The 61,198-nt window shown below is 37.9% G+C and overlaps 2 protein-coding genes across 5 annotated transcripts in view; one reads left to right on the top strand and one right to left on the bottom strand.

Annotated features, from left to right (window-relative positions):
• Nucleotides 1-1,834: 1,834 nt before the first annotated feature.
• On the bottom strand, nucleotides 1,835-46,261 carry LOC131435012 (EH domain-binding protein 1). 4 transcript variants are annotated; one of them, XM_058602455.1, is made up of 13 exons: nucleotides 45,398-46,261; nucleotides 23,909-24,495; nucleotides 18,444-19,152; nucleotides 18,180-18,382; nucleotides 17,989-18,069; nucleotides 9,814-10,295; nucleotides 9,591-9,689; nucleotides 8,936-9,304; nucleotides 8,692-8,815; nucleotides 3,449-3,545; nucleotides 3,187-3,375; nucleotides 2,970-3,118; nucleotides 1,835-2,905 (listed from the first exon to the last, which is right to left on the bottom strand). In XM_058602455.1, the coding sequence occupies exons 1-12, from the start codon at nucleotides 45,499-45,501 to the stop codon at nucleotides 3,037-3,039; spliced, it is 3,126 nt and encodes a 1,041-aa protein (XP_058458438.1). In that variant the 5' UTR covers nucleotides 45,502-46,261; the 3' UTR covers nucleotides 1,835-2,905; nucleotides 2,970-3,036. The 4 variants fall into 4 exon arrangements, with proteins under 4 accessions (XP_058458438.1, XP_058458440.1, XP_058458439.1 ...); XM_058602457.1 differs by lacking the exon at nucleotides 9,591-9,689; XM_058602456.1 differs by lacking the exon at nucleotides 17,989-18,069.
• Nucleotides 46,262-48,509: 2,248 nt separating this feature from the next.
• Nucleotides 48,510-61,198, top strand: part of LOC131434992 (integral membrane protein GPR180-like) — a 21,675-nt gene continuing 8,986 nt past the window's right edge. Inside the window, exons 1-6 of the mRNA XM_058602401.1 lie at nucleotides 48,510-49,432; nucleotides 49,741-50,170; nucleotides 50,236-50,379; nucleotides 50,439-50,509; nucleotides 50,570-50,754; nucleotides 50,816-50,920. Of these exons, the coding sequence (XP_058458384.1) occupies nucleotides 48,930-49,432; nucleotides 49,741-50,170; nucleotides 50,236-50,379; nucleotides 50,439-50,509; nucleotides 50,570-50,754; nucleotides 50,816-50,920 (1,438 nt within the window). The 5' untranslated portion in view covers nucleotides 48,510-48,929. The remainder of the gene's footprint in view (nucleotides 49,433-49,740; nucleotides 50,171-50,235; nucleotides 50,380-50,438; nucleotides 50,510-50,569; nucleotides 50,755-50,815; nucleotides 50,921-61,198) is intronic.

The following is a 61,198-nucleotide window of genomic DNA, read 5'->3' as shown; positions in this document are numbered from 1 at the left end:
GCTTAAATGACCCTCTGTCACGTCTCACCTTTCCGTTCTATATATTCACATCCTTGCTCTCCCTTGAGGACTATCATTCTATAATTTTCATTGTCTGTTTCTACAAAAAAAATGTCTCTGGTTAGGAGAATATCGCAAAAAGAAAAAAGAAATATTGACTACTATACTTAGTCGTTAAAAAAAATGAAAATATAATAATTAAATCTTGCCCGAATCACTTTGGTGTCGAACTGAAGTTTAGAGGAAATTCCGCATCAAAATATTATCAGACATTTCTCCATTTTGATTATTTCTTTAGCGACATTTCTGTGGGTGGCAATTGCAATCACGTTTAACTGGGCTGTAACTAAGAAAGTTAGTAAGTCGAAATGGAACTAACTATCCGGAACTGCATTGGAAGGTACTGAGGATGATCAGAGTGTTATTCAAACAGTTTCATTATAACATCATTTTTTCATTAGGATAATTTCTGGGCAAAATTCATTCAAATTGATTCGATGGGTTCACAAAAGCAAGCTTCAACGCTTAGGTCGCAGATTCGATAACATTTTCGAAACCAGCATCAGCAATATCAGCAATAATACATTTTAATTTGATCACTTTCTGAAGAATGTACAGATCGAAAAGAAAACGCGATTTGTCGATCGGATTTTATCTCCGGAACCATACGTATCTACCTACAATTTGAACTTAGAACTTGATCAATGATCCAATAGCAGCTTTCAAACGAGCCTAGGATTGTTGAAATCGATTCAGATTCAGTAGAAAATTTCTGATTTGCGGAGTGATTTGCACCTTCTGTGGACTAAAGAAGCTTTGTTTTCATTAGAAATTAGTCTATTAATTCGAATTTCAGCAAAGAAAAATTAATGTCATTTTATCACGGCATATGAAGACCCTGAAAAGTTTTGACCAGGATTTCTCCAAACTTCATTGCTGTTGAGGCACTTTAGAGGTACCGTGGCAACAGAGGGATTTCATGGTGAAGAACTTAAACCCCCTCAGCTGCCGATTGGGAAATATTACACAATTTTATGGTAAGTATAAATGCAATTTTCCAATAACAAAAAAAGACCGCGTGACCTGAGTAACGGGCAACGAACAAATAGAGATTTCAACATTTTTCGTACAAATAAATCTAATTGACCCGCCAAGAAAGATCAATTGACCGCGAGTTGACCTCTTCTTAATCTATCAGGCTTGTATAGTTCTAATCCTGGACAAAGGGCCAGGAAGTTTTTCTGAATCAAGAGGCGAATGATTGTAGGGTTGAACGTTCTACAATCCATATTTAACAATATACACATTTACATCCATTGTAGTACCACGTATTTCTACAACGTCGTTTGTCGTTGAATTACTACAAGATGCAATAAATATCGCAAGATCACAATCTCGTTATCTAAAAAGACAAAATACTATTGATTGCAAAGAACTGTACTTGTAGACGGAATATTAGCGAAAATAGTTGACCATACAACTCACAAATAAGTAGACTGTAGACTAGTACTGTGTTCAGTTATGAGATGAAAATCAATTTGGGTTATTTCGGCACGATGATAATGATGATGCTCGTGAACGATTTCTGGTTGCATACAAAAATAGCGTATACAGAATATGTGCTTTTCGTTTCGGCAGGTCTATCGCAGTGAGCTTGTAAAATCGGTTATATCATGTGTTGAGTACAGTTATTCTTACGACCTCATATGTCGGAAAATGGATGAAATCAAAATCACAATGAGAATCATTTCGATGGCGGCTTAGTGTGATTCTAGTGTATGAGAACTATGCCTTTTGTAAAGCCAACATACGCGATGATACAAAAGATTCGATGTGAAAAAATAAATATATTGGAGTTCTTTACTGTTTACATAATTTTTCTTCTGTTGCATGGTCGGATCTAAATGTATTACAGGACAGGACAGGTGTTAGTCAATAATACTAGCAGTAAAATTAAATTAGTTTCATTATCTACACTATATTCGAATGACTAGAATGTAATATTTTGTATTCGTTTTTGTTCTTTTTTTTCTGCGTTGTCTATCGTACCAAACTGACTGCTTCCGTGTCGAGAACGTTCCTATTTCTGGTTTGTGTACATATAAGCTGGTAAATTTAAGCAATCTAATGCTGAAAATCGCTAGCACATTGGTTTACTATCCTAAGAAAAGCAATAGCATATCATAATCACCTAAGTAGTCTCAGTATTTAAAAAAAACATACAACAATTAGTTTGTTTTTTACATTTTGACATAATTATCACGAAACAGTCATCATTAAAAATAAGGAAAATAATGTTATCCTGCATTTTTTTATGTAAAAATTAATAGACCTGGTAATAGTAAAATGTATGCACACAACGATTTAAAAAAATCTTTAATGTAATGATTTAATGTACATCAAACTTGAATTTGGAAGTTTTGTTTGAATTTTGTATGCGTTATTACAAATATATAAAATATAACAAATATTTACAACCGACAAGTAACTACAAAGGTAAAATTTAGCGAAATTTTCGTTATCGCATTATGCTGCAGTTGAACGGAGTTCAAAGCGAAGCGATCCAAAAAAGTGGAAAGCTGGATTAGTGCAGTAAGTCTGTGTACAGTTAGTTCCGTCGTCCAACATCCTACTGAAGTATCCGGAAGTAGTTATAGTTTACTAAAAGAAATCAAATTTCTCGGACGGAATTGATCAAAATTGACGAATCCAAAATCCCTCACACTGATTACAAATCCCAAGCAATCGGCATAAATTATGACTGCTACAACCTATTTTCTCACTGGGTTCTGTGTTTATGATAGTTCTAACGAGAAAAACAAAATAGTACGATTGGAAATTCCTGTATGCTGGTGATTTAGTGGAAAAGTATTTTCTCGACGGAAACGACTGCTTTTTGTACAATCTGAAAAACAAACAAAAGCACCTGAATCGAAATACTAGAGTGGGAAGAAAATCTGCAATGCTACCTCACTTCTGGAGTTTAAATGTTCGATGCCTTGTTGAGTATTCAGATCCGGGAGATGACGGGGGCTCTCACTGGATTACACATTTTTCATCCTTATGGTTGATGTCCACCGTTTCCAGTTTGCGCTCAATTTCGTCGTCGTCTTCGATGCTGTAAATGATCATAAAAAAGCCGTTTAGTGAAGAATCAATTTCTGACAAATACCGTATGCTCCTTACGCTTGCTCTTGACTGTGAAGATTTTGGACCAGCTCGTTTCGCTTATCCACTATCGCCACCAGTTCGGCCAGTAGCAGTGATTCCTTTTCGCGCTGTTCTTCCGTTTTTCGCCAGTCTTCGATCGAAAGTGTCGCTCGCAGCTCCAGGTTCAGCATGTCATACTTTTTCTCAAGATCGTTCTCTTGTTCGCTGAAAAGAAAGGTCAAAATGCAAATTGTTAAGCATATCGGCCGTAATGGCAATCCTCCGGATGAGGTCTTACAGTAGATTAAGCTGCATCTGTCGCCTCAGCAGAGCGTTCTTTTTGTTCACCAGGGTAAACCATTGGGACATCAGCTGGTCTTCGGTTTCACTTACATCTAAGAATGATGTTCGAAGAAAAAAGTAAACAAATCCGGAATTAAAAATGATTTTTTATGATTAGTTACACATCGAGTTGTTTCATTATGTTTGTGGTAGAAGTCGACTCCTTTCATTATATTCGAATTATTTTTAAGGTTAGAATTATTAAGGCATAATGCTCGAAGGAACAATTTAATAAATCACAAAAACTTCGAAAACATTCATCCGAAGAAAAATGTTGGTTACGTCACTTATACTATTGTGTCTTAAGGGCTGAGGACAGTACCGTAAAGTGGTAGGTTTTTTGCTATTTTCCCGTTTCAAATTATATTTTCTTGGAAATATATATGCAGAATATAGAAAAACCCACCTGACAATGTCTTCGAAATTTAGTTGAGAATATTCTGTGAAATTTTCAGAATGATTCATTGAGTTTAGCGGTCGTGTTGTATTTTTTTCTGACTGAAGAACTGCTGCAATTTGGAACGCTCGGAAATGCATACCTCTACTTGTTCATCGAATATCTCGGCTTTGAAGGCTTGTATCATAAATCTACCGTGACAAAGTCTAGATAATTTAGTTTATATGCGATTAGTACATAAAAACATATATGTTATCGCGATAAAAATAAAGTCTTGTATTTTTCTGTGAGACAAAGTCAGTTTCAATGCATCCACCATTTTTTTCGCTTTGGTTTCCTGATAGCATTCTGAAAAAGGAGAGAGAAATTAAATTGGCTAGACAAGGCTGCCAAACACACAGACATTCAATCTTTGTGAAAGTTGAATATTTTTTCATTGTTCATTGGAATCCATGTAATGTCCAACCCATACGATAGATTAATGTGATAAAACTTCTCATCAAAATAATAAAATGTATGCTGGCAACCCGATACAGTTTGCTTTCAAACGAGCTTAGATTTTTAGAAACCGGCTCTGCCATCTCTGAGAAAATTGAGCAGTCAATTAATAACGCGTTTTGTTACCTCACTTATATCATTACAATTAAGTCTCTTTTTATGTTTTTTTGTCGTGAATACAACTTACTTTACTAATGGGTGCCTTTTCAAAATGTACCCTAAGAGAATGTCATTCTAGTCTCAGTTAAAATTGTGTATGTTGCTATTTTTTTACTCTCTTTTGTTCCGCGTTATTTAATTGTGTAGAAGAAAATATGTGTATCCAATAAGTCAATCTTTAGTATAAATGCACCGTTATAATTCTAGAAGCGAAGCGTAACAGTTTCGAAATTCACACAATCAACTAATACGAACGATTATCATTTTTATTCGTATTCACGTCCTCCTGTGATTTCTGTTAAATTACTCATTCGGTTTTCTAAGCGAATTTTCGAACATATGTGGCTTTGTTGAACGTCTGCATTACAAAAAAAAATATCATGGGTTCATGAGTTAGTTTTACAGTGGAGACCCGCAAAATAAAAAAACAACATTTATTTAGTAAGGGGCACACAAACGAATCTTTACCCCGGGCCCATTGAAACGTAAAAGTGGCGCTGGTTAGCAGACAAAATTTGACAGCTCAATCAGTCGAACTCTAGCCATGATGGCAAAAAAAGTGAAGCAACTCCGTTCAGAAGTGTGCGCGTTCAAAGATCGAAATCTCGCCGCATCGAAAACGGATACCGTGCGGCACTTTGTAGACGCCGGATACGCTCGTTCCGGTTTCTACAACATCTTGGGATTATTAGACAACAATCAAAGCATCGAAAGGAAGCTAGGTTCTGGACTACCGCAGACCCTGAGTGACAAGAAGCTTCAAAGGAAGCGGAAGAGGAAGATCGAGGGAAAAGTGGCTACATCGTTGAGTGCGCTTAGTTGGGAGGTCCATGCAACCGACCAAACAGTGAAAAAGTACCTGGCGAACATTAACATTAATGTCAGGAAGCGGAAGTCGCGTCCACTGGTTTCGGAGCGGCAGGTAATGATACAGCGGCAGCACCTGAATAAGATGGTCAACTCTATTTCCCCGACGAATCGCTACCTGGCCGTGGTGATGGACGACGAGACCTATCTCAACCTGGTTGGCAACGACCGGCAGGGCACTTCGTATTTTACTTCCCATACGAAGGAAATGAACTCCGAAGAGAAGTTCATTTCACACACCATGTTCCCCTAGAAGGTGCTGCTGAGGCTGAAAATTATCGAGAAGGGATGTCAAAGCCGCTCTTTTTTCGCTTCGGACTGGTCGTGAACGGGGATATTCATTGTACGAAATGCCTGCCGGAAGTTGCGTCGTTCATCAAGAAATATCATAAAGGCGAAGACGCGGTGTTCTGGCCAGATCTGTTGTCGGCCCATTACTCGAAGCGATCGTTGGAGGAGATGGAGCGGCTAAATATCGATGTGTCACCCAAGTCGGAGAACCCGCCCAACGTCCGTCCCTCAGCTGCGTCCCATTGAGAATTTCTGAGCCAATCTGAATCGTATGATCTAGTTGATGATACATAGAACGAAGAAAGAATCGCCATCGCGAATGTTCCGGTTAACTCTCGGAAAGCCACTCTCAAGGTCTTCGAATTTTTTTACAAGTAAGCTTTAATAATTACCTTCCATGGAAAATTTATCAAAAGCAATTTTTTGTATTACCTGTTTTATATCACCATCCGAAAAAAAAGTTTATTTTTAATGCAAACGTTATGCGAATAATCAATGTTATGCGGTTTTTTATATGCGATTTTGGACGGTACGCATTCCCCGCGTAAAAAAAGACTTGAGTGTCTATCTCTGGAACCAGAAATGACAGCTATCTTCGAACTCGATCAATGGCCCAACAGTAGCTTTCAAACGAACTTAAGTTTGTTGAAATCGGTTCAGACATCTTAGAGAAAATGGAGCGCGAGAAATTTTCCGATCTCGTCGAAATAAATCGAATGGTATATAGCACTATGGGCCTCCGAACCTCCGTTCATAAGACGGGGTTTCCAGCAATTCTGCTACCTTTCTACAGATAAAGGCGCAACACAGTGCAAGCTCAGCAATGGCTTGCAAAGTGCTATGGGGACTTTGCTCCATCGAAAACAACCATTTGGCGGTGGTATGCTGAGAGCTTCATCCGAGATTCATGAACATTTTGCTACTTGATTGCTATTAATTCGTAGTTTTATTATTTTGTATATTTATAATATTTGGTTCATATTTTTTGCTTTTAGATCCACTATGCAAAACGTAACACTAGCCGTTTTTTTGCGTACAATTTTTTTCAGAAGGCCATGTTGAACTGGTACACGGGTTTGCTACAAATCTGAACACAAGTGCGTGACCTTAAGTTTGAACATATGCCCCATGAGTTTGAACATATGCCCCATATGCGATCGGATGTTTACTTTTCGAGTTATACAAAGTTTTATGTCAAAATTTTCAGCTTTTTACAATATCTGTCACAATTGACCTTGAAACCAGAATATATTTTTAGACTTAGATTCCGCACGGTAATAGCTATCCAAAAACCCATAGATTGTCAAAATCCGTCCATTTTTAAAGAAGATATCGACATTTTTGTGTAAACGATTTTTCGCCTTATTCCAGTTTTACGCGTTTGATGATAAAGCGCTGTTTCGAAGCCGAATTAATGTGTACAGCTTCTTTTTTCATGGCATTTTGCCTCGGACCGATTTTAGCACGGTTCGTTTTTGGCAACATAATCGTTCGAGTATGATATGTAAACTAGAAGATGGCAGCATTTTCATGTTGAAAGTAATTCCATAATTATTTTGATTTAAACTAGTTACAGTAATAAATGCTGGAAGAACATAACTCCCATGTACCATTCGACTCAGTTCGTCGAGATCAGCAAAAGCGTGTGTGAAAAATAATTTCACTCAATTTTCTCGGAGATGGCTAAACCGATTTCTGCAAACTCAGATTCAAATGAAAAGTTGTATAATCCCAAACATGGTTCCTGAATTACGTTTGGTTCCGACCTCTGAGTGCGGAACCACAGGATGATATGTGAAACGAAATTAAAATAATGCAACTTATTTTTCTCGTAAATGGCTGAACCGATCAAAGATTCAAATGAAATATAAGAACCATCTATGATTCGAATGAGAGGTTTTAAAATCCTATAAAACATTTACTTTTTAGTCAGATCCGACTGCCGGTTTAGGAGATACATGGTGATTAGTATAAAAATTTCAGGTTTATCGGGTTGGCAGATTTGGATAGTTGATAAACAAATAAACTTATTTCTGTTCTAGCGGATTTCAGTTTTCGATTCGAAAGGTACCCAAAAATTTAAATACGCACTACAATTTCTCAAAGATGTCTACACATTCCTCAGGTGAATTTAACTAATTTCGGCTACACCGAATTCCGGTACCAGTATCGAATCGTTTCACAAAACTTAATAATGTTCTCAAAAAGGCCAAATCGAACTTTAAAAACAAAAATTCAAATTAAAGGACTTATGGTCTCATACAAAATTGGTGGATTTTATCCGATTCTGGAATTACAGGATGATGAGTTTTTAAAATTCATACCGATATAGAAGATATTAATTCTTTGGCGTATTTATTTATGGCCATACGACGAATCATTTTGGGTTATGCTAGTTCCTGAATACCGACTCTGGAAGTACCATAAATAATGACGAAAAACTCTAAAGTGGAACTTACTTCGACATCTCATGGAACGTTCAATCGATTGTCACACGTTAAGATTGAAATTCGATACGATTTGCAGTTTCGATATTTCAGGGTAATGAGTGATTAAAGTATCAATTTGCCGTTTAAAACAACGATAATTAAAATAATGCCATGAGAACTAAAACACCGAAGAACATTCATGCAAAAAACATATGCGAATTGATAAAAAAAAGGTATCATCTCACTGCTAGGTGGATTAATCACGTTTTTATATTATTTTTTTATTTTTAAACCATAACAAACGAACTAGAGATTTTAAGAGGAGAAAGAATATGAAAACATAGAGCTATAGTACCCAAGGAAGAACATGGAAGTACGGAAAACTGGGACGTGGTAAGCAGTAAGTTTGAACACCGGAATGGACGACACAACAAAAAAAATACAATTTCGGCCTGATCTAGCTACATGTCCCTATTCTAGAAGGCCACTGGAATTGTATGAGGCTAATTCAGTGCTTTTAATAATCCATTACATACTAATTCTACATAAAATACATACTTGTCATGGTTCCACCCATCACTGCACGTAATTTTTTCTCTAGCGCATTGGCTTTCTGGTCGATTGCTTCCTGCTCGCGCTCCAGCTTGTTGAGCTCGCTTTGAATGTAGTTAACCTTTTCCACCTAGAGAAATAGATAATCAAAAAAAATAGTTTTACTAACGAAACAAGGATCTATTCGGACATTCAGACTAAAATATTCGGCTGCGAAACACACGAAACAACTCATCACCAAAACACTTACCCTGCCCTCGTTCTTAGGAGCGAGCATATCCAGTATCGATGGGGACAATTTGTGCGGTGAGGGAGAACTTTTCTTCAGCAAATGATTGCTATTGGCATCGCTGGCGTCGGTTATGGGTGTACCTCCGCTAACAACACTATTCCGGATCGGGGAATCTTTGTTACTCCGACTGCCGAGTAGTGCCACAGTAGGAAAGATGAACTCCGGTACGTTATTGATGGGGGAAATGGTTCGTTCCGGTGAGAATCCAATCGTCTGGGAGGCACCGGTTCTCGTCGGTGACGAAGGCGAATCCAGATTGAGCGTTTTGGCTTTGGTTTCGGCTATCAACTTACGCGCTTGCTCACGCAAACGGGCCTGACGTTCGTTCTGGAAAATCCGGTTGGCGGATGGTGGAATGGACAAAGCAAATCGGGAACGGTGTTATTAGCATATGACACAGTTCATGGGGAGGTAGTTAGTGAAAATTCATCAATACAAACACATAAAAAACTAATAGTCTGAGCATCTAGATTATAAAATATAAAAGAAATGACAAAGATTCATTCGACGAATGAATTCCAAAAAAACTTAATAATAATTCAATAATAATTCATAGTTTGAAAAATATGCGAATTGCTCAGACGTATTAGTAATTAAAATACACAAAACTTACAGCATCAATATCACCACCCTTTTCTACACTAGTTGTTCTAAGCTTTTCAATCATAACTTTTGCTTTTTCACTCATTTCCTTATGCCGCAACAATAATTTCTAAAAGAAAAGAAATCAAACGAAACCAAAACAAGAAATAAAACCAAAATAATTGAATGCACTCAAAAATTTCCGAAAACAAAACCCAATCTAAACAAAAAGCAGATCTTATAATTCTACTCACATTTGCCATTGCCGCATCTATCCTCGGTAACTCGCCGTCCTCTTGCGTCTCTTCCCGTCCACTTCTTTTCACTCTATCCGCCCCACTGCCGTTCACTTCTACCGTCGAATTATTATTTATGCTATTATTATTATTGATTGCACTAGTACTATTGTTATTATTCACACCCGCACCGTCTCCATTGGAATACCCGTTTTCCCCGACCGAAGTTCCGTTCGCTAGCTGATCGTCCTTGCCACCGTCCAAAACCGTGGGAATCTCCTGCGGTACGGTCACACTAGTATTCTGTTTCTCTTTGGTAGGTGAAAGCATCTTGCCGAGCAGGGCTTTCGAGTTGGCCAGCAGATGGACCTTGCTGGATTCCTTCCGCAGCGGATCGTCTTCCCTGGGAGTGATCATTTCGTTCAGATTCAGTAGATCCTTGGTCAGCTTATCCGATTTGTAGTTTCCGATCACGTAACTGGAATCGTCGGATGTTTCACCTGATGGTAACAAAAAATAGCATTCGATTAAAAATATCTCAAGGTACGAATCTCGATTGTCAGTGTCTGATTAGAAAATACTAGGCAAAGCTAAGCCTGGATGGATGGGTTAATTTCGGTCAATGATCTTTTCTAGTTAAAGAATTATTCTATGCGTTGATTGAGCGAATGATTTCTGATCGTGAAAGTACTTGAATGGGGTGCCGAAGTTTTAGGCTGCACCTACTAGAGGGGCCATGACTAATCATTATGGCGAAAAGTAGTGTGCTTGCAGATCAATGCAGTTAGAGTATGCGGATCTGTACAATTGTCGCTTTGAAGTAACACTTGCAACTAACAACAACCAGCACTACAATCGTCTAATAGCAACTCACAGCAATATTACAATCTGGTATGAACTTCAGGGTGGCAACTCAACTGTTGATTTTAATTTCTCGGCTTTTCCGGTTTACATGAGAAAAAAATCCGGTTTTAAGTACAGCAACATGCTCTTTTTTATTGATATCAAATATCTTCAGAGTGAATTCATGGTTCTTGGAAAAAACACACATGAATAACGAAATTATTGTACAAACAGTTTGACTTTTCATAAAACGAAACCCGCGCTAATCTACCTAGTGGTGTGTTTCATGATGCTTTTCTTATATTACTGCTGGATATTTCAAAACACTTTTCATTAGCTTTTGGAAAGGAACCCAAGAAAGTTTTTTTGATCTGCAATCAACATAATCTCTGAAATAAAGTAGTTTATGTGTACGTTTTTGGCATCGCTATTTTTAATGACGATTTGAAACTTTTAACACAACTTTAAACCGTAAGTATGATCCGAATATAACTTAATAACATCTTAAAGACTGTCCCAGAAAGTATGGACGCACCTTCTTGCGAACGTTCCTCATTAAATTCCGTACAGACTTCTTGGCGACAAGTTTTGACACTTTTTTCCAATCTTTTTCAAACTGTTGAATGGTTTCGGCTACCGAGACATGTTTCCTAGGATGTGCCTATGTTAATGCCCAAAACTCCTCAATTGGTCGAAGTTGTGGGCAATTTGGTGGATTCATGTCTTTTGGGACGAAAGTGACATTTTTGGTAGTATACCATTTTACCGTTAATTTCGAATAGTGGCAAGAAGCAAGATCTGACCAGAAGACAACAGGATCCTTGTGGCTTCGAATCATGGGTAGAAGTCGTTTTTGTAAACCTTGATGTATATTTCGCTGATCATTGAAGCAGTGGTGATGAAGGGTTTCGAAATCTTACCGCAGCTACAAATTACTTGCCAGACCATAGCTTTCTTACTAAATTTTTCGACTTCAATCGATGTCTCGGACTGATTTAACACTTGCCCTTCTCGCACCGTAAAATATTGTGATTCTGGTAAGGATTTGTAATCGAGTTTCACGTAGGTTTCGTCGTCCGTGATTATGCAGTTCAAATTTCCATTTCTGCTTCTTATAGGTTCAAAGATTCAAACGTTCTTCAGCACGAAGAACATTTGACTTCGAAGTGCCCACTTTTTTGGCCATATCTTGAACTGAAACCTCCTTCTTTTGCTCGAACGCCTTCAGTCTACGTTTATCCAACTGAGGGTTAGCAGGACCTTTTTTTCGACCTGTTTTCGGTTTATCCTCAAAGGTGTTATCCTCACCGAACTTCCTGATTGCATTTCGCACGGCTTTTTCACTTACTCCTTCCATTTTTGCTATCTTTCTCAGTGACAGTCCGCGTTCTGTGCACCATTTGCACACAATTTTTCGACGTTGTTCCGCTGAAAGTCCACGCATTTCGAAACAAACTAATGAAAACGATTAAACAACTGCACAAGTAGTAGAGATGGTCGGGTATAGAAATTCTTATACCCGTACCCGATCCGTACCCGTGTGATCAGCAAAAAAATTTACCCGTACCCGATAAAAAATTAAAAAAATTACCCGTACCCGACACGTACCCGATCAATCATAAAAAAAATTACCCGTACCCGAACCATACCCGATAAAAAATTAAAAATTTCACCCGTACCCGACCCGTACACGATTAAAAATTACCTGTACCCGTACCCGACCCGAATGAGTAGTAAAAATTTTACCAAAATTCAGGACGGAAAAAATAAAGTGTTTTAAATAGCGAGCCGTATCAGGCTCTAGTTGGTAAGTAAAATACATTAAAATGCTTGTTTACATTTATACATATAAATACACTGTGAAGCATGAATAGATTTCCAATGTCTTTTGTACTTTATACTCATTTACAAATATCAACAAAAGGGAGTAATATCTACTCAAATTTTTCGAGAAGCATATTTACCCAAAATGTCGTAATACCCGTTGAATTCAATTTTGGGTAGGTATGGTTTTGACGAAACAGTGGTTTTTACAGCCATTGAACTTCTGTGCCACCTCCGGTGGAACACTCAACGAGTGAACACGGTGAAAAATCACGCTTTGAGATTTTCACTTGTAGCCCGAAAACGAAAATTAACTGGCAATATAGCCCAACTTGCTGTGCCATCAATCGGTGTCATTTCAAGTGAGGTGACACCATCCAGAAGTGAAGAATAGGAAGAACTTTTATGCAGATTTCCTGAAATAAATGTTCATGTTTTTATGGTTAGAATCCTAATGATTTATATGAAAATTTTGAAAATCTCCAACCAATATTTAAAATAACAGTTTTCTGGTATCTGAATGTGATATGAGTACTACACTACATTTTATATATGAATCAAATAATTTTTAATGGATTGTGCATTAAACAGCTTTAAAATGGCAGTCCATTGAAACCTACGTGAAAAGTAGGGTGTGACCGTAACTTCTTATACCGTTTTCGTTTATTGAGCAGCCCGAAAGCTGACCCAGAGTCGCCCAAACAACGTTTGATATGTTTGTTTCAGCAACCTGAGGTCGCTCTAGATCGGACTCCAATCCTCTGAAAATTTTCTAGGGTCGCACCACGCATCCATGCAAGTTTGTTTATTTTTTATTTTTTTTTCATGAGTTGTTGTTAGGGCGCGTACCACGTGTTCGTTTTACTCGGAGTCAGAGTCGCCCGCGTCTAGTTTCAAAAACGAAAACGGTATTAGAGCTAAGGCAGTGTGTCTTATTAAATATGTTATAAAAAAGTAGGGTAGAAAATATTCACATAACTTTTCACGTTTTTTTTTTAATTTTTTTTATGTCAGGTCTGGTCCTAGGCGCAAATGTCAAAACCCCTTGAATCAAATTGTTTATTTTTCGGAAGAACTGTTTTGCAATAAAAAATTCTGGTCAACGTGTTAACATATTTACGTGAAGTACAAATGGTCGGGTAATCTATCAGAAAAAAAAAATTTACCCGTACCCGAGTGAGCAGTAAATTTTTTTACCCGGCCCGACCCGTACCCGAGTGAGCAGTAAATTTTTTTACCCGTACCCGACCCGTACCCGACCGAAAATAAAAATTTTTACTCGTACCCGACCAAAAACCCGTCGGGTACGGGTACGGGTCGGGTTTCGGGTAAAATACCCGAGACCCGACCATCTCTAACAAGTAGTTAGAGAAGAGTGTAAACAACAGAACGCAGCCATGAAAATTGACAGATTCTGAACCATTGCGAAATGGCAGCGGTTTTTGGTTGCGTCCATACTTTCTGGGACCGTCTTTATGAGACCATGAAACCTTTCATTAAAGCCTAGGCTAATGAAGATCGGTTCAACCATCTTTGAGAATGTGAAGTAAGTTCTGTTTTGATGTTTTAGACTATTTCCTGTATTTTAGAAACGAAAAATTGGGAGCTGATAATATCATAGTCGATTCGTCGAGCTAAACCGAAGCAACTATGAAAACTGGTGATTCCGAGTCAAGCTCTTTCTGGAAGCTGCTTCTGGAAGTTTCGGAAGCACTCACGGAAAGCATTCTTGCTGAAGGTGAACCGAGAAACAAGTTATTGGAGATGGGCCGAAAAGTGAAGTCTTTACTGATCGAATTTATCGGTGACGAGTGCCTGGGAATTATCCGGAACAAAGGAAGTGCTCAAGCAATGTGGTAGGCTTTGGAAGACACTTTTGTGAAGAAATCTATGACAAATCAGACCCTGTTACGCAAACTACTGGCAAAGTTACGAATGAAGGATGGTACACCAATGCTGTTGTTGGAAAGAAAGGTAAATGAAGCTAATCCAGTTGTGAACACAAAGAATACAGTATTTATTGTCGATTCTGGATGACCACATGATGAACAACATAGGATACCTACAATCGGTGCACAAGCTCAAACAACTTTGTTGTCGACGTAGCCGACGATGATGTGTCGTTGGTTGGCGAATATGAAGGTATCGCGAAGGGTTTCATGAAACATGGCGTACGGTTCGAAATGCCGCATGTTGTATACTTACCTGGTCTGAGAGGCAACCTACTATCGGTAAAGAAGCTTGCGGCGAAGCCGATATCGACGTACTGTTTATGCGAAAGAATGGTACTGAGAAGGCGATCATGAAACATGATGGTGGTGGTGCAGTTGCAGTTGCCCAGTTGAAGCGGAATCTGTACGAACTCTAGAGCTTCAGGTGAATTGATCGATGATTCGAATGAAGGTGAAACGCCAGCCGGTGTATCAAACCCTGGGGCGCTCCCTTCGCATCACAGAAGTAACGACCACGTGCAGAGTCAACCACGAGGCACAGCGAACGGTAGCGCTGAGTCACAGGTAAGTTCCAAGATTTCTTTACCGGTTTCAGAGCTTTACCTCTGCTGGTTTCATTTCTACTTCGACAGATGAGGATGAGCTAACGTTCCTGAACACTAACAACGTGTGGAAATTTGTACTATGTCCTGAATCAGTGAAGCCGTTGAAATGAAAATGGGTTTTGCATATCAAAGAAAATGAGCATGGAAACGCGATCAAGTACAAAGCGAGACTGATCGTGAAATGATACTTTCAGAAGCCTAATATTGACTATGAAAAGACGTATGCGCCGGTAGCGAAGTTGGAGTTCAACTACGCTGTATATTCCACCAAATGGATTAATGGAGGCGGCGTTTCTGCATAGCGAACTGCGTGAGGAAATCTACACGGATGTCCCTGAGGGCGTGAAGGCTCCTCCTGGAATGGAGCGGATTGTCCGTTACCTTAAAGGTACCACGGACATAGTATTGAAATTTGTAAAAAGCAATAAAGCAAACCCACTTGTCGGGTACGTTGACGAAGCAGAGTATGTGGCGCTGAGTGCTGCTGCTGCTGAAGTAATCTGGCTGACTGGAATATTGAACGATCTCGGTTTAAAGAATGTCGAACCAGTCACAATTTACGAAGACAACAACGGCGCCATAGGAATGGCAAAGAATCTTGAGAGAAAGCGGGCAAAACACATAGATGTGAAGCATCTTTTTGTTCGAGACCATGTACTCCCCGGAAGATTGTCGATTGAACCCATAAGTACGAAGAATCAGTTGCGAAGCATTGGACGCTGGAAGATTCGAAGAACTGAGAAAGGAGTTAGGAGTAAACGATCGAGAGGGGGGTAAGCGAATCGCTGACATGCAAATTTTTATCCATTCCAATTGAGGAGCAAGACACTTTGCAAGCGTATGAGTAATGTCAACAATGTGTGCGTAAAACAAATTCTTTCGTTTCTTTTCCTGATTTTGGTAAATAAATCTTCCATATGGGCGAAAAATAAACAAATCAGTTTATACTGCTTAGAATTGCAATTCAAGAAAAGCGAAAATTTTAGTTCCGTTTTTCTGAAAACTGCTCGAGAAAAAATATTTCAGTTTCAGCTTACTTCCACTAACACATTTGATTAGCAACGAACACATTCCTATATGGATTTTCTCTAGCAGAAATTTGCAGAAATAAAGATTTACGTACCTTCTTTTAGTAATCCCGCAAAATAGGAATCTTTAATTTAGCACACGAAAGGCGATGGATATGGAAGGTTGTCGTAAAACTATTATTTTTTCCGAAAAACTGCTTTTTCAACAGAAAATATTTAATTTTGTTTATTTTGCGATCTAATACAAATGCAGTGAATCAGTGTTACTAACTTTTTTATTAGGGAATTAAAATCTACATTCATGAAATAAAAACAATTTTCCATCGAACGTTGATGAAAAATTAATCAAAACTGTTATTTCATCTAAAAAGTCAGGCTTAACATTCATTTGAGAATAAATTATTACTGAAAAAGATTGTTTGAAACTCAATCGTTCAAGCCACTTTGAAAAAAAAAACTAGTTGCATTGCATATATAAATACATAGATCTATGACAGACGTACCAAATAAATGTACGTAATTCACGAATTACTAATACAAGTAAACTTGGTTTACATTTGATCCTTAAGACGCTCGAAGCAAACGGTCAATAGAAATGTATTGTTCTCTGCGTTACCAGTTTTTATCTTTTATTCCGACCGGTCATTTCGTCAATAGTGTTCCCCTCAAACTCCGAAACCGGAAGTCGGATCCGAATAGAATTCAATTGTAACTGGATCCAGATAGAATTCAATGGTTTCGACCTCTGTGATTTATGAAAATAATATAATTCAACACCGAACGCATTATTCGCATAACTTGTTACAACGAAATAATGGTAACTAAAATAATAAAAAGAACTTTTAAGTTTATGAAAATAAATCATCTGATAATTTTTTGTTTTATTCTCAATTGTCAGATAAAATGTTTACTTCAAAGTCAATGTACTGTATTTTCTTGATTTTTACGCTAAATGTACTGTTTTTCGTCCAAAAATCTATGGAGAGAATTTGTCATAGCGTTCCAAAACTTGTTGCTTGGTTGAATTCGCTGGTTATCTCAATGACAGCTACAGATTTTGCATCTCTCTCTCACACGCACCAAATTACGGTATGCCAAATTTTTATTGGGATTATTCATTGATTTTAATGCTGTAAAATAAATTCCTGTAACACCCTTATAAAAACTTTGCAAGAGCGCTGTTTGTTGTTTCCAAATAAATTTTTCATCATAGAGCCTGTACGGGTCAATGAAATATATAAACACTTGTACTGGCAGCAAAGCAAAGTCTTGTGGCTTTACATTCCTTTTGTGAAATTTGGCCTTGCTGTTTCAACATACTTCACAGCCGATTCTTAGCGTACAGAATAATGTAGCTAGTAGTACGATCCTACTGACATTAAGAATCTTTCCAGGTCGGGGCTCGAACATACGATAACTGGCTTGTAAGACCAGTATCCTATGCATTGAACCACCAACCGGAGTGTTCATGAAATGGGGAAAACGCAAAATTAGATGTTGCCTCCTATTTTTCACATGTTGAATCGAGAAGATCATAATGCTAAGAATTACCGGCTTTACAATAAAATTCCCGAATTTTTCCTGGTCAGTTGTCACTCTGGAACTATTAGTGTATTTATTTCGAAACAATTTTTGATGAGTTATTTGACGCAAGCTTCTTTTTTGAAGTTTTTGGGTTTATCGTCTAATGTAAACATTTGTCGTTAAGTGAAACCACTAAAATCGTTTCAATGTGTGCCACAACTGAAGTGACGGCATACTAAAAAATAAGCCAAATAATGTAATAGCACAAGTGCTACTTAATTTACTTAAGCTCGACTTTTAAAGATAATGCCAATGAGCAAGCGATTTCCCTAAGCGCAATCAACTTCACTCCATTCCAACGAAAGCTCATGCTCGAGGTTAGTTGTAGCGCTTTTCACTATCCCATAAAACTACTACCTCTTCTATGTTTAGTTTGGGAGTAAATGCACATAGCTTGTTCGGCCGCTAGGAAGCAAGCCTGACATGGAACACCCGAATCTAGTAGAATAGGAATAAAATAACATTATGGTAACCAGCACCGATTTAGGTATCCTCCCCCACGAAGGAGGGACGCATAGGTGAAATACGCAGAGAAGACCGAAACTTACCGATTGTGTGAACCTCCAACTGATGGCCGGTGAAATGAGCCCGCAGTTGGTACAGATAGGTCATCACTGCCAGCTTGTCCGGCACAGCAAGCATGTTCATATCACGTGGCTCGATGACGCGTGGAATTCCTAGTTTTTCTGCAGCGTCGAATGCCGTCCGGCAGTTTTCTATCACGTTCCCGGGAGACAGTTTCGACATATCACTGAAACAAACGATCATTTCTTAAGTAGTGAGATTAACGGTTACAAAAAGAAAATATTTACATCAGACTAGGATAAAAGTGATGAATGATTGCGCAAAATGCCATTCCGTTGCGCCAACTGGTGGTGAGATTGGTGACCTTTACCCCGTTGTAACATTTCGTGATCTCCTTACACCACTCCAACAAATCCTGTCCTGGTGTACTATCCCTTAGTAGAGGTTTTTTGATCGGAACATCCGTTTCCACCGGAGGAACAACAACCGACGGAACCTTATTCTCCGGTGGCTTATGGTCATAGCTTTTAATCAGATTCAACGGTTTAAGATCTGCCCGAGAATTTTGTTTTTCCTCGGGACATTTTTGATTACTTGTGTCACTGTCTAAATTAGTTATCACTGGAGGAAGTGGCGTAGGTTTTGGTACAGCAACCGGTACGGGGATAGCAGGTTTGACGGGGGTCTTTTCCTCTTCCAGTGCTTCCAATGGATCTTGCTGTTCATCTTCATCTTTCGACGACTCTACAAATGGAAGGTCGGTATCTTGATAATTCGCCAGAAGAGAATCATTTCGAGCACTGTCAAGTTCCGTCGGTGCCGGATTAATAGTTTTTGTCGTTGATTCCAGTAAACTATCCTTGTTATCTTGTATCTCGGGCCATTTCGTTGTGTCTTCACTGACCATCGAAATGTAACCTCGATCATTTAGGAACTCTTTGAACATATCCTTCGATCCACTGACTATCGGCGTTTGGTCTTCCGATAGGGAAGGAACTGCGAAAAAGTGAAGGAAAAATGAAGAGTTTAACTAAAATTTCATAATCACAGGTTTTGGTCAAAAAAACTATATATTTCGTAATCAATTATTATGGATGATTGTTGTAATGCTGAAGTATATTTTATTTCTGAAACAGGATTATTCATATATTCAACCCTTATAATTGCATTAGTTATCGTCCTATATCAACCACTTTAGGGCGCGTACCACCGGTAGGTGAATGGGGCTGAGAGTCAAGTTACACTTTTTATAGTATTAAGAAGTTGAATCAAATTAGACCATACTAAGATCTACTGTTTGTGATCCTTTGTATTTTCGGACTGAACTTCGACTAGAAGGGGAGAACGATTGGAAATCGACTCCATTTGACTTAATCTTCGGTCGGAAATCGGGATGCATTCCGAATCTAGCGCGGAATGGATTGGATTGGAGGCACTTGAAATGGACGATTCGTCGTTAGGTGGTTTCAAGTGTTGCCGTTTCATGCCTGGAATTGATTACCAATTCGAGTAGACTTGATACGATAGGCAGGAATCTAAAACTAACAAATCCGTCCCGAATTGATCAATTTCTCTCGGAAATGAAAATCATATTCATTAGGAATAGGGGTAAATTGATATCTTATAAAACATAATTCTTTTCTAACTTGGACATAGACCTCATTTTTTTTTCGGTGATGAGTTGCTAATTGAAATGTGTATTTTTGGAGAATTACAAAACACGTGGACCACATCCTCCAAAAACCGCACACTTAGTAGTTTGAAGGCATGATAAATGTAGTTCTATGTTAAATTGCATTGTAGAATACTTGATACAGTCTAAAAGACATTCATTACATTAATTCAGTTGCGTACCAGATGCAGATTCTTCTAGTAAACCATTACATGGCTTCTGAGTTGTTTGAATTGCGGTTACTAAGATCGAACTGATTTAATATTTAGATAGAAAATATTCAAACTTGGGACACTGAGCGGTTCGCTTTAACCATGTCGGATTTAGCGCAAACAATCTTAGAAGAAAAATGAAAATTACGTTTGACATAAATTCTTGGGTGAAAACAAAACTTTACACCCAATAACATGTAAATTTATAAATATGATCATTATCTAATGGGGAAAACAGACTGGAAAATTGACATGTGAATGCAATTATGTAATGAAAACCGCGAAAATGTGTTTCGTTGTGTGCAGAGTTTTTTAGGTGCTAAATATTTTAGTAATTTCTACAGGGTGAGCTATTTAAAGTGTAAGCATTGGGAAACCCAATTACTTTTGACAGAATTGTCAGATCGATAAGTACAGTATTGTTCAGTTTTACATTCAAAATAACTTTTCAACTGTGAAAACCAAACGTGCGTTTCGTTCGGCACATTTCACGTTAAACTAATGCGTTAATAAACAAAATGGTCGGTTCTATGCCACTGAAAACCTTCAATTAATTGAGGAACAGACTCCATACGACCAAAAAGTTGCAGTTTGGTGTGGTGTTTATGCGGATGTGGTGGTTGATCACTATTTTTGCCTTTCTCATATAGAAAGGTTATGCAATCACTTGAAAAACCGACTAGTGAAAATTGGCCCGGAGGGCCAAGTGTCATATACCATTCGACTCAGTTCATCGAGCTGAGCAATGTCTGTGTGTGTGTGTGTGTGTGTGTGTGTGTGTGTGTGTGTGTGTGTGTGTGTGTGTGTGTGTGTGTGTGTGTGTGTGTGTGTCAAATAATCTCACTAGGTTTTCTCGGAGATGGCTGAACCGATTTTGACAAACTAGGATTCAAATGAAAGGTCTCGTGGTCCCATACGGAATTCCTGAATTTTATCCGGATCCGACTTCCGGTTCCGAAATTATAGGGTAAAGTGTGTTCAATATTGTACACCGTCACTTAAACCGGCGAAGCAAAAAACGTGAAAATTTTTCTAAACTGGTCTCAAAACTACACAAATCGATAGTCATTATCAGTAGGCAACTAAACAAACCGATTCCGGCTATCCTGGTTCCTGGTATCCGGTTCCGGAAGTACCAGAAATAGTGGTCATATATACCAAATTGGATCTCACTCACTTTTCTCAGCGATGGTTTGACCGATTTCCACAAACTTAGATTCAAATGAAAGGTCTTCCGGTCCCATACGGAATTCCTGAATTTCATCCGGATCCGACTTCCGGTTCCGGAATTATAGGGTAAAGTGTGTTCAATATTGTACACCGTCACTTAAACCGGCGAAGAAAAAACGTGAAAATTTTTCTAAACTGGTCTCAGAACTACACAAATCGATAGTCATTATCAGTAGGCAACTAAACAAACCGATTCCGGCTATCCTGGTTCCCGGTATCCGGTTCCGGAAGTACCAGAAATAGTGGTCATATATACCAAATTGGATCTCACTCACTTTTCTCAGCGATTTTTTGACCGATTTCCACAAACTTAGATTCAAATGAAAGGTCTTCCGGTCCCATATGGAATTCCTGAATTTCATCCGGATCCGACTTCCGGTTCCTGAATGATAGGGTAAAGTGAGTTCAATATTGTACACCGTCACTTAAACCGTCGAAGCAAAAAACGTGAAAATTTTTCTAAACTGGTCTCAAAACTACACAAATCGATAGTCATTATCAGTAGGCAACTAAACAAACCGATTCCGGCTATCCTGGTTCCCGGTATCCGGTTCCGGAAGTACCAGAAATAGTGGTCATATATACCAAAATGGATCTCACTCACTTTTCTCAGCGCTGGTTTGACCGATTTCCACAAACTTAGAAAGGTCTTCCGGTCTATACGGAATTCCTGAATTTCATCCGGATCCGACTTCCGGTTCCGGAATTATAGGGTGCGTACTAGAAGAGTTTGTGTGTCATGTTAGTTGGTGGCCGTATGAACCGACTTCGATTATACCGGTTCTCGGGTTCCGGTGCCGGAAGTGCATATAATAGTGAACCCATTTCGTTCTCTTAAGGATGGCTTACGCAATCAAAGCATTGTTTTATTCTGTATGTTATGCATAAACAATCACTTGGTTTCTTTCAAAAATCGAAGAGAAAATTTTTGAATAGAATACCACAATATTATACGTAAATGAGAAAGGCATCATTACACCACTAGGTGGATTAAAAAATCGGTGGTGTGAAATCGCCGCCATATCGACCGATACATTAGCCAAAATGGTGGCAAACGTCGTGAAAAGGGCACATTTTGTGCTCAAGGCCAAAAGTGGCCATTTACGCGGTATCATTTTCAAAAAATAAAAATGTTTTTTTCATATATTTTGTTCAGAAACGAATGCTTTAAATGGCCCACCCTATACTTTGTGAACCCTAGCGGCTTCATATCGCAAGCAATATTCACAGAAATACAATAAATAAAAAATGGATGGGTAATATCAGAGACATAACCGGATGGCGTGAATACGAATATAATGGATTATTGAACAGACTACTGAACCTGTGCTCTGGACCCGAATCTGGAACCATGATTTTCGCTCGGCATTGAATTTAGATCCAGAGTCCTAACATTGAACGCTGGACCTGAATTCTGGTCAGCAACTGAATTTTAGTTACTCAATTCCGGTCACTTCTAGAAACCCTAAAATTTGATCCTGAACTTCTAGAATCTAGAAATCAATTTTAGACGTCCATTCTGGAGCTGAATTCGGAACCTGGACTCTGGAATGCATTTACAACTGAATTCAACAAATATAACTAAATTTTGAATTTGATTTCTGGTCCTGAATATCGGTCTTACTTTTCAGAGCTTCAGGTGTAGAACTCAGTTTCAAAATTCTGAAAATTTATTTCCGTAATTAAGTTCCATAGTTTGGGTCTAGAATCAAAATCCTGATCTCAGTTTCAGATTTCGGTTCTGAAATCTAGGCTCAGGTTCAAGTTCTGAAACTTCTAGAACTCTGGAACTCAATTCTGGGTATGAAAAAGATCTATTCCTGTATTCTGAAACTGAATTTCAGAACTGATTTTTAGAATTGGATTTTGGATTTGGATTCCGGTGTGAACTGAACAAATCAACTACGCATGCCAGAATGAAATAATTATCAAATTTTTCATATTTTACTTAGCAAACAGTTTTGAATACTTTAATTTCGAGTTATTTGTGGTTATTTTAAACTACTGATAATTCTATCACAATTTTCTGATCATATCTTCGGTGACATGAAGTAAAGAAGAAATTGATACTTTGAAAAAAAACAAGAGAAATTTACGATCTCCATTTGAAACTGAAATCGGGAACTGAATGATTGATTCTTGAACTGGATTCTATATATGTAACTGAATTCTTGATACTCGAAACTCTCCATAAATAAGCCGTCATCGCGAGTATAAAAAAAGGTAAACACTTGTAATGAGGTTTCCTTTATGATACTTGTTGTTACCATACATATCAGAGAACTTTAATTTTGAATTACTTATTGTTGTGTCGTACTACTGAAAATTTTATCATAAATTACTGATCATACTTCCGATGGAATGTAGCAAAAATTATGTTGATACGTTAAATACATCAAGAGATATTCTCCATCAAAAACTTATAACTCTCTAAGAAAGAAAATTTTGAAAAGGTTCCCCATAGCAAAGTAAGACGTATTCACGTCAAAATAAAAACAATAAATTAATAATAAAACCACTTCGAATATCAATTAATTAATCAAATTATTTAAATACATACATCGTAAAAAAAAGGAGACACATAGCAAGATACCCCCATCCTCTATCAAATCAATATCCCTAAAGTTACTCTACTCACCACTCATCGGTGTGGCCAAGTCGGAACTGTTTAAGCTGGTAGTCAACTGTTCCAGCTGGTGTGTGAAGTCTAACATGTGTTCTGAAATCTCGATGGAATTTTCCAAATCGGGAATGTCTTCCAGATCGTCTAACGGGGCAATGTCGGACACATTGTTCACCGACATGAGCGAAATGATGCTTTGCATATCTTCATCCGTTGCCTTTCCTTCCCGCAGAAACACACAACTGAGCGTCAGTTCCAGCTGAGCCGAAACGATTTTCTTCGAGACGGGCCTCAGTTCCAGGATGAACGTCTGTTGGGTGGATTCTATGCTGGCATATTTGCGCATGTTGATCGTTGCCGAAGCGAGCAGACGTTTTTTGCCCAACTGTGACACATCCTCCAGCACGAAGGTCCAGTCTTTATCCTCCAGCTCGTGCGTTCGGGTATCCTTGAACAATGTGACCGCTATCGTGTGGTTGTCCGGCATCGTCCAGGCCATCGTGCTGCTCACCGGGTTGACCAGGTCCGGTTCCCAGGCGAGTGGACTGGATACGACACGTCGCGATCGGCGGGTCCAAACGACGTGGAGACTGTGAGGGCGCCTGTCAATACAAAAAAAAAATCGAATTTAATATAATCAATAGGTTTTCTATTCACATTTCAATTGTTGATATTCAAACAATAAACACTTATATATTCAAAAGCGCTTGAAGGATTATTACTTAATGACTGACACAACAATAATATTGACAGTCTATTTGAGAGCATAGTGACTGTTGTTTTAATACATCTGAAATTATTCTATTTTTACCATCAACCGCACAATGGTTCAGAAGTTCAACCGCATAAGTCACAAGACTGGCGTTCGTTCATTGCCAAACTTCATTGTCATTACTTTACGTAGATTCACGTGTTCGAATATTGCGATTCGTTTCAAAGCAAGTGGAAAGAAAACAACATCAAACGAAAATTTAGGCAACGTGAAATGAATTTGCGTTCTAGACGCTGTGACTGATACGAAAAAAGAATACGAAACAAAACAGCAATCAAATCAGTAGAGCAAATAGCCGCAACAACGTAGACGTCAGGAAAGCTGGCAAAACAGTTTCATCAGTCTTCGAGTAGTCGAGTTAACCCTGTACCGACCCAAACTGAATGTGTTTGCCTTTGTCTTATAGAAAGGTATTAGAATTGCTGAAAAAAACTGACTATCGAACGGAGCCTTGAAGTCCCATAGTGTTATATATCAATCGACTCAGAGTGACAAGACCGGAAAATGCCTGTGTGTGTATGAATGTGTGTGCATCTTTAAACGATTATTTTTTCGCTTATTTTGTAGTAAAAATAGATATCAGCAATAAAAGTAAACTCAGAGTAGAAGAAAATCGATTTCAAATCGTTGAAAAGGTGGAGTAATTAAAATTTTCACTACCGATTTGACAACTCTTGCTGAAAGTATCATCTCTGAACAAAAGGCGCATCTACATTTCGCATTGTTTTTTTACCGCGCAATATTCTCAGAGATGGCTTTACCGACTTTAACAGACTTAGGCTCGTTTGAAGGCTACTTTTGGGCCACTGATCAATTTTGAAGATCAAATGACTGCGACTTCTGGTTCCAGAGATATGATGGTATAAGTGGCGTTACCGACAAAACACGTTGTGTTTTACTGCTCAAATATATATAATGATTCCAATATTTTGGGATCACCTCTAATTTCGAAAAGCGGTAGTGCCCAAAAGGGGAGCGGGTCATATCGCCGAAAGTCGTTTCGCCGAATGCCATTTCGCCGAAAGTCGTTTCGCCGAATAGGTCATTTCGCCGAAAGTCGTTTCGCCGAAAGGGTCATTTCGCCGAAAAGGTCATATCTCATGCATGTTATGTCTTCTGTATAATTAATGTGGCGCAGCCACATAACCGAAGCCAAGACTCGGCCAGCTGAGTCGGCCGCCGACCCGCCGTCTGAAGCGGCGGCCTCTTGCATACAAACCTGTAACCGCCTCGTTTGCCCGGTCTACTTAAAGCTATGTTTCTTTGCTTTAGTTAGGTCCGAACGAGCGGTAGCGAAGTCGGACAGCACATGAACCAAAACGATGTGGCGTAGCCGTATTAGACATCTTTCATTTTCACTTTATAAACGGAAAATACCACCTACATTTACCTGGTAGATACACCTATGCAATTGCTTTGATGCTTAGTAGCTAATAGTCAACAAGTTTTCTTGGGAACTACAATGGGTAGGTCAACAAAACGGGTGTTAACGCTATCATCTTTCGTTTATCTTTAATTTAAATCAATTCTAATTTCAAGACGTTTTCAGGATTCGGCGAAATGACCCTTTCGGCGAAATGTCATTCGGTGAAATAACCCTTTCGGCGAAATGACTTTCGCCGACTTTCTGGGACTGCAATTCTAAGACTTTTTTCATCAAACAAAATTTTTCGATGTACACTCCCACCTCTCCCCCTATAGTGATAGAAAAGTTATGCAATCACTTGAAAAATCGACTAGTAAAAATAGTGTGTCATGTACCATTCGACTCAGTTCATCGAGCAATGTATGTGTGTGTATCTATCAGATAATCTCACTGGGTTTTCTCGGAGATGGCTGAACCGATTTTGAAAAACTTAAATTCAAATGAAAGGTCTCATGGTCCCATACGGAATGCCTGAATTTTATTCGGATCTGATTTTCGATTCCTGAGTTATAGGGTAAAGTGTGTTGAATATTGAACACCGTCACTTAGGGATCAAGAGTAAACCAAGTTAACTTGTGTTGGTAATTTGTGAATTACGTACATTTTATTTGGTACGTCTGTCATAGATCTATGTATTCATATAACCAGTTTATCAAAGTGGCTTGCACGATTGAGTTTCAAACAATTTTTTTAGCATAAATTTAAACACAAATTCCGGCGCTTCTTTTCCTGATTTTTTGCTGATCGTACGGCCACCAGCTAACTTGACGTACAAACTCTACTAGTTTTTGATGTGGAACACATCTTTATTTTTTATATAGGGGTGCAAATCAGAAACTCAAGGAAAAATACACGTTGAAATGTGGTCAGGTTTTAAACACTTACAGCTCAGTCTATTTTGTATCAATTATTAAAATTATTTCATCATTTGATTGAAAATATTTCTAAGATTCGATTTCAATGTATCAAGTCGCGTATTTTCAATTATATATGAATGAAATTTGGATTAGTAGCAAGCTGTGTCCTATTTTGTCTGCTAAAAATCTCTGGCATACCGGATTTCCCTGCCATAGACGACGATTTTGAAGGAGTAAGCGATATATCAAAGGAAAAGCATCGCTCTGAGTGGTCAATCGATGCAAAAGCGAAGCTGTTGGAAGCACGCGAATCTATAAATAGAAGCTAAATTATAGCTAACGTTTCAATCCTACGCGTAGCATGCTAGAGGTAGGTTGTTGCTAGACAGCAAGGCAAAAAGTGCCATAAATCGATTTGAAGCTTTAATTGGTATGCTTTGATCTTGTGTAATGCAAGATCGGATGAAATTCCATGTTATGTCGTTTCACCTGAGATATTGACAACAACCCCAGGGTAATTTTTGAGCGCCTAAGATTAATTTCTAATTTATATAAGATGAACTCGATTGATAATGAGAAGAAGTTTATCGCTTGAACCGAAATCGCAGGATGGTAGAGAAACTTAACGCTATAAAAATAACTAGTTGCATACAAAACTTGAACACAAGCTTGGCAAAGAGAAGCTTAAATATCGAAATCCGTATCGCAAGAATGTAGAGTAACGGCTCCCTATTTCATCTGAGCTCCTATTTCCATCTCATCCCTTCACCTCATTACTTTCAACATGAATATTTTACAACGTACCTTAACCAAACGGTAGAATGTTTTAAAATGATTATTCAAGCTATTGTCACACTTTCTCATTGGAAGAAATGATTTCGGTGATCGTTTTTTTCATTTAAAACAAACTCACTTTTCAATTTAGGACACATTTTCGTCTCAAGATTTACAGTTCGTCATGTTCCTGAATATCTACTAATCGATTCGTCTCAAAACATGTTCACTATTTCGCACAATCACACTACTATTGAATGCTGGATGACTTCATAATTAGTAATGTTCACTTGCCACTTGTTTAGTTAACGATTAAAAACTTCAAAAATTTCCCGACAAGCAATAAAAATCTTCAAGAATATGAGATGAAAGTTTTTCACTTAGTTCACTTGATTGCGCTTTGTTTTCATCTCATTTCGTTTCGCAAAGTTGCCAAGTTTTCTCATAATGTTACACAATTTTTTTTTCATTCTTCAAATTATCATCAACAAGTATTTTTTTGGTATCTGTGCATTGATTTAAATCAGTATGCGAACGCAAAAATCTATACAATACAGATAAATCTGTATAAATGGCATCTCTGGTTCTGCATTTTGTTTTTAGGAGTGCTAATGCCTAAATAGTAACAATACTTTTTATTTTTGTTTTTTTAAGTTCTCCAAATTAACTGCGCAGTAAAATTTTAAATTTAAAACGAAAGGTGAGGAAAACGATCAAAAAAAAATTAAACGGCGAAATAACTCCAAACTGTTTCTAGAAATATCGTATGCTGTCTCATAGTTGGCATTAGGCTCTTTTTAAGGAAAATTTTGACATTTTGAACCTGAGAGTGTAATAGTGGAATATTTTGGCTATGAATGCTGTCGCCATTATTAATTTATGGCATGAATAAAGGACCAACGATAGGATGAATATAAAACTTTTGTGATGAAATTAGGAGCACAGTAGTGAACATTGCAGAAGCGTTTTAGCTGATCTTTTAAATATTGTTTTAATTTCCAAGGAATGTGAATTAATTCCCAATGTGAAGCGAAGCGAATTAAGCAGCAATATGAAAAAATCGTTGTGATTTTAGTGGCTAAATCAGAGTTTTAAGGCAACGTCCTTACAAATGAGATGAAATAGGGAGCCCTTACCCTTACCCCAAAGATATAATTGAATACATTTCGGGTATTGGTTTAATTTCGTCGGCTATAAAACAAATACAAATCTAGACAAACAATGTTCGATGTTGGTTCCTTATCAAGATCAATCTAAGCAGACTATCGTGCAACTGCGGATTCAAAAGTGTGACGATTGATTGAACTGTTTGATTGTAGATCATTAGAAATTTTGGTTGCCGTGTTCCACATCAATGGCTCGAACAACCCTATGGGGCTGATCCTTGTAGTTTTTTCACGAACAATGGTCAAAAAAAGGTACGAATCCCATAAAACTGTCTATAATTCTTCTAGTTTGCAGAGATTCTTAGTTTTTAGGCATAAAACTTAATTCGGCACTACTGACCTGAAAGGGTTAGGTCCGGCCGAAAAAAAAGAACAAAAGAATAGCTCGCCGTCGCAGCGTATGCGCTGATTGCCTTGTATCGATGTATGCGGCAAGCATTGCTTCGCGGGGCCCACAATAAGATGTTCACGTTCTCGCGAAATCAATTGCTTTGAGTCGAGACTGAGTAATCATCGGCCAAAAATAAATCTTGCTTCGGAAGCCAAATGAGAACGGGCAAAGTATTTACCATATAGCGCAGCAGCAGGGGCAGCCAGCAATGCGGGATGGGAGCAGGGAGCTCCATTTATCAACATTTATCGCTCGGCTCGGTTTGTGCGGGAATCCATGGAAGGGTGGTCCAAATGGTCCAATCGGACAGCGGAAAGCAAGTGTACCGAAGTACAGCTTGGAAGTGAAGTAAACAATTCCTTGACCTATCGATTGCATGTGCGTTCGCGTTCACTTCGTTCGCACCCGGTTCGCCTCGATTCCCGCTATCTCTTCCGCTTTGCATAGTAAATACGCTATGTAGCCACTCACACTTTCGGGAGGCAGCTGGACCGGATTCAGCTAGAGATGGGTTCCTGGTCAGAAAAAAAATTTAAGTCAAAATTTACTACCGTGTGCGGGGTTTTCTAACTTGTTCTGCATCGAGAGACTCGCGTGCAACAGCGAAGTTAGCTGCCAGTACTCATCGGTTTTGACGATGGAAAAATGTTATCTTTGATTGAATATTGAAAACGAAACGTAAGCGAGTGATGTGCACGCAAGCAGATCGAATCAGAGTCGGAGTTTCGAATGTCATTTTGAATACTGCAACATCAGGTACTCTGCATCAGACTGCTAGAAATGAGACTGTTCAATGTGGGCAATGCAGATCAATCCACAAAATGATGGCCAATAGGGTGGGGCATTATTTATTTATTTTCTCTCTCCACCAATCTTTTAATGTTTTTTTTGAGTCCCATAGGAACTATGCAAAATTTTGGCACAAATGGTGAAACTATATTTTCGCGCTCGGCAATTCAAAGTTTGTATAGAATTTAGTGTGGGGAAACTGTTTTTTGGCGGAAATACGTCTTACTTTACTATGGGGTACCTTTTCAAAAAGCAGACCTTAAGGATCAAGAGTAAACCAAGTTTCGTGGTGTTAGAAATTTGTATAATACATACTTCATGTTTGATACGTATACAACCCACACCACCAAAATGAAGATGGTACAATTTCTTGCACTTGCAATGAGAAGTATGGATATCAATTGATACAATCAAAGTTAATTTTTAAGCGATGAAGGTGAAGGTTATAAGTAACGATAGTCGTAGATCTTGTTCTGAAGAAAAAAGAATATAGTAGATTATTTCTTAGAAAAAATATTGATCAATTTTGCAATGTTGACCTTGGGCCAATAATATTATATTGCGCATTCTAGCATGTTGATGTAAGGCCCCTGCCCTGAATATATGATATACGAAATAACATTAAAAATCATTCCCGTTCCACACTATTCATTTAACTCTATCACAAGCGCAGTCAGTTATTTCATCGTTAAATTTGTATATAAACAGGTTCATGTATGATCTTACACCTGATGAAAAGCGTTCAGAATAATTTGACAAGAAAGGTGCAGCTATCAGCTGATAACTTCGGTGGTATGATACTTTTTTCCATTGTTTTTCACTAGCAGTTTTCAACAAAATGGAAAAGATTTCGTTCAAAGTTTCTACTTTTCTTTTTTTTTTTCATTAAAAAGATGTTTTTATTCAGGCCTATTTGTGTACAAGCTTTACGTGTCCGATTGAGCCGATTTTTTAAATAATTTTTTTTTATTGTATTGGATCTCGTTGGCACCCTTTTCTAGGGGGAAAGCAGTTTCCATCTCCCTCCTGCGAGGATTGAGGGGCAGTTTGTTCGCGGTTCGTCTTGTCATCCATTGCCACATCGATGGTATTGTTGTTGGTTTCATTGCTAGTTGCTGGAGATGAGCCTTGTTGTACATTGTGTGCTGTTGCTGGTTGGTTGGATGGTAATTTGTTCACTGCAGTTAAGGCACTTTGTTCTATAGGGGATACGTTGGATGGTTTCGTTGAAGTGGATGCTTCATTGTTGTTGGTGGTTGTCACGGGTGTACTGGGGTTGCTTGGGGTTGGTGTGAAGGAAGCACCATTGTCCTTTGGTGTAATTGTCTCCTTGTCCAGTTTATCACATGGCTTACCGTATTGAACAGCTTTTTGGCAATATTGACATGTGGCCAACTGATTGTCATTCTTGTATCCTGACCGAAAGTCACATAAGAAGGTATAGACCTCTTCAAGCACATGCGTAACAAACGTACGCCATTAAGAATACCGGCGAAAAAGTTCTTCCACTTTTCTTTTTCGATAGAGAATCTCTCCGTATTGGGACATAGTTTTGCTAATATAAGGATCGATGACACTTGAGGGAAGATCGTGCACACGCACTTCTATAACACCATCTTCCATATACACTGGAATGTTGTACTTAATGTTTTCGTGCTCCACATAGTGCATATTGTTATTGTCTTTTACGAATTGAATTACATCCAATTTTTTATAAAACTGGATGTAAACAACATTATTTGTCTTATTGCATTGAAGTAAATGCACACGTTTAACGTCAAGATGCATTTGCTTTTTAAGCAAACCTTCAAGTTCTCGTATCGAAGGTCGAATTTTGCACTGCCTGAAGTTAACAATAAATAATTAGTCGGTGTTGAACAGTCGTTCGCACCGCACGCATATAGCTCTTGGCTCCTGGAAATTTTTTTTGGCTACCTAGGGTTTCATTGATTCAAGGCTTCAGTCTTTTTCAAGACTACCTGAATCACTAATAGTCTTTTTAAATACTAACAATTTGTCAACCTTTCTCAAGGCTATACAAAGAGTGATATTCTAATATAATTAGTTTTTTTTTCAAAGCTAAAAAATTAATCAGCCTTTTTTAAGGCTACACGGAACGACCGAAATTAGCTCTGCGCCTAATTCGTATTACTGTTTTCGAATTAGTTGATTTTAACAACAAAATTTCCAAAATAACTATAAAATTAGTTAAAATTGAGAATTTATTTGCTGAAAAAAACTCTTATTTTTAGAGAATGTGTTTAGTTGGCGAATATTCTGGACACAAACCAGCAATATTTCAATCCAACACGAAATTCTCATTGACAACTAATTTTGTTTTTAAAATCAGAAAATTTGTTTCTATTCATCTATCACCTGTTTATTAGCCACAAAATTCATGAGAAGTATCAAAACAAAACAATCCATTAAAAAGCTAAAAGGGACAGTCTTGATGAAACTGAAATGTGTTACGATATATCCATATATAAATTTCTAAACGGTATGTAAAATTGACGTAAACTGTTAGTGGAAAGTGTATTTATTCAGATATTGTGCGCATTTGAAGCGATTGTGCGTAATAATGTTTTTACGAGGAACAGTGAATTGAGTTTCGAATGTTGCACTCTAATTGTACATGTCAAATGATGTTTTTTGTATCTTCCAACCTTCCGGGCCACGCCGTTCGATGTACTACTTGTATTCGGTTTTTATTTTCCGAGTGCTCAAAGTTTTCAGTGAGAGAGTCGATTTCGCGAAATCGAATGAAGAAAACAGCGATTTAGAAGCAAAATGTTCAAAAAAAAGTTTATGTTTCGCTTATGTCTTTTTCTCCAATACAACATCGTATTTATACCTGCCAATATAGAAAAGACAACCGCGACTAAAATTTTTTTCGGTAGTAGTGTGCCTAGGGATGTCGGAAATTTCGAATTACTCGATTATTCGATAATCGAGTATAATTTTGAAACTAATCGATTGAAATTTATTCGATTATCTGGGTTATTAAGCGATTACTCGATTATTCATTCGATTATTACTATGGGATTTTTTTAATTATTCGATTAGCTCAATAATCGAATATTAGTTTTAAGCTATTCGATTAAATATTACTCGATTATCAGGGTTATTAATCGATTACTCGATTAATCGATCGATATTACGACATCCCTAAGTGTGCCATCCAGGGGCTAGTAGTCATTACGGTGTTAGCGTTATTTCGGCGACAGAGCGCCATATAGCTGCAAATTGCAGAAACCAATTCAACCATTTATGTTGGGTAAAAACAACGTTTTATTTCTCTAATTCAACTAAAAAATTAATTGAATGGATATGAAGTGTGCCTTAGCTAAGAAATGACAATTGGTGAATTCAACTAAAAAAATAGCCATTTCAATAAATATTTTATTATTATCAAGGAAATTTGGTTTTTAAAAATCTAAATTAGCAAAAGTAAGATTTTTTTAGTTGTCTCAAAAAATAACTAACGAAAATCAGAAAATCAACTAATTTTTTCGCCAAAATGCTGATCTCGGTCTTTCCGTGTAGCTATTCAAAAAACTATTTTTCGAACTAATCAGTCTTTATAAGGACTACCACAAAATCAGTCTTTATCAAGACTTTTCCAAACTAGGAGTCTAATCGAAGACTAATTTAGCCTAGTTAATTTAATTTCAAATTTCATTCATTTCAAAAATGCCTGCGTCCAACCGGAAAGGCAACCATCCCAAGGCTAAAAATAATTCAATACGTAATAAATCACAATCCGTTATTCAACATTTTTCTAATAACATTCACGATCTTATAGAATCTGAATGTAAAAATAAAAGACAACGGACGGATTTCTCTTCCGTTAATTCTATGCCGTCTAACAATATTTACGAGATGCTTCCTGAATCCGATTGTAGCGACATAGAAGAAAATTCTTCAAAAATTCCCAAAATGGACGCTTGTCGTTCTGGGAAGAAACAACAATCTATGCCACCAGTGACGGTGATGATTTCCGACTTCAAAGCATTCCGTACTGAGCTTTCTACTTTTCTCCCGGAAGTAAAAGTCTCATTTCAAATCGGACGAAGAGAAGAATGTCGAGTTTTGATTGATGGATTGGAAGAATACGAACGTCTTATTCGATATTTGTCCGAGAAACTTCATAAATTTTATTCATATGATATAAAATCAGACAGACCCTTCAAGGCTGTCTTGAAAGGTTTATCAAATGATCAAAGTACCGATGAAATTAAAAATGAACTAAAAAAATTGCTTGGTTTTGCCCCTTCCCAAGTAATACTTATGAAAAAAAAGAGCGAATGGTACTTCTAAACCACGCTCTGGAATTTCCCATGAACTTTACCTAATACACTTCAATCGAAGTGATGTAAACAATTTGAAAACTTTAGAAAAAGTACGTTTCATTTCCCACAATAAAATTCATTGGGAACATAATAAACGGCATAATCGTATTGCAAACTTAACGCAATGTCGTCGTTGCCAAGGCTTCGGTCATGGAACCAAAAATTGTCATATGGATATACGGTGTTTGAATTGTGGTAAATCGCATTCGAAAGACGATTGTCCAACGAATGAAACCACTGATAAATTTTCATGTTCAAATTGCAATGGAAATCATAAATCCAATTATTTGAAATGTCCTGTCAGGGAAAAAATTTTAAACGCTCGTTCGCTAAGACGACAAGTCAAATCAACGACCTTAAATTTACAGAACATACCTGAAAATAAAAAAAAAAAAACGTTACTAATGCCACGCCTAATTCTTCCAAGGCACTTATTTCTTCAAATTTAAAACAAAAAACAAGTCCGCCTTCCAATTCGTCTTCTAACGAAAACAATTTATTGACAGGTAGATCGACCTCGTCGTAATCTTCTTCTAATGACAGTTACGCTTTGGTAACAGGTAGACAATTAATTCTTCTACTGTAAACAATCAAACACAGGAACGCCTTCCTGTTCATCTTCTAACGAAAACAATTTATTAATAGGAAGATCGGCCAAGTCATCTTCTTCTAATGGCAGTTACATTAGCGTAACAGGTAGACATCTACCTACCAATATTCCTTCAATGCCGTTCGCTTCTTTAAACGAAGTCGATTTAGGCGATATATCGGAAAATAAAATGATCTACCTACTAGATCTACTTTTTCAAATGATCATCCGAATGGGTTCGACTTCATCACTTGTTGAAGCATTTCAAGTGAGATGGCAATTTGCAAATAATATTATAATGAATTTGAAATTTAACAGTGATGTTAAATAATTATTTGAATATTTTAAATTGGAATGCTCGATCATAAAGTAAGTGATCGAGTGAAGATGAATTTTATAATTTTCTCAAAGTTCACAAAATTCATATTGCCATTGTGACAAAAACTTTTCTTAAAACAAATGTCATATTGAAAAGTAATCCACATTATGTGGTTCATCGATTTGACAGATTTACTGGAATGGGTGGTGGAGTTGCCATTTTTGTCCAACGGCAAATTAAACATCGAATTTTACTTTCTTTCAATACTAAAGTTATTGAAAGCTTGGGAATCGAAGTTGAAACCATTCATGGAATTTATTTCATCGCTGGAGCATATTTACCATTAGAATGCACCGGTGAACAATTAAATTTCTTTAAAGGCGATTTGCAAAATCTCACAAGATTTCGATCGAAAATTTTCTTAATATGGGACTTAAATGCAAAGCATGTCCAGTGGAATTGTAGGCAAAATAACAGTAATAGTAAAATACTTCATAATTAACTCTCAGCTGGTTATTTCACAGTTCTTCATCCCAGTAATCCGACTTGTTTCTCTTCCATGAAAAACCCGTCTACAATTGATCTGGTTCTAACAGATCAAAGTCACATTTGTAGTGAACCGATTACACATGCTGACTTTGACTCAGATCATCTTCCTGTAACATCCAGACTTTCCAACGAAGCTATAATTAATCCAATTAGTTCTATTTTCAACTATCATAGAGCTAATTGGTTGGATTACAGATCTCACATTGAAAATCATGTGGATCATGAAACTATCTTAGAAAATTCTGCGGACATCGACACAGCAATTGATAATTTGAATCATTATATTATCGAAGCTAGAGATCATTCAGTTCCCAAAGCTCAAACTAAATTAAATTCTCCTATCATCGATGACAATCTTCAACTGCTCATTCGGTTGAAGAATGTTCGTCGACGACAATATCAACGTTCTCGTGATCCTGCTTTGAAAAACATAGTTAAGGATTTACAAAAGGAAATTAAACATAGATTTACTCTTTTGCGAGATGAAAATTTCGCTAAAAAAGTTGAACAAATTAAACCATATTTTAAACCTTTCTGGAAACTTTCTAAGGTTCTTAAGAAACCTCAGAAACCAATTCCTGCTCTCAAGGAAGGAAATCAAATACTTCTTACAAATGACGAAAAAGCTCAAAAACTTGCTCAGCAGTTCGAGAGTGTCCACAATTTTAATTTGAACGTTGTGAGTTCTATTGAAAATGAAGTCTCACTGAAATTTGATCATATTTCAACCCAAGTGTTATCACAAGATGACATTATTGAGACGAATTTTGACGAAATTAAATCAATTATTAAGAAACTCAAAAACATTAAGGCTCCTGGTAATGATGGAATTTTTAATATTCTTATTAAAAATCTTCCCGATGTTGCCTTGAGACTCCTGGTTAAAATTTTCAACAAGTGTTTTTCATTAGCTTACTTCCCAAAAAGATGGAAAAACGCTAAAGTAATTCCTATCCTAAAACCTGATAAAAACCCAGCAGAAACATCAAGTTATCGCCCAATTAGCCTACTTTCTTCTATCAGTAAACTTTTTGAAAAAATTATCTTGTTGAGAATGATGACTCATATAAATGAGAATTCAATTTTTTTACCAGAGCAGTTTGGATTTCGTCATGAACATTCAACTACTCATCAACTTGTCAGAGTAACGAACATGATAAAATCAAATAAATCTTCTGGGTTATCCACTGGAGTTGCTCTTCTAGACATAGAAAAAGCATTCGACAGTGTTTGGCACAAAGGTTTAATAGCAAAAATGTCTGATTTCCAGTTTCCTATTTATTTGATCAAAATGATTCAAAATTATTTAATTGATTGTACTCTTCAGGTTAGCTATCGGAATTGTAAATCTGAATTGCTACCCGTACGAGCCGGTGTTCCGCAGGGTTCGAGCGTAGCTCCAATTTTGTATAATATTTTCACTTCTGATCTTCCAAACCTACCCGTTGGTTGTCAGAAATCGCTATTCTGTGACGACACAAGTCTGTTAGCCACAGGTAGAAATCTAAGAGTAATCTGATTTGTGAAGCTGACTTCTGAACCGAAGTTTGAATTTTTGAATTGAATTTCCGAATTTAAGGGCTGAGGCCAGTGTGTTTTAGAGCGTTTTAGAGGGCTATTTTCACGCTTCAAAGTTGATTTTCTCAGAAACGGTGACGAATATAAAAAAAACCCTACTGACAATGTCTTAGAAAATTAGCTTAGATGATTCTGTGAAAATTTCAGAATGACTTTAGCGGTCGGGAAAGTCATTTTTTCTGAAGGAAGAATTGCATAGCTGCAAACGCCGTCTTTCAACTTGTTCATTGAATAGCTCGCCTTCAAAAGCATGGATCAAAAATCTATTCTGACAATGTCTAGATAATTTAATTTAGATGCGATTAGTGCATAAAAACATATATGTTGTCGCGATAAAAATGAAGTAAAAGTTATTTTTGTTAAGGTAAGTCGATTTCTATGGCGGCGCCATTTTAGTTTCCTGATAACGTACCGAAACATGAGAGAGAAACAAATCGGCTCAAAAAGGCTGCCAAACAAGCGGTAGCTTTATTGGATTTTATGTGATGTAGTCAAACTCGTAACCGAAAATATCAAAACTTTCTTGGCAGCCTTGGCCACATCGAGAATCATTTTGCACATTTGCGAGAGAGCATGGAGAGAAATGTAATACGCACAGCGAGCCACGTGGTTTTACGCGACCTACTGGCCTCAACCCCTAATTCCTGAATTCAGTTTTAGAATTTAATTGCTATACTCTGTTCCAGAATTCACTTCCAGATTTCAGGATCAGAATTCAAGTTCAGAATTCAGTTCTAGAACTAAATTCGGAACCTGGAATTCTTGATCTAAATTTCTTAAACTGAATTTTGGAGCTGGATATCGAACCTGAACTCTGAGTCCGTGTCAGGTTACGAATTAGGTTCTAGAATTCAGTTCTAGCTAAGATCTGGAATCCTGGTCCAGAAGGTTCCATTAGGTTTCGGCGTAGAAAAATAAATGATCCTAACCAATCTATGCCGTTTTCTTAAAAATAAAAGGTTGTGTACGAGACCCGACCGATCATGATGACATTAAAAATGCAATTTTCAAACTTACTCGTCAAAAAATTTTAATTACAAGAAACCTAAATAGCCTTTCTGATGTCTCTCATATTCTCATACATAAATGTGTGGCCCTCTTCAAAATAATTTTCTTTGATTTTTGAAAAATTGATTTGTCCATAAACTAGTATAACCTACAGATTGAAGCAGTACTCAGATCGGTTAGGCCATCTCTGAGAAAACGAAGTGAGTTCCACTATTGCAGGTACTTACGAAACCGGAAGCCGGTTCGAGAGAAGGGACTGGGATCCATTTTTGAGCCTATGGCTACAATCTTCGGTCGTTAATCGAAAACCGGGAACCAGGAAGGCCGAAATTAATTTGTCTAACCGTCTACTGACTATGGCTACCGATTGGAATAGTTTTTAGGTGAGTTATATATTAATAATCTTTACCCTGTAATGCCGGAACCGAAACTCGGATTCGGACGAAATTCAAGAATTCAATATGGGACCAAAAGCCCTTTTATTTGAACCTAAGTTTGTGTAAATCGGTCAAGCCATCGCTGAGAAAAGTGAGTGGGATCCGTTTTGGAATATATGACTACTATTTCCGGTGCTTCAGGATTCGGAAATCGGGAACCAGGATAGCCGGTATCAGCCGGAGCCGGAATTTGTTTGGTTGTCTACTGATAATGGTTACCGATTGGAGTAGTTTCGAGGCCAGCAAACACTTTAAACACTTTACCTTATAATTCCGGAACCGGAAGTCGGATCGAAATGAAACTTAAGAAGTTTGTATGAAGGAATTATACCTTTCATTGGAATCTGTGAGAATCGGATCAGCCGTCTCTAAGAAATGTTAGGGCCGAAACCGGAATTGGGATTCAAATAAAATTCGGGAAATTCGTATGGGGCTACAAGTTCTAAGTTCATGAAATTCGGTTCAGTCATCTCCGAGAAAAGTGAGTGCAAAAAAGGCGGGTGGGTAATGTCATAGACATAACTGGATGTCGTGAATACGAAAACAACTGACATGTTCCTTAACACTTCCGAATATCAATTAGTTGATAAATTGTGCACAAATCTAATCAAAGTGTTCTAGATTTGCACTAAACTTAGGATATTTATCTTCGATTTGCGAAGAAGAAATCCTAATAGTTCTTAAGAAAACTTTTAGAGCCATTAGAACCGCTGATTTTGTGTGATGCTCTCCACCGTTAACCTCTTTTCGTTGTTTTTTCACCAATGCGAACGACTAGCAGCTGTGACGTAATCGCTCTTGTCGAAAGCGAAACTAGCTTTGCAAACGACACACAATACATTTGCTCGCAGTGGCGATAGAATCCATAATGATCCAATTTTTGTTAAGAGGCTTTTTTTACGTGATTTCGTTTGTAGCTTTTTCACTAATGGGCGGTCCTAACGGTTATAAAAATAGCCGCACACAGAATTTTAATGTCGATTATTTCATTTCGGATTTGCATTTCATTGAAAGAAACTATTAGGATGCTGTACGGGATTCATTCCTACCTTTCAGAATTGTGGAACTCACCCCAATATTAAGCACTGTTCGGAACATTTTTCTCGAGCAAGCAGATATTTTGTTCTCTTCCTCAGAACGCGTTCTGATTGGTTGGTGTTGACATGGGTCAAATGAGACAGGTTTTTTAATAGTGTACTATTGAAATACTTTTTTTGTTTCAATTATAGAGGCTTTAACATTAATGTCGCTCCCATCACGCTGTACCCGTCCTCCTATTGAAATACTTCAATGCTGTTGCTATACACGTTTAAGTTGAAAAAATTCGATTCTATTGGTAGTTAGATTATATAAATCCGATCACAGATCACTGAGCTATGAGCTTTAAAAATACGAGAAATCAAACGCGCCTTATGAATTATACTCTTTGATACTCGTTTATACCAAACATTTCAGAAAAGGTTTAATTTTGAATTATTTGAGATTATGTCACACAACTGAAAATTTTATCATAAAATTGGGAACATATTTCCGATGGTATGTAGTAAAAATTATGTTGATTCGTTAGATACAACAATAGATATTCACGATCAAAAACTTATCACTCTCTCAGAGGGTAAATTTTGAAAAGGAGCCCCTTAGTAATGTAAGTCGTATTCACGACAAAAGTTTTACATACATTTTGCGTACTCGGCGAAACTAAGTAGAATAGTAAACGACACTCGATCCTCCCGGTTTCGGTTCAAGAGTCGATTTTCACAGTGATTGCATTAATCTTTCTATATGAGCAAGACAAAAAGGTGGGTGGGTAATGTCACAGACATAACTGGAGAACGTGAATACGAATAAAACGGACACTTTCGAATATAAATACTAGTTCTCGTAGTATTAGTTGATTGTGTGAATTTTGTAACTTGTTCTGCTTCGTTTTTAGCATTGTAACGGTGCATCTATAATAAAGTACGACTGATTGGTGTCAAATATATTCTACCATACAATTAAATAATACGGAACAAACGAGAGTAACAAAATACCAGAATTTTATAGCAGTTTTTTTTGTTGATTTACACACAGTATTTAGGAACCCAAACTGAATTCAAAAGCTTAATCCGAAATATGGAACAGGCTCAGAATTCATACGGGAAATTATGGTTTAGGATTCAGATAAAGAATCCACAAGTTCTCACACTGAATTCTGAACTCAAAATCCGAAACTGTATAGAGAAATTGAATTTAGTTCCAGAATTGAAGTTTCGAATTTACTTCCAGTGTGCAGTTTCTGAATTTGAGAAAAGAAAACTCAAACTGAATTTAGTAATAAAACCCACAAACTGATTTCAAGAATTGCATTCAAATTTCAAGTTCAGAGCTCAGATTCAACATTTAGTTCCCGAATCCAGATCTAAAATCAATTATCCTGAAACTAGTTCCAGAAATTGAAATCCTAAATTAAAGTTATGGATTCAACGTAGTTTCTAAATCAACATAAAACACTTTTGGAACCTTGAATTTGACCTCCTGTTTCAACCGATGCGTAGCGTACGAATATTTCCCTAGATCAGTGGTTCCCGAACTTTTCTGGTCGAATGTCCATTTTGAATATAATATTCGTTCTACAGCCCACCAAGTAGAAAAAAAAATTAAAATTTTCCGGCAATTTGAACCACAAGGTTCCACAGAGAAAATAAAGACAAAAATTTAGTTTTGGGGATAAAGATGTGAATGATTGTGTGTGTATTACTTTTGTTAGTATTTGGTTCTATGATAGTTACGGAAACTCGCTAGTCCTCTCATTCAATAATAATTGAGCGATATCTAGATCTGTATTCTGGTCCTGAACGCTGGATCTGGTTATTTAACAAGGTTTCTGGATCAGAATACTGAATCTGAACCTGGATTCTGGACTGAGATTCTTTATCTGGGCATGGATGAACTTGAAGCAGAATTCAATACTTGGATTCGGAACATGAATCTGGATTCTAGACCTGGACCGAGATTGTGAACCTGAACTCCTGATGGAGACCTTAATCCAGATTCCGAACCTGAATTCGAAACATAGGCTTGGACTTGGATACCTAGACAACCGATGTGAGTTCCGTTGCTGGATTCTTGATAAGTATTTTGCTCTTTGACTGTGAATTTGGACTGGAGTTCTCTAGGATTCCTCAATTCTAAACTTGAAAGTCAGGTTCAATGACAGGGATTCTAAACCTAGAACAGGATTCTGATCCCCAGGGCCCGACGAGTTTTCTGGATCTAAATACGGAATCTGGACATGGATTTTGAACCAGAATTCTGACAGAAAAATTCTGAATCTGAAACAGATATCTGCACTTGGATTCTGAACATGAATTTTGGATTCAAAACCTAAACATAGTTTCTTGATTTGAACTACTGGCGTAGATTTTGAGTCTGAATCTGGAGCAGTATTCTGGACCTGGATTTCGAATTCTGAACAAGATTTTTTACTTTGATAATTTGACATGCACCAGAATCGTGAACCTCGATTCAGGAACTGAACTCTGGGCTTGATTTCTAGGTCCAAGTTTTGAAGGCTTATTAAGGACTTGAATTCTGGATCTACATAATACCTGCATTTTGAATAAAGATTCTTGGAATCAGAACCGGGACCTGAAATGAGTAACTTGACCTAACCTCTGAATATGAATTTAAGATCTGAGTGTAGAATCTTCATTCTGAAAATAAATTCGGGACTTAGTCTCAACTCTTGATCTATGGATATGCATTCTGAACTTGGACCCAGATTCTGGATCAAAATTCTTGACTGAGTTTTTATCTGAACCTGGATTCTGAAAAATAATTCAAAACTTGGATCTTGTGTTGGATCCTGAAACTAGATCCTGAATCTTAACTCTTCACCTGAATTCTGACACTAGTTTCAGAACATGGACCTGGATTCCTCAGCGGACATCGGGATCCGATTTCTGGGCCTGAATTTTGGAATTTTTAAACATGGACCCGGACTTCAGATTTGGACATGAATTCTTATCCCATACCTAGATTCTGTATCTGAATTCCTCGAGAAATTTTGGATCTGAACCTAAATTCTGATCCGAGAAGCAGGATTCTGGACCTTAATTCTGTATTTGAACAAAATTTGGGACTCGAATTCTGAGTTTGGACCTAATGAATCTAATTCGGAATTCTGAACCTGAATTTTCTTGCTGTTTTTTGCATGGATTCAATTTGGAAAAAAATGCATTACATTTACTGGATTGTATTTCGCCATGATATACCTTAGGATCAAAAGAGAACCGAAATTTTCATTTTAAAATTCCCGCGCTTGTCCAATCGGTAAACTTTTATTCTCTCAACGTTGGCAACACTTTTATACACATTCTGTCAAATTTTGACGCATATCGTACGATTAGTATTTGTTTGGCGTCTATACAAAGAAGTTGAACAATTTTCGTGTGGCGATTTTTATAATGGATGAAAATTTAGAACATCGTGCGTGCATCAAATTTTGTGTTGCAAATGGATTTAAGTGTTCCGAAACGTTGAAAATGTTAGAAAAGGCCTTTGGTGAATCGTGTCTAGGAAAAACACAGGCATACAAGTGGTATAAACGCTTCAAAGGTGGTCGTAGAAGCTTGGATCATGATGAGATCCCTGGCCGCCCAACAACATCTGTTACTGGAGAAAACATTGAATCGGCGAAGCAAATCGTGTTGCAAAATCGTTCTGTACCGATTAGAGAGATTGCTGTGTTGTTGGACATCTCTTATGGATCAGCCGAACACATTTTAACTGATGTTTTGGGTTTGAAACGCGTCGGCTTTGAAAAAGCTGAATTTCATTCAAAAACAGCTTTGGTTGTGTCGCAGTTTTTGGCCAAAAACTCAACCAAGCACCGTACTCTCCAGATATGGCCCCGTGTGACTTTTTCCTCTTCCCCAGACTCCAATTGCCATTGCGGGGAACGCGTTTTGAGACCATAGAGACCATAAAAGAGAATTCGCTGCGTGAACTAAAGGCCATACCTTCGGCGGTCTATAAAACTTGTATGGAAAATTGGATCAAGCGTTGGCATGCATGTATTGCCGCAGGAGGAGAGTACTTTGAAGGCGATAATAAAGAAATTTATTAAAAATTGAAATTTTGCATTTTTTAATAAAATTCCGGTTTCTTTTTGATCATAAGGTATTATTGAACAGTTGTCAGTCACATTTACTGAGGGCCTATCGACACGAGTTTTTTTTTTTTTTTTGAACGATTGTCATATTATGTGGGATTTAACGTGAACAATTTTGTTCACGACTTGTTCATGCAAAATAACATATTAGATTTTCATACCAATGCACAAGGCTGCCTTCATTTCAAGGTACCTCCACATGGCGATCTTCCATTATCAGATTTTTCACAGCATCGATGTTTTCTGGCAAAACAACTGATTTTAGACGACCTTCTTCAAATTCATCGGCAAGCGACCTACAACTACGATTGAATTCGTTATTCAGGTTTTTTACAGTCCCATTGGATGGTGTTGCACTGCCAAAAGTCGAGCTAAGTTGATTGAAACACTCTTGTCTTGATAATCCACGACTGAAATCGTAATGAATCATTGTAGGAAAAGGTTCACGATTCAATTCCGCTATTTCGAGCCACCAATGACTTTTTAGCAAAATTTGAATGAATTATTTTAACTTTCAGTTCAAATTTGACAATCGAGCTATTGTTGTCAAAAATAACTCTACCCGAAAGTATGATTATTTTTGACAGCTCGATAGTTTTCTTTCGGCACTGGAACAAAATCTTGCAAAGAATTCTAATTTTAGATCCTAAAGATATTTTATACTTTCACTTTGTGACTTCAATGCACACTTAAAATGAATAAATTGAGTTCAATAGAGTGCTGCTTTAATGTTTTATCCACTCAGAAGCTATTTCTAATATACAACACAGTTGCGGTCCAGGAATTACGTATCGTCTTTATCTTTACATCTCCAATCTTCACATTTCCCTCGTAAATAAAAGATATATAACTTTTCAACCAAATCCTGAAGACCAAGCGTCATGCAGTTTACCTAGATTGAAAAATTCTTATTCATCCTTAACTAACCAGTTTCAGAAAATTGATCAAATTATAAGTGAACACTCGGACAATTTTGATAACAGCAGTAGGACCTAAAAATTTGAACTGTCAGCCAAGGACTGTTTCTTACATAACTTTAGGTAAAATTCGAGTCGCCTCGAATTCGAAGATTTTTGAGTAAACTCGGTTTATCCTATTAAAGCCAATGGAAGTCACAAACAAAAGAACCTTTGAACATACACGCATTGCAGTCTACCAAAAGGTAAGGCATTTTTTAAAACCACTCTATATTTAATATAGTTGAAGAAAATACAAAAAAAAAACATCCCTGCGGTTGGAAACATTTAACAGTATCAAAACACGTTCACCACCCTATCCCACCAGCTTACGTTATACCCGAAACTGCTCCGGACATGTAGCTTAACCAAAAATAACAACCTACCATTTGGCAGTGGTTTCCATCTGCAGTTCATGGTAGGACACGGTGAAGGAAAACTTGGCCGCTCGCTTGTTGACACGCTGCAGTCGCTTCCAAACGCTTCCCATTGTTTACTTATGTTTTTTTCTCCTCCTCTACCTCTCGACCCGTTAGTTTCGTTTCCTCTGTTTTGGTAAGCCTGTTCACTTTCGAATCAGAGCGACACTCCTCCAGGCGGTGTACTTTGCTCCTCCGCAGCGGGCAATACTTGGAACCAACTACAGCAAAACGACTTAATTCACGCCCTTATGATGATAAGAATCTCCCGTTGCTTCTTCCGTTCACAGTTTAGCACACTTCCACTTCCACGGGAGCTGTTTATTTGTATAGTAGCACAGCACAACACGTCAATTATAATTTGCAACTTATATTTTCATCACTCCGCGCGGATCGCTCATGCTCAACCACAAAAGGACACCACCATTCAATGGCAACACAATTGTATATCAAACTTTTCCGATATCTCCAGCCCAATCCGTTGACAGCGAAAATGAAACCGATGACTACGATGACGATTTGTGTTTGCGTTCAAGGTTGAAAATCATTTTTTCACTGTTGTTTTTTCGTCTGTTGAATAGGATTATCACTTTTCAGGAAGTCTGAAATCATCATCTTTCTCGAGTCAAGGCCCTGCATGGAGTATTTGTTTTGCAAGATTACATTTTCCACGATTGATATTTACGCGTTGTCAAGAGTTGTATCGAACAAAACACTTTTCACATATACAATTTGGCTGCCCAAAGCAGAATCAATGGGAAATTAGTTTTCTAAAGAATAGGAAATTATTCTCCACAGAACCGCTGCGAATACTTCCACTGCTGGATGGAGCTGCACAAAAAATACTGTAATGAAATTTTGACAGTTCTGATTATGAATGGAGAGCAAAGAGAGTGAAGAGAGAATGACCATTGTACCGGTTCATTTCGAGGGGTGAATGAATGTGAATCCCGCCTAACTACCGCTGTACCCACGATGCCCACTTGTACGCGGCGGCAGGCCAGCCAATTCTGCCTAAATTCCGGCAAAAGTCTGCCAACAATGCAACAACCGTTTCCGGTAGAGAATTTCGCCTAGCGGTTATTAACAGTTCTGTTGGATTCTTGCCATACAAAATTGGCAGAGCCGTTTTGAATCGATTCTACTTTTTTAGCGTCTTGGTTTTATTTTTTCAATAAAAAGACATATGAAAGGCAATAATTTATTGCCCTTCACATATACTAATTATGGAAAATGTTATTGCCAATAACATTGCTTTCTCACTGCCAAACATACCCATATTTCAATCTCATTTACCTCGTACGGTATGGAATTATCTAAAGGACAAACGATGATATTTGATTTGTTTCTCAATTAGAGAACCGATTAGTTCACTTACAATTCATCGTCTTTCTTAAAAAAGTATATCCGAGTAGTTATTAAACAGTATGCAGGTCGTCATACACTGAAGTCTTTTTATGCGAGTTTACGTACCGCATAAAAAACCGCAAAACTCTGAACATATTTGCATAAAAAATCCACATAACTCTAAAACTTCACATAACTCTGAAAATTCGCATAAAAAACGCATAAGAAGAGCGCATAGAATACTATCATATATAATACTGTGGTATTCTTCAAAATAATTTTCATCGATTCTTAAAAGAATAACCGAAATCGATTTGTTTGACCGTATACTGATAAAAACTTTCAATTGGAAAAGATTTAAGGTCAATTTAGATTTTTTTAAAGGTGATGGTATACAATTTTTAACACACTTTACTCTATATTTCCGGATCCGGAAGTCGGATCCGCATAAAACTCAGGAATTACGTATGGGACCATAGAACCTTTTATTTGAACCTAAGTTTGTGAAAATCGGTCGCGCCATCTATGAGAAAACTTAGAACACATATTTTTTTGCACATTTTACCGGAAGTCGGATCCAAATAATATTCAGGAATTTTTCATGGAACCACAAGACCTTTCATTTGAATCTAAGTTTGTGAAAATAGGTTGAGCCATCTCCGAGAAAAGTTAGTGCAAAAAAACGTTACATACACACATACGCACATACACACACAGACATTTTGCGTACACGATGAACTGAGTCGAATGGTATATGACACTCGGCCCTCCGGGCCTCGGTTCAAAAGTCGGTTTTCACAGTGATTGCATAACCTTTCTATATAAGAAAGTCAAAAATAATCATAATAAACAGTAACTATGGCGAACTAGTTTTTACTATTCAGCGTGGCTAGTTCTATAGAAAATTCGTTAAAGTACACTGTCATTCTGACAGTGTATCACGATAGTGTACCTCAGGATGTAAAATGTGCCTTTGAAAATTTGTCGAAGCATTCCGTATTATAATTTGTATTTGGTCATAGGTTCTTTACAGCTGCACGTAAAATGCTTCCTTCTCGCCATCGTTTCTCGTCTTATGTGGGCAGTGCACGTTGATGATGCTGTAATTGACGAAACGACGTTTGATCGTCAATACGCACATCCCATCACTGATTGGTTGCCACCCAATTACGCGCTGGCGCATCTTGCCCAACACTACAAATCCCGTTCCTAGAACGCTGATTGTGCCACAGCTCTGGTAGAAGGTAGTCGCTCGATGTCCACTTTTCCACACCTTCTGTCCGATCCAACAAAGTTCTTGCAGTGCTACGATATCGAAGCCGCGGATTTGAAGCTCATCATGCAGCATTCGGTCGTATTCGGGAACGGTTATTGAACGACAACATTAATTGTTAACAATTCTTATAGAGACACACAACATCTACGACACGGAACGTTTTGACGTCCGGTACATGAATAATATCCGGCTGAAGAAATTTTTAAAATAATCTTGGCGTCGACCGAAGTTGATTGATCGTCTGAATCGTTTTTTTTTTGCATTTCCTAATGCAAACAAACCAATCTCATGTTGTGGTTGTGAGTGCGCTGTCAGAAAAGTAAATTATCGAGTTCTGCTAAAGGCGGGATTGACGTGAGTTAGAATGCCCCCATCTGTAAACACTCTTCGAACTACTCCACTGTGCTCAAATAGTTCATTCTGTTGTCTCAAATGACAATTATCTCAGATTTTCTTTTGTTACGACTTTCGTGTTTGTCGCGTTGTAAAACTACATTCATTCATATTTTGCTTCCCCAAACAGTTTCAATTCAACATTCTGTGCTTTTATGAAAATTCCAACACGACAGTTTACTAAAAAGTGCTTGTTTTAGATGCTTCCAAAACGGGTACCGAATTTGTTCAAATGGGTCATGTTATACTGAAGAATCGTACTGAAATAACTACAGATTAGCGACCGCCACCTAATGTCGAGGATTAGTGAACGAACCACTTAAGTCTTTTTTATTTTGTGTGGTGGGTGGAAAAAAGGGGGTGGCGAAACGCGCCCTTGCAGGATTTTGCAGATACCTTTAGAAAAGTGAAAGTAAAACTAGGGCAGCATCTGCACAAAAGGCAAGTGGAGCAAGTGCCTCAGGATTTCTAACAACAGCGACTATGTTCGTGAAACGAGGAATGCGAGTGCTAACGCTGGTATTACTGATGGTGTTAACTGGCCATCAGCCATCCGACGGTGCCCATCTATCCGGTTCCTTTCCAGTGGACGGATTTTTTCGTTTCCTGATCAAATTTGGCTTCCAAAAAACGGAAAAGCATTCGCAGAAAAATACGGAATCCGACACATTCGGGTATATCTACGGGAACATTACGTCGCACTGGAACTTCTCGGTGCCAATTACGCTGGCAGTGCTGGACAAGCACAATTTTCTGGAATACTACGCCAACAGGAACAACTACAATCGGGAAGTGGCGTGTCAGCGAATGTTCGACAAATTAGATAAGGTGGCCTTCAACCGCGGATGCAACAAGGCAGCGGAAGCAGATTACCTACGAAGGGTGCCCTGCGAAAAGGGAAAGCTTTGCTCGGACGAAGACAATCCGACCAATGTTGTAGCAGGCAGCCAGTTCACCTACGTGATTAGTGACCCTAACGTGCCGAGGTGAGTGACTTGTAATTTGTTAGTAAGGCTTTGTTTGTAGCTGGCAGTTAAGACTGACTAACTGCTTCACTTTGATCTGTGTTGGTAGATGCACTACGCGAAAAACCTGTTCTCACGTCTGTGATAAGCATGGTATCGGTCGCTCGGTCATCTAGAGCGATTGCGTTTATGATGTGCGTAATCGGATCATTTTCAAGAACGTGTCGCAAATTCCTGCATTATATTTGCGTGAATGTCATTCATTGTAGTTATTGGTTTTGTTAAGTGTTTGAAGTTAATAGTAAGAGTACACAAATTATCTTTCGCAGATTCTGGTATGTCTCCCTGGTATCCTGCTATCAGAATGTCACTACCTGTCAGTGGCACTATTACGACTATCGAAAGTATCACCCGGACGCACTACCCCAGATCGACTACGACATTCAGCTGGTTAATGGGAACCCGAATCGGCAGAGTCTGTCCTTTTTCAACCCGCTGCTGTTCCATTTTTCCTTTGATCAGCAGAACACGCTGGAAATGTATCTGATATTTTTCGTTATATACTTGGTGATGGTACCGATGCAAATCTACGCCGTGCGACTGCAGAAACATCCCGTTACGAGACTGTTCACCATCAGTCTAGCTCTGGAATTCATCAGCGTGTGTCTGCTGTTGATTCACACCGTTCGATATGCGATGAACGGTGTGGGTAACGAGAGGTTGGCGATTACGGGAGATATTTTTGATATTTTCAGCAGGGTATGAACGTTTGTTGAGCTTTTGATGTAGTTTGTCATCTGAAAAATTATTTTCCATACTTTTAGACTTCATTCATGCTGATATTACTTCTGTTGGCGAAAGGCTGGGCAGTCACACGAATGCAAATTTCTGTCAGCAGCTGGATCTTACTGATGGTTATTTGGATTCCTTACTGTGCTATTCACGTGCTCTTGTACATATGGAATAGGGTAGGTTTCTAAATATAGCTTTACTACTAACTTGGGATATTCTAAACTGATAATTACAGACTGAGGTCGACATAATATCCGACATCGACGAATATCAAACGTGGCCCGGATGGTTGGTGCTCGCCTGCAGGTACTGCCGGTCGCAGTTTCGTTTGAAATAACGCCAGCGTTTAATCGAAATCTTTTCCAGGTCCACTATGATGTTGTGGTTTCTGTGGGAGCTACGAACAACGATGAAGTACGAGCATTCCACTCAGAAGTTGGATTTCCTACTGCATTTCGGAGCCTCAAGTCTAGTGTGGTTCATTTATTTGCCAATAGTGGCCATAATTGCAGTTAACGTTAATCCACTGTGGCGATATAAGTTGTTGCTAGGTAAGTTGCAAGTTTATCGTCAAAAAAGTGTGATTGCAAAACTGACCCGACCCTGTTTCAGGAATAACCAATTCAGCAGACTGTCTTGCATACTGCGTAATGATGGGTCTATTGTGGCCGAATCGGGCCGGCCAATATCTGCTGCTGACGGGTATTAACTATGTCGGTAAGTTACTTGGGCTACTTTTAATCTCTCATTTTACAGCTGACACTGAAAATGAGTGAATTACCGAAACTTTTCATTCTACTGGTGTATCAGCACCAGTGCAGTAAAACTTCATTCAATTCAATTGAAACTGAATGTGGAACACATTGACGATCTCTCTAATACAGTAAACTTCACTCTGTGACACACACAATGTTTGCTGACGGCCCTTACGGGCAGCATTCAGTTCATTACTCGTTTCTCTTCAATCGAGGCTCAGTTTAACCACCGTCAGTTGATCTCTTGAAGTAACAAAATATCTCTTTCAATAGTGTGAGAGCGGCTTTCAAATGAGGTTCATGTAGACATTCGAATTGGTTCAAGATAATAGATGAAAGACAAACCAGATAGCTGAAATATCAATCACAGAATACACATAAATAAATAGTTTCCTCCTTCAGTTTTCATTTTTAATACTTTACTCCATTTATAATTCTATTCGTTCGAATCTGTTTACTACCAAGAGCGAAGACACTGAAGCAGCTATACTACTTGGAACTTGAAACTGAGCAAGCAAAACTTCAAATGACTAGGTACGATTATTCAACTGACGATGAATTCCGGGAGCTTCACTTGAAAATGGTAGCAAAAGTCAAATGAATTAGTAGGGATATGCTGACGGTCAGTGGCCATAAATTTGATTTTCATCTTATATTATTCGATTGAAAATGAAGTTTTACCACACTGATCAGCACAGAAAACATTTGTTGACAGCAGTACCTCAAGGTACCGTTGAAATGAAACGTTTTTATTACTGAAAAACTTGGCTTACCGGTCTCAGCTGTGCAATCCTCGGTAGCTGATTTTTTTAAATAATAATAACAATTTCTTAAGGTACTGTTTTGTGCTGATACATCAGTAGAATGAGAATGTTTGGTAATGAGATAGATTTTCTAAAAATTTGACATAGGACTGAGATAACAATAGCTAACAGTTTCATACAACCCATTGATTTTCGCAATTAGTTCCACATCATCGGAAAAAACACAGCTAACCTTCAGTCATTTAGATTGACTAATTATCTCTCTTGCAAATTCCTTGGTGCAAACTTTGAATAATTTTGATTTAGTAATCGCACCGATTCCAGAAAGTATGGACGCACTTTGATTTCGCTGTAAATAATTCACAAGTGTTAGATAAGTTTTGACACTTTTTCCAATCTTTTTCAAACTGTTGAATGGTTTCGGCTGCCGAGACATGTTTCCTAAGATGTGCCTTCGTTAATGCCCAAAATTCCTCAATTAGTCGAAGTTGTGGGCAATTTGGTGGATTCATGTTTTTTGGGACGAAAGTGACATCTTTTTTAAGCGAGTTTACGTACCGCATAAAAAAAACCGCATAACTCTTAAAATTCGCATAAAAAAACCACATAACTCTGAAACTTCGCATAAAAAACCGCAGAAGGGAAACCGCATAACTCTGAAAATTCGCATAAAAAAACCGCATAGCTCTAAAACTTCACATAAAAAAAACCGCATAACTCTGAAAATTCACATAAAAAAGTCGCATAAAAACCGTATAAAAATACCTCAGTGTATACCATTCTACCTTTGATTTCGAGTAGTGGCAAGAAGCAAGATCTGGCCAGAAGATAACAGGATCCTTGTGGCTTCGAATCATGGGTAGAAGTCGTTTTTTGTAAACATTCCTCGATGTATATTTCGCTATTCATTGAAGCAGTGGTGATTTTTTTTTATATCGTTTATTTATACCCGGCTTTAGCAGTGGTGATGAAGGGTTTCGAAATCTTACCGCAGCTACAAATTGCTTGCCAGACCATAGCTTTCTTACCAAATTTTTCGACTTCAATCGATGTCTCGGACTGTTTAGCGCTTGCCCTTCTCGCACCGTATAATACTGTGGTCCCGACAAGGATCTGTAATCGAGTTTCACGTATGTTTCGTCGTCCATGATTATGCAGTTCAAATTTCCAGCAAGAATCGTATTGTGCAGCTTTCGAACCCTCGGCCTGACCGATGCTTCTTGTTTCGGACTACGTTTTGGTTGTTTCTGCTTCTTATACCTTCGAAGATTTAAACGTTCTTTAGCACGAAGAACATTTGACTTCAAAGTGCCCACTTTTTTGGCCACATCCCGAACTGGAACCTCCTTCTTTTGCTCTAACGCCTTCAGTATACGCAGAACCTTTTTTTCGACCCGTTTTCGGTTTATCCTCAAAGGTGTTATCCTCACCGAACTTCCTGATTGCATTTCGCACGGCTTTTTCACTTACTCCTTCCATTTTTGCTATCTTTCTCAGTGACAGTCCGCGCTCTGTGCACCATTTGTACACAATTTTTCGACGTTGTTCTGCTGAAAGTCAACGCATTTCGAAACAAACTAATGAAAACGAATAAACAACTGCACAAGTGGTTAGAGAAGAGTGTAAACAACAGGACGCAGCCATAAAAATTGACAGGTTCTGAACCATTGCGAAATGGCAGCGGTTTTTGGTTGCGTCCATACTTTCTGTAACAGTCTTTAGTGTGCACAGTGGGGAAAAATGGATCAAACGCGACGATTTTTTTTGGAGGGATGATACAGCTGACTACTTTTTCGGTGTAAAATGATCAGTAAAATCGATTCAATGTATTAAAAGGGCCGCACGAAACGCCATTATGTTCATTTTACCCCAAGTTCTCTTTTTATACTGCATTATATTCAAACTCAACTATATAACATAAAACCGACGAACTTGCAGAAGGGCGAATAGAGTGTTTCTGATGTAAAAATGTCTAAAAAAACGATTGCATATAATTTTAATGACAACAGCAAACTCGTTGTACCGTTTTACCCCATTTCTTTTATCGTTATAATATTCAGTTGAAATATGATCTACAATCCAAATTTTGATATAAATTGGGGTAAAACGGATTAAACAGGCTAGTACTGCCATTCCCATTGTGTTTAGTTGGATCACAGATGTTTTGTACGTAATACGAACCAATATTGATAGTTCGTATTGGATCTACTTCCGAATTGTAAATCGAAAGGCTAAATTAAAAAAAACTGAGGCTCAATTTAAAAAAATAGGTAAAACGGTATAACAAGATTCGTGCGGTCATTGAATCCATTTGTAATCTTAGTTTTAGGCCTTTCTTCAAATCAGCCTGCTCTCGGTATGCGAAAGAAAGTTCTTATGACATACATTGGGGTAAAGAGGGTTAAACGGATTAGTACTGTCATTCCCATTATGTGTACTTGGATCACTGAAGTTTTATACGTAATATTAAACGATATTGGTAGGTCATATTGGATCTGCTTCGGGACTGTAAATCTGAATTTAACATAAAATTATATTTGTGGGAAAATTGGGGTAAAACGATGTAGCACGAAGCATGCGATCATGGAGACTATCTGTAAATTATTCTTTGAGGTTATATGCGAAACATAGAACTGTCTTGTTTAACCTTAATTGGTCCAAACACCCATCAGTAGAACTTTTTGTTCTGTAAATTCATGGAAGAAGATGACCGGGGGTAAAACAGAATACAGTTATTTGCGATCAGTCTTATTAAAAACAATCCATTTATTTAACTCATGAACATGTCAGGAATACCTTCCGATTGGTCGAATTCAATTTTTTCCAGAGTTCACAGTTAGTTTTCGAAGTAAAGTCAGAAAAAGAGGAATTAGAGCAAAACGGGCATGATAGTGAATTTTACGGTTCTTCTAACTATCATAAATCGATTCTACGGAATTTTCGTTTCAGATACCTAATGTGACATCCCCAGGTACCTTTGGAGTCGAACCAGACCCCGAGATATTTAACCCTTATGCACTCGAATGGGTACCCGGGTACCTTTTCGAATTTCAAAATAAGAAATTTCTGAGTTAGGTTTAAACTAAGATTCTGCAATTCGGTCAATTCCAAGAACTAGTTGGACCATAACTTCTCATGCTTTGACTTTTCATTTTACAGTAAGGGGGGTCGAATGGGGGGGCTCAAATTTTTTTTATTACGTAAACACCCGAATGGGTACCCGGGTACCCACAAATAAAAATGCTTGTAACTAAGGCAAATTCCATCCGATTTGAATTTTTTCAGTACGGGTAAATTCAGAAATTTATCCACTTTTCGATGGCCGTGTATATTGCTGTAGTAGGTTCTTCTGGTTCCCGTTAATCCGGATTTCCGTAGAATGTTCCGACACTTGTGTTTTCCACCATAAATGTCATTTACTAATTTGAAACTTTTCCAAACCAGCTATTTGAGAAAGGCCGTACCAAAATGAAACATATGTAGAATACACAACGCTGCCAACTGTTGCAGGACATCTCACTTATACATATTTACATCGCCTGAGGCCGAGGGGCACGCAGACCGAATTGATTACATGTTCAATTTCAAAATTTATTGTTTTTGTTACATTTTCATTACACTCCTTATATTTTTATTACCTGAAATTTACTACTGCTTTCACTAATTTTGATTGCATTTAATTACATTGCATACATAACACAAAATTTGGTATTGCGTGCTCCTCGCAATAGGCCTGAAGTACATAATAATTTTCAAACTGAAGATAAGAAAGTGAAGTATATAAGGGAACATACATAAAGTACGTCACGCGTTTAGGGGGGAGAGGTTTCAAAAATACGTGACAATACATGGTGAAAAGATTGAGAAATGCTCGACAAAGGGGGAAAGGAGTGGTAGAAAAATTCAAAATTTTATGTTACGTACATAACGGATGCCCCCTGAAATATATAAACATAACAACTCAGCATAGCACTTGATTTCATATAGCAATTCTTAGATAAGATTACAAAAATACGTGAAATCCGTGTATAAATGCCTCGATGTCGGAACTCATTTAGGATATCCGGGTTCCTGGGAACCAGGAGCACCATGTCCATCTTTATGGGTACCAATCCCAAAGAGCTTAAGTTCCTGAATCCAACAGTGCTAAAATTACTTCAATCGGTTGAAAAATGCTCAACTTACAGCGATTTAAAAAAATGGGTACCCGGGTACCCATTCGGGTGGTTAAAGGTGTTTTTTTTTTCGAGTGCACAACGGTTAAATGTGAAGGTCTGAGCTATGGTTTCACCCCTTAGTTGAAGCTGTAGTTGTGCTGGTTCTCGCTTCCCTTTAAAATACAACCAGCTCAGTTTTCTCCGTTTATTCTTTACGAGCAAATGCCATTTGAATTTCTGTTGAGAGCAACGCTAGACAATCGTTCGTTCCTTTGCCCCCGGGGAACCCAAATTGTGCACCTGAAAGCAATCCATTTGTTTCGACCCAATTGTCTAGACGGAAGAGAATCATTTTCTCCAACAATTTCCGAATACAGGAAAGCATAGTAATCAGCCGATACGCATTGTGATCGGAGGCTGGTTTCCCAGATTTTTGAATGGCGATCACTCTCACTCGTCTCCATTCGTGTGGAACAATATTACCCTCGAGGAACTTGTTGAATAAATTCAACAAGCGCCTTTTGTCAGAGTCAGGCAGATTTTTCAACAAGTTTAATTTAATTCTGTCTAACCCCGGGGCTCTATTGTTACACGACAAGAGCTCAAGTGAGAACTCTACCATCGAAAACGGTGTTCGTTTGTATTCAATGTCGCGAAGCGGGATATCTTCTGTTCCGGAACAGAATCGGGACATACTTTTTTAGCGAAATCGAATATCCAGCGGTTAGAATATTCCTTGCTTTCGTTCGCGTGATTTCGGTTGCGCATGAGACGGGCCGTATTCCAAAGAGTGCTCATTGATGTTTCTCTCGTTAATCCGTCAACAAACCTTCGCCAGTAACCGCGTTTCTTAGCTTTAATCAGACTTTTCATTTGAAATTCTAACGCCGCGTATTTCCGATAATTATCTGGGGTTCCGTTCCTTCTAAACGAGATGAAGGCTGAAGCTTTTTTCGTTTTCAGCTCTGAGCACTCTTTGTCCTACCATGGGTTGGGTACTCGTTTCGTCTGAGCTTGAATTGCGGTGTCGAGAATCAAACAAGCCAAAAATGTATACTCTTTCTCCGGAGGAAGCTCCTGTGATGTGATGTTTCTAGTTTCTCAGATATCGAGCTCGCGTAACTTTTCTAATCAATGTTTCGTGTGAAATCGTACGAAACATTGATTGTTTCCGGTGATCTTACACGGTTGGTGATAGAAACTATGATCGGCAAGTGATCGCTACCGTGGGGATCACAGATTACCTTCCACTTGCAATCTAAATGTAGCGAAGTCGAGCAAAGAAATAAATCCTCGTCAACTCTTTTAGTCGCTAAAAGTTTGTATTCAAGTTTTATTATAATATTTCACAATCTGTTCTCGAACGCGCATCGTCTGTTAAGGACATATGTTTCTTCTGGATTCCAAGTTAAATTTCAAGGAACACATAGAGTTTACTATCTCCAAAGCCTCTAAGCTATTAAGATTTTTTTTTTAACTGGTCACATTATTGCCAAAACGATATCTAACGCATTGAAGCGATTCAATGCAAATTCGTCCGCTTCGCTCTCCGACGTCTTCCATGGAGATAGCCTTTAAATTTACCGAGTTATCATAACTGCTGCAAGCTGATTGGTCTCAATTTATTATCTGTCCGTCGCGATGTCCGTAAGACTAGTTTTGTGGCAGACCTACTTCAGTCGCGAATCGATTGTTACTAGCTACTGCAATTGTTACAATTAGACATTTCGACGTCGTAATCTTCAATCCTATTTTTTTCTTCGGATTACCTATGCTAGAACTATTTATGGATATAAGGAGCCCATTGCTAACATGTGTCGCATATTTAACAAACGTGGTTTGGATGATTGTACTCTGTTGATGCAAAATATGAGGAGGTTTTATGCCTGCTGGAGAACAAGTTTGCAGCAACTATCTCCAGTGGGCTTTTCCCTGTTCCAAATAAAAGACTGAAATATGTGGAGGAAAGGGAAGACGTTCAGAGTAAAATCCGACAACAGGAGAAGGCGCTGTCTCAGAAAACAAAAGTTAATCAGAAGGCGATAAATAATTGAAACTGATATTAAAAAGAGTAAAACAAATCATCCTGATATGGTCTACAATAAAATTCTTCTTACCGGGAAGGAGAAGCTTGCCGAGGAAGAAGATCTTGAAGCAACAAAAAAAAATCGTCGCTGAAATCTGTTTAACTACTTTCAAAATCACAAAATTGTAAGCAATGTTATTTTTACTGTTACATTTTCCGTACATCAGAGAGTTTACATTAACTAAGGACATAAAAAATTATGGACAATTAAAATGAATTCGTATTCATGGGGTTTCACAAAGTGACATGCTGTTAGCGGACCTATTTATTGTGTTTTTATGACAAACTTATGCAGATTTTTAGATTATAATCAATCATGGAAGAGAAAACAGTCTAACATAAAATAAAATTGAAATTGGAACTCCAATGGACTTAATGAAATAATAAAAAAGTTTCATGTAAGGAAGGTCACGACAAGCAAGAATGTGGATAGTCTACCTTGAGTACGCAAGGAATTTATTAGTTGAGATCACGATATTCCATGCATGTCCAAACGACATGATCAATATAGCGATAACCTTCGCCACAAGCGCAATGATTTGTCTCGGAAAGTCCATTTCGAAGGAGATGTGCATCTAACGTGTAGTGATTGGACATGAGTCTGGACATCACACGAATGAAGTCACGACACACATCCAGTCCCCTGAACATACCTTTGTCGATATTTTAGGAATAATTGAGTGCATCCACCGACCCAGATCATCTTTATCCCAAGAAGCTTGCCAGCTGGCAAGTGTTCTTTGGCGAGGCGCGCTATAGAATTCGTTGAAATCAATCGGTCTCTTTTATAAATTTCACCCTCAATAGCACCACGTTTGGCTAAAGTATCGGTTCTCTCATTGCCTGGAATGGAGCAATGAGCTGGGACCCAGACTATAGTGACTTGATAACTATTATTCAATATGTCGTACAGGCACTGTTTTATTTTGCCCAAGAAAAACGGTTCATTTTTGCCAGCAGCGTTTGAGCGAATGGCTTCGATTGTACTCAGACTATCTGTGAAGAGGAAATAATAGTTTGGAGATAATGTGACGATTACACTCAAGAAAGCATGAACTTCTGTTAACTCTACTATATAAGCAGATGCAGGTTCTTGAAGCCTAAATGAAGTCGAAACATAATTGTTAAATATACCAAATCCAGTAGCCTCTTCAATTCGTGATCCGTCCGTGAATTGATTGTTATTTAAGTATAATCTTATAATTTCAGAGTTACATGTGATCGGGAAAATCGGGACAACCGGGAAAAAACCTGGAAATTGAAATTGGCAATTCACTTGCCACCCTGTTTCTGGGATAATTGTCAACTTGCGATTCTCGCTTGTTAAATTGCACACAGCGCCGATCATTGCCAGACTGTATATATTATGTTATGGGCCGTTACTTACTCAGAGTATGAATTGGAGCGAAGAAATGTAGAAAAATTCTCTCACGGTTCATGCATTGAGAGGCAGCGAGTTCTTGTAGTATCTTCTACCAGATTGAAAATGTTGTATACAATGTAGAGAAATATCGAACCGCTTTCTGTCAAATTAACGGCAATCACCAACGCTGATTGAAACATAAAAAAACTACAAGGATTGAGAGGCAGCGAGTTCTTGTAGTATCTTCTACCAGATTGAAAATGTTGTATACAATGTAGAGAAATATCGAACCGCTTTCTGCCAAATTAACGGCAATCACCAACGCTGATTGAAACATAAAAAAACTACAAGGATCAGCCCCATGGGGTTGTTCGAGCCATTGATGTGGAACAAGGCAACCAAAATTGATCGACTTTTTAAATTAATCGTCACACTTTTGAATCCGCAAATGCACGAGAGTCTGCTTGGATTGATTAGGAACCAACACCGAACCCGCGAACCCAGAATATAGACTCTATTTGTCGTGATATTTATTTGTTTTATATCCGACGAAATTACACCAATAGCCCAAATGTATGCAATTATATGATTGTATGTACATGCTTGCAATACGGATATCGATATTTAAGCTTCTCTTCGCCAAGCTTGTGTTCAAGTTTTGTATGCAAGCAGTTATTTTTATAGCGTTTCTCTACCATTACTACCATTCTGCGATTTCGATTGAAGCGATAATTTTTTTTCTCATTATCAATCGAGTTCATTTTATATAAATTAGAAATTAATATTATGCACACAAAATTTACCCTGGGGTAGTTGTCAATTTCTCAGGCAATACGACATAACATGAAATTTCATCCGGTCTTGCATGACACACGATCAGAGCATACCAGTTAAAGCTTCAAATCGTTTTATGGCACTTTTTGTCTTGCTGTCTAGCAACAACCTACCTCTAGCATGCTACGCGTAGGACTGAAACGTTAGCTATAATTTCGCTTATATTTCTAGATTCGCGTGCTTCCAGCAGCTTCGCTTTGCATTGATTGACAAATCGGAGCGATGCTTTCCCTTTGATATATCGCTTACTTCTTCAAAACCGTCGACTATGGCAGGGAAATCCGGTATACCGGAGATTTTTTGCAGACAAAATACGACACTGCTAGCTAATAATCAACATTTCAATGATATACAATTAAAAATACATGACTATGAACATCCAAATCAATACGAAGAAATATTTCCAATCATATGGTGACATGATATTAATAATTGATACAAAATTGACTGAGCTGTAATTGTTCAAAACCTGACGTGTATTTTTCTTGAGTTTCTAATTTGCACACCTATATAGAAAACAAAAATGTGTTCCACATTAGAAACAATCCTTCCATGGTTCGCTATAGCCGCTATATTTGGACTTTTCTATATTTGTTATATGATAAATGCTGGAGACGGAGAGGACACTATTCTGACTGATGATAATTAAAGTAGCACAAACCAATCTTCAGCATAAACGCACAGCAACTATGAATCTATCCAGACTTTTGCAAAAAGGTAAAGCTTTTATAGCTTTGGCTCAAGCACCTTATTTCCAACAGGGAAACTTCTACGTTGGAAAGTTATTAAATCCAGTCTTCGTTGCCTTCGAAAAGAACGGTATGATTAATCCACGTGAAATGCTTCGTGTATGCTCGCATATTTGCAAATAGTGCTCTCTATGTATCTCTCATATCTGAGTTCACAACTCGGGACATTTGTGCTGTCACAGTTGGTCTGACTATTGACTTTTGCGAGATCTGGAAGAGAGGAGGTTTTGGACGTGATTCTCTGATCCGGTAGAATTTCGCATGAGTTGATAAATTGGCGATGAGCT

Source organism: Malaya genurostris, chromosome 3 (assembly GCF_030247185.1).
Source record: "Malaya genurostris strain Urasoe2022 chromosome 3, Malgen_1.1, whole genome shotgun sequence".
Lineage (NCBI taxonomy): Eukaryota > Metazoa > Arthropoda > Insecta > Diptera > Culicidae > Malaya > Malaya genurostris.
The sequence above is the reverse complement of the archived record's forward strand: the minus strand, read 5'-3'. Positions and strand labels throughout refer to the sequence as shown.

Bases quoted from the DNA above. Each gene is read 5' to 3' on its own strand.
- LOC131435012 (XM_058602455.1), bottom strand. From the start codon at position 45,501: ATGGGAAGCGTTTGGAAGCGACTGCAGCGTGTCAACAAGCGAGCGGCC. The intron at 18,070-18,179 runs GTAAGTTTCGGT...CTATTCTACTAG, and splicing joins GTTGGAGGTTCACACAATCG to ATTCGGGTGTTCCATGTCAG. The intron at 3,376-3,448 runs GTAAGACCTCAT...CTTTCTTTTCAG, and splicing joins CAGATGCAGCTTAATCTACT to CGAACAAGAGAACGATCTTG.